This window comes from Mytilus trossulus, chromosome 9 (genome assembly GCF_036588685.1).
Source record: "Mytilus trossulus isolate FHL-02 chromosome 9, PNRI_Mtr1.1.1.hap1, whole genome shotgun sequence".
Classification (NCBI taxonomy): Eukaryota; Metazoa; Mollusca; class Bivalvia; order Mytilida; family Mytilidae; genus Mytilus; species Mytilus trossulus.
This window is the reverse complement of record NC_086381.1, coordinates 34,603,329-34,675,417: the sequence shown is the minus strand read 5'-3', so window position 1 is coordinate 34,675,417 and position 72,089 is coordinate 34,603,329. Positions and strand designations below refer to the sequence as shown.

The 72,089-nt window shown below is 31.1% G+C and overlaps 1 protein-coding gene across 1 annotated transcript; it reads right to left on the bottom strand.

Annotated features, from left to right (window-relative positions):
• Nucleotides 1–12,663: 12,663 nt before the first annotated feature.
• LOC134683841 (uncharacterized) lies at nucleotides 12,664–45,747 on the bottom strand. Its single transcript, XM_063543151.1, has 5 exons — nucleotides 45,598–45,747; nucleotides 18,957–19,059; nucleotides 18,137–18,282; nucleotides 13,964–14,374; nucleotides 12,664–13,258 (listed from the first exon to the last, which is right to left on the bottom strand). The coding sequence occupies exons 2-5, from the start codon at nucleotides 19,034–19,036 to the stop codon at nucleotides 12,741–12,743; spliced, it is 1,155 nt and encodes a 384-aa protein (XP_063399221.1). The 5' UTR covers nucleotides 19,037–19,059; nucleotides 45,598–45,747; the 3' UTR covers nucleotides 12,664–12,740.
• Nucleotides 45,748–72,089: the final 26,342 nt, after the last annotated feature.

Sequence of the window (72,089 nt, the reverse complement as noted above, 5' to 3'; positions counted from 1 at the left end):
AAATCAGAACTAAATTATACTCCACTCATTCTTTTATTTTTCTATTTCAAGAGGCCATAAATACTTCCGGTACTGATTCTCGTTCTGTTTTGTATAAATTAGTTCAATAATCATGAACATTGCTAACCATTGACTATTCAAACCCGTATCGACTACATCCAAAAATGAGGAATAACGTATTTTTGTTGAGTAAGAATTCACCAATAAATGTTTAGATGCTGTGTTTTTGGCAATATTTTCCATCAGAAATCTGTACACGAAACTACACCTGATTACTTCAAAAATAAAGCTACACCTGTTATTTCTTTTACCTACACCAAGTCTATTGCATCCATGATTTCAAGCACAAGAGGGTTTTAGAGGCCTTTAACCTCGAAGACGTGAAATCCAAGCCTCCGGATTGCTCTTGTCGCAATACAAATATATACCAGCTGGACATGTTATATCTGGTGACCTTGGCATTGTAACCAATGAACAATTAAAAGATTTGTTAGTCAAAGGGACCAACATATATACAGCCCATCATCTGGAAATAGAACTTTAGGTTATTGATGGATGAAAGTGGGTAAAGCGCGAACCAGATGAACAAGAACTGAACACTCTGTCGGAATGAATCAAAGATAATCTATCATGCATTTAGAAGCGTATTTAAAAACTAAGATTATTTGGCTCAAAATAAGTGTGAGCTATTTTTTTTTCTAAAGAGATAGTTTACAAAGAACAGAGCGTTGAAACGTTGTTTTTTTCCCTGCAAAATATGTTTAAGAGTGAAGCATTGGCTCAAATCAGATAAGTGCTTACATTTCTCTCTAAATGGAAGAAGTGTGAAAGCAGACATTCTTAATCCAGACTGTGTCTTTCCCAAGTCAGGAGCCTGTAATTCAGTGGTTGTCGTTTGTTTATGTGTTACATATTTGTTTTTCGTTCATTTTTTTTTTACATAAATAAGGCCTCGTTTGAATTGTTGTACATTGTCTTAGCGGGGTCTTTTATAGCTGACTATGCGGTATGGGCTTTGCTCATTGTTGAAGGCCGTACGGTGGCCTATAATTGTTAGTGTCATTTTGGTCTTTGATGGATACATTGTAGTTATTGGCAATCATACCACATCTTCTTTTTTTATATATTCAATTGGAACAGTTAAGTTGGCAGTTTCCTTGCGGGTGTTGGTCAGTCTAGTGTTTTATTTATTTTACCTCGGGTATCATTTTCTATTAGAAATAAGTACACAATATTTCCAACTATTGGACCTCGTTGAAACTATTTGAACCTAAGCGTGATTAGTTTTAGCAAATTTCAAATGCAGCTTCGGGATCGTAGGATTTTTTTAATTCCGCTTGAGTTACGATGTCGCGTTTTACCGAAGTTTAGTTTAAACAATATTTATTCAGATAAATCAACATTAAACATATTATACAATGAAATAATATTAGGGATTCAGAAACAAGCAATTTGCTTTTACAAATCTGTCTCCCTTACCGAAGTTTGACGTTAGTGCATGACGTAGCATTAGCATTTCATAATATTTATAATAATAATACTCTTTATTTAATTTGTCATATAAGTAACATTATACTTGTGACATAAACAAAAGTAACAACAACAATAAAATAACTGAGTTGAACACACACATATCTATATATATACAAGTAGAACTAACTAAGAGTCCCCTGTCCTCAGCTCTAAAGACTGTTTTATAAAGGAACCTGTTTTTTTCACTTGGTTTATATAAGAAGGATTTAGTAGGATTACTAGTTTTTGTGTATCAGATAGATTCGGAAACATAGGATTATCTATTGCCATGTCATTAAAAAGTTTTATATGTAAAACGTTATTAATTTGACAGTGGAGGAGAAAGTGATTTTCATCTTCTAAGGTTTAACAAGTTGGACATGTTCTTTTGTCTCGAGGTATTTTTTTAGATATCTGCCGTTTTCAATAAGCAAATTATGGTCACTAATTCTAATTTTTGTAAATAAACGTCTAGTTTCAAAATTTTGATATTTAAGATAAAATTCTTGGTCGCGTTTGACTTTAATATTTTTGTAAAGAAAAAGTTTGTTATTTTCGTTCAAACTATTTATTTTATTTTCCAGTAGTTCTGAATAAAATTTACTTGTAATATTCTTAATCCAAGTCTTTAATTTGTTAACTTGTTCCATGTTTTGACAGGACATTACTTTTTGTATATCAATATTCATTTCTTGTGTTGAATCTTTTATAAAAGTGGACCAAGTATAAACTCCTTGTGAATCAAGGTGTTTACTTAATGTATAACTTTTGTTTAGTAACGGGTTAATGTTTTCAGTATTTAATCTAACCCAATAAAGAATTGCTTGTGTTTTTATATATTTTTCTATTGGTTGTCTACCAAGTTCAGCTTTAACACCTAAATTAGCAGATGTTTTCTTAGTACCTAGAATATATTTACAGAAATTAACATGAACCTTTTCGAAGGGAGTCTTATCCAAATATTGGAAATTATCTATATCTTTGTTTTGAGATTTTAATCTGCCTTTTGCTCTATAATAAGATTGATATGTATCCATGTATGATATTTCAGCATTATATGTTAAAATTGGTTTTATAAGAGAATCAAAAAGATTACAGGATACATTAACAGGGAAATTTCCCCAAAAGGCTGCATGTGTTTTTAATAAAAACAGAGCTTTCCTAGCTTTTTTGGCTAAATTTGTTCAACTTACATTTAAATTTCCATTATCTTATATCAGAGTGCCCAGAAATTTATATTCAGTAACGTTATCAATTTTCTCATTATTGAACCTTACAATGTATGGTTCCAGTTTTGTAATTCTTTGTTCAATGATCATTGTTTTTGTTTTTTTAGTATTTAGACATAATTGCCATTTTTCACAGTAATTTGATAAGTTATTTAAGCTATTTTGAAGACCTTCTTTACTTTCCGATAAAATTATAAGGTCATCGGCAAACAAAAGACTTCCTATATCAGAATTTAATATTCTCAAGGGTGTTGAACCTTTATGGTCAAAATTTTCAACTATATCATTAATAAATAAATTGAAGAGTGTGGGACTAATACTGTCCCCTTGTTTTACTCCTCGGTCAATGGGAAAGAATCTAGAATGTTTGTCATTATATTTTAAAGATGCTTCAGTATGAATAAACTGTTGTTTTATTATTTCAAACATATTTTCCCTACACCCATTTAGCTAATTTATAAAGCATTCCAATTCTCCAAAGGGAATCAAAATGATACTTATAAATTATAATGAAGTAAACGTTAAACAGTATGGTTTGGTTTCTGTTTTTTATCTAACGATTGCTGATTGATTCCCTCCTTTTATTGTTTGTTGTATTTATTTTTTGGATAAAATAAAACACTTACTGACTGGATAATCGTGGAATAGTATGTTTATTGTCAACTCGGATACAACTTACGTCCTTGGTTACTGTAGATTCGTTAATATTCGTGGGATACCAGTTTTGCAATTTTCTTGAATTTCTTTGGAACAGGGGAACAACGAATTTAAATGTTTAAATATTAGTAGGAAAGTATGCAGAATCTGCAAAATCAACGAAATTTAATAACCACAAAAATGCAAGTTTTGATCAATCCACGAACATTGGTACCCACGGAATAAATAAATCCACAGTACGTCTCAGAATTTTATTTGCACCTTGTTGACAATAAACATACTATTTCACTCATACCTAGTCAATAAGTATACACTGTTATATTTTGTGTACTGTTGTTTGTCAATTGTTCTGAATAAAAAGGGTAAAAAGGATGCACCATCATACAATCATTTTCATATTGTTGCAATTATATATGACTCTCATGTTGTTAAAGTGAACAGACAATAATATCATCATATAACTGTATTCGACTTATGACTAATGATAACAAGCGGAGACTGACGTGTTAAAAATGAGTTCTTTATAAACCAAAGTAATGACAAGACGACTATCTATTTTGATGTAAAAAATATAAGATACAGAACAAAACTCAGTTAGTTTTACTGATTGATGAATATACTTATTTTTCTTGCTGACATTGATGTATGACAACATATCTTTTGGAGGCCGTTGTATCTCATTAAAACAATTTTCCAACGTATATTATAAATCAATGATACCGTATGACCACGTATAACACAGTATTCCGATTATTTTTAATGATTTTACATAAGTAATACTGACCTTTATGCACGATACTTTTTTTATAATTTATCGTTCTGATAAAGTTTAAATTGATTATAACGTCACGATGGCTCATAGTATCTTGTCTATTTGATAACTGTTTATGAAATGGTAGACAACCATGATCGAATAAATAATTCCAAAGTGTTCCCTGCTTTCATCAAGTAGTTATGTACACACTTATACTATTGGTACATACTATGATAGTCAGTAATTTCTGGATTCGTACTTTTCAACTAAAAATGCATATCTGATAGTGTCTTTAATTCATATTTGATTATTTTGTTTGATAAATAAGAATGTATTTCACTACAGTAATTGCGCTTAAAAAGAACTTCAAATTGCAAGTAATCGAAATTAATAATCTACGTCGCCAAGGCAGAAAGTGTATGGTATTTTTTTTCAACTGGTGTTGTGTTTTAGGGTGGAGTCATAATGTTATTTCTCTTTCTGTCTTGTTGGGATATGTTTCCGTTTTGTGTGACTATTTATAAGTATCCTCTGTTATTCCTTTTGGCTACTGACGTCTCTATCTAGGTTACATGTAACATCATTTAGAATCAAATTTACAATTAGCTATAAAACCAGGTTCAATCTTCAATGTACCATTTTCTATTAAGAAAATGACTCTACAAAATCAGTAATATGACAGTTGTTATCAATTCGTTGGATGAGTTTCAGCTTTTGTTTTTTTATATATGATTAGGGACTTTCCTTTTTTGAATTTTTCTCGGAGTTCAGTATTTTTTATCTTGCTTTTCACAAGAAAAACCACATCATGCATATAGGTTGATACTTGTGTTATAAATCAAGTGTATTATTTAATGCACCTTTAGAAGTACAGTTCACTAATACTTTATACTCCTTTAATTTATGATTTCAATTCAGTTAACATCAAACGAAATCTATATTAATCGTAACCATGGTAAATATTATCAACTGACGGAGAAGTTATTTAAGTTACAATAATGTAATAAAAATTGTTTACGCTTGCTGGATAAGTGACAAGGCTTTAATTTCTACTTTATAACATTGAAAGAAATTATGTGCTAGTTGGCATTCATGGGATAAAATTTAGCAAACAATTCCTTTAGATAATTTCAATTTTTTACCCCATGTACACACATTTAAAAAGCAAATGGTTATTAACAACAGTATAATATCAACAAGGAAGTTGATTGATAATTTGATCATTCGCTAATTTCAATTAAATATTTCATGCTGTTAAGATATTGATAGCTGCTGAAACATGCTGCTAAAATTAATCTTGCATACAAAGACATTTCAGTTTAGAATTACATCTGCAATAGAATGATGTAGCCATATACGTCAATAGAATATGAAGCACATCTTATTCTATGCAAATACAAAACACGTAGCTTTTGAAATTAGAGCATTGGTGTATTGCCCTCTGTTTTGACCATTTTTGAATGAAGGTAAACGGCGTCTCTGCATATGTGACGCTTGTTCATAAGAATCCAAAGATATATTCAAATTCAGAAGTCCATAGCAATGCCATAGAACTAAAAAATGGAAAACTATATTTTTGATAGTAACGTCACCACTGTTTCGGAGTTTCAAGAACGTATACCATATTTCCAATAAATGTAGCAAATAAAAAAAGGATTTAAGGTGTTCGTTTTTTCCTTACTTTTAACTGTATCTCAGATACTCAGTAGCCTCTAGTTTATATATGTCGTGTCAACCATTAGTTTTCCCACAAATATACTTCAATTTTAGTCGGTGTATTACATTAAGGTGGAAAAAAGCCAATTTTTTACAACATTTTTTTTAATCTTTGTTCTTTTTTGAACTTTTTGAAAGAAAAAAATGCGTGTTAAAAGTGCGAGATTCTCATTAACCTGCAAAGTTCAATTATTCATTTCTTAAAAGCAAGAATACACAATTATTTTATACGTTTTATTTTCCCTGCTTTATATACTATATCTATAGAACAGTTTTTGAAAAGCTTGTTATTTTGAAACTGATATCAAACATACTTAACACATTTTGTAATAATGTTTTTCTAATCTAGAAATTATTTTACTATCTTTGTTTGACTTTAAAATACACTGTTGTTTATTTGCATTGATAACTTAATGAGTGAAAAGATAAATGATTATTTATACATGTTTTGTATATTCATACTGTGTTCGTCTTTTATCCTATCAGCGATATTTTTTTTTTACGTTTCGCCAGTAAATTTAAAAGTGTTGCATTACGGAAAACAAATACAGCAAAGCTAATTATTATCAGCAAAGTGCTGAACTTTGTAATTGACAATGCATTTGTTGAGTCTGTTGATTTGATATTTCAGCAGTCGGTTTTACAACGGGAATAATTGTGCACCTCTACTGATCATCCTGATTTATTTCTCATATAAAGCAGAATTCACACAGAACCGTCCCAAAATCAAAAGGAACCATCTTGATAGGTTCTTTGTATCAACATATCAGCAGTGATTACGTATAGAGTATAGGTATATATATCGCAGTTTATTCGATATATCAGACTTTAGATTGTCTATCCGATTTTTATCGACTTCTAAGTCTATAACTTCCCATTATTACATCCTCCTCTTTTTTATTTTTTTATTTCGTTTTAAAACAATTATATAATGAGTATGTGTCTTAACTTACTTACGGTATGTTTCTACCTTCTTATCCATTTATATTTAAGAACAGTCGTTTGATTTGTACATTTACCAATTGTCTTATTTTCCTGATTGCTGTAAAAGAAAGGCTAACAATGTCAAACGGACATTCAAACCTTTGTCTAGAACAGAGTGAAACGCCATCGCAATGAATAAAAAACGTAGATAACTAAAGAATGAGGAACACAAACACACCAAAAAAACTGTTGTAAACGCAGGTGCTCTGGAAGGGTTGGAAAATCCAACTCCACTTTTGGCACTCATTGTATTGCTCAAATAAGTACAAATCTGGTGAGAAGTACATAAGTCGGTCCCAGTCGAGGATCAGAGAACTGGATTGTTGTGGTGACAATAGAAACAGATATTAAATAACGTTCAGCCAACTAGTGATGGCGATCGTAAAGACTTTTGGTCTCCTACCGTCTTTTTGAGCAGCAATCCTCTATCAAGCAAATTGCGATAGAAAATGAAATACCTTTTATATCGTGTTAACTGGTTCATATATTTTCCAAACAAATGCACTGCTTAAGTTGGGCTACATAGAAATAAATGTTCACAATTCGGAAGCTAAAATCATCTCTTGTGTAGAAAAAAATTGTTCTCAATCGACCATCATTGTCATTTTCCTGATGTAAATCAAGAAATGAGTCATTTTTCTTGGATCTGTTATATGAGTTTGACTATTCTCCTGGTATCCCTCGTCCCTTTTTTTTATCTTTTTTGTCCAAATATTTTTGTCAATATAATTAAGTTTCATGCGTATGTTATACAAGCGCAAGTTTTAGATAGTTATAAAATCTGGTTTAATTCATTATTTTCTAGGACATGAAATATCTGTTTCAAGTCATGAATAGGACATTTGTTTCTGCCTCTTTTATCTGTTTGAATTTTGAATATTAACGTTTAAACTGTTGATGTATGCATAATATTTTTTTTCGTAATGAAGCTTTGCTATTCAAGCATCTGGAGTTAATTATAATGAACCCAATGGTTGACACATCATTACACAGCAAATAAAAGAAAAGCATGTATTATCCGAACAGATAATGCTATTACAGTCGGTAAACTACAATTAGTCGTTTATAAGGTCGAGTTTCACGTTGTATCGTTCATAAAGAGATAAAGTCACGTAATAGGCGAGCGCCAAAACAAGGATTCGGAGGTTTTTAATGCACCTACCTAACACACAGCTAAATGATATATCAATTGGAAGGTCTTTTATCGTACATTCAGAATTGCCTGGTCGTCAAATTAGGAAATGGTCACATTTTTCAAAAAACGGCAAAAAAGGGGGAAAAAGTAAGTCATAATTTGACGATATTGTTCGAAAAATGCAGTTTAAGAACAAATTCATCTGCAATATAATATGAAATATATCATTTGACAAACTATAATCTATCTAATTTTAGAAATATATATTTTTTTAAAAGTGTCTAAAATGAAAAAATCTCGTATTTTTTTGAAAATCATATTTTTTACGGATATTGACGCAAAACGCTCGGTAATGTTTAATTTTGCAACTAAAAACACAAATTCTATTGGTTTTATATTATTAACATATATTACTAGTTTTTTAAGTTCTAATACCTCGCCTATCTTGTTTTTAATACCGACAAAATATTGATAAAACTATATTAAAACATATCGCAAAACTGCTTTAAAGCGCATATTTACCATGTTTACAGCACAGTTAAAAATATATGTTATTTTGGTTTCCTGTTAGTTCGACAGTTATAAATACAATATGATTTAATTGTCTTAAGCTTGCCAACCACGTCAAGGTCGAAGATCACTAGCAAGTTTTTTTTTTTGTGTGTTTTTTTGTGTGTTTTGTTTAGATCACTAGCAAGGTCTTGTTTCTTTTTTTTTTCTAAACTACCACTATCATCTCATACGGAACTTAAGTACACATCCATTTAGTAGAGTTATTACAAAACACAAAATAAATAATAATATACATATTTACATTGAATAACAGTGAGGCAACTTAAGCTTTATGTTGCCCCTTTGCTCAAATGCTCTTTCGCTATTAGTCAATATTATCGTTTTCATCTTCATCATCGTCATTCATTTCATCTTTTTTAGAGGTTGATGTCCTCTTTAGAATAAATACTGTAAATTCAGAAATTAATGCGAGGTTTTTTTAATTACGAAAAATGCAACAGAATTGTAAACGCAATAATTTAAACTCGCATTTATGAAATATTTTATATGGAATAAACAGGATTTTTCTCAAAATCGTAAAATTTAGAATCGCATTTAAATCTAAAATGACAGAATCGCAATAATAAATGCACGCAATAATTTATGAATTTACAGTATTTAGGCAAGTATCACTGCCCTGACATGGACAAAGCTCAGTGCAAGACATTTGCTGCTCTCGGCAAATACATTTCTTGCTACATATTTATTCCCTCTTGCAAGAACATATTGAATATTGCAGGAGATCGGACGTATTCATGCCTTTAAAAAGTAGACTGGATCTGGGCCATGTGAACTCTTTTTCCATCCGTTTTCATAAGGAGACAAAGGATTTGGATGATCGAGATGTCCAAATTTTCGTTTGTAGAAATGACCACGAAATATGTTCTTTGAATGCAGGTTAACTTGAGTCTTTGCATGTTACAAGTTTAACACGTAACTTGTTTAAGTCAACATGTGATGAAGCGAATTTGTCTTTTGGGTCAAACAAGCTTTAAATAAGCTCTCTGTCTGCTGACAACGATGTGGAAAAAGCAATCTTGTCAAAGTTTTGGAGATTTGTAAACTTACTCGGAGATTTTCTTATCAACTTGAAAACAGTCTTTTTGCCAAATCCAATTATAGCAGAAGTGGTATCACAACCAGTTCAAGCATGAACGTCAGGGAGAATGTTAGCTAGTAAAGGTGAAAAAGATTTACTTTACTCGTGGATTGGTATGTACCTTCTACAGTCCATAAGAGAATTAGTTGACCCCGTCAAAAACCACATTCGTTCATTCGATATAAGAATCTTGAAATAATGAACACAGAGCACAAGAACATCTGTATCGGAACACTTGACTATGATTCGTCGCCTTATATTCAACTGCTAAAAGATTTTATCAGAGTGTATAACATGAAGCAAGATTCTTGTGTCTGCGTTTTCGTACGAACAGGACATCGAGAGATCGATTACATGCTCTCATTGAGAGTTGTCGCTCTATTTCTGGATTGGAAAATGCGCCGACAAGAACTAAACATGTATTTTCCTCCTGGAACATATCAAACAAGTTACTGCTCAGATAATCTCCAAGGAAAGTTATCAGAGCTTGCTTGTTTTTGTTGCTTGATAGACATTTTTTCCGGCCTTCAGCGATATAACTTTTTCGTAGTTGTTGTTGCCGATCGTCTATGTCGCTCTCCTGATTTTATTGAATGTTCAGTGTCATAGCGATCGAAGACATCAACAACTTTGTCTGTGAATCGGAAGCATGATTGTAAAAGATGGACGAAAGATACCAAAGGTACAGTCCAACTCATAAATCGAAAATAAACTGACAACGCCATGGCTAAAAATGAGTGCCTGCATAATGTAAGATTTGGCCAAGTCTCCAAATGTGGACATCCTTTTAACATCAATTGACTGAACTCATGCCATTTCTTATTGGTACGGTAGCACTGTGGTCGATTGGAGGAATGTTAGGGACTGATCTTACTAAATTTTCAAATTCTTGGGAAGATCAGAATTATTTGTCTTCCTCATAATTCCATCGTCATAAAATAATGCAGTGGGAATGGGACAAATTAGATAGGACGAAACAGTTTCCACAGATACGTCATCTCTATATTGAGTTAAAGATAGTGCACGGGTCCTGTATAAACAAACTCGGGATTCAAATGACCTTTTACAACTTGCCCAGATTTGCATTTTAGTTGTACTTTGGGGTTCATATCTTTAAATGTCTTCAGTCCTGAACTTTGTCTGTTGATAGTGATGACTCAACAAATATCATCATTTTTATTTTTCAAGTTTCAACTGATTTTAACAGTGAATCTTCAATGTCGTGACTTGCATGGCCATTGAGACCAGTTAAAAGTTCATATGCTGACGGGGTGATTATCAACGTCAAATGGATTTGTCATATTTTCTGTTATATAAACAGTTAGATCGTCTACATATTTTTCCAGCCCTTTCATTGCAGCTGGTTTTGTTTTATCGTGACATTGGTCACCAACCTGGACAAGACACGCACGTGCTCTCATTCTCGTCAATGTTATCTGACTAAGCACATGCTTTGTAAGATTCCATCTTTTCAATGAAGCATTCTTCTTTGTTAAACCAACAATGCCTCTAATGTATCAACCTCACTCAAAATCAACCTTAACACATCATCTTGTCTTTGCCTTAAGCTAACAGCATTTATTAAGGTTGTGAAACCTCTGTTAGTTGTCATTCTGAGAGTCTCTTGTGTGATATTTTGACATATTATACAGCGTTGCTAATTTATGGACATGCAACCGCGCTTTATTGGAAGTGGCGCACATTTTACAGGACTTGGACACTCATCAATGATGAGTTATTATGATAATATTCAAGAATATACTATTGCACAAAATGCAGTCTACTGCTTACATATCACATGTCAATATCATTAGTAATGGTTAAAGTGGTCTTTTGGAAACACATATACGAATGTTTATCTAGTAATATGTTAAAACACGACTTGTGTTTTGACACTCAAGTGTTAATTTTTAGCGTCTGTGATAAACACGATACATATCCGGAATACCGTTTAATAATGCAGATTTTAGAAAAGTCGTCAACCATTTATTATTCATCATTGAGCTTCGATGTGTGTCGCAATCTTATCAGGGTATATGGAATTTATAAAAACAAAACACATAAGAGTTTCAATAAGTCATTGAAACTGACAATCTAAAAAAATATGGTATTTATTTTTCCATTTTAGGGTTGGTCTTACAGATGCCTCAGAAACAACTAAGTTTTCATAAAATCTTCTTTTTTTTGGATTCAATGTCTTTTTAGAATGTATTCAAAGCTATCTTAGATAAAAACGAATTATATATTTACAACAATGCCGATATATGCAATGTTAAATGTCACCGTATAATCAAAAGTAATTCGACATGTCTGTGTTCTCGCGAGATTTGCAAGAAACGTGACCATAGGGAACTTTGACGACCACTCAAATCGTATGCTCTATAAGTTTTTCTTTCGATTGATACCAAAATTAGCTGTGTGTTCGAAAGGTGCATTAAAAACCTTAACGAGAGGTTTTTTTCTCAAATCGGCGCTCGCCTATAAAGACATATAGAAAATAAACACACGTATTTACCAGAAAGACACATTATAAAGAAAACACTACAGAATGTAAATATAAATGTTATTCATATTTGTTAAAACAAAATCGAGTTTTTATTGTATGCTTTAATTATTTGAAGTACTGATCATCCATGCGTAAATATCACAATTTTACTGATATTTAACTAAAGACTAGTAAATGAATATTGAAAATCATTTATTTGAAACATTTATTAAGTCATGTTCAGTCTGTCAGTCAATTATCAAACTTTAAAACTTATCGACTGCGATACATTCAGAAGTTTTTCAGAGAATTCAGTATGTGTTCAGGTAAATACACTAATCATATCTACCAGGATACAAACATACTGAATAGACTGAACATAAACCAAACATATTTTTATTGACTGCAAGTATTGAACATACCGCAGTGGGTAAGTTTGAATATTGACATGAAGACGAAAATATTTTAATAAAAAAAAAATAAAGTGTTTAAAATAAAATATTTAACATTTGAAAATGCTATATATTAACATTGACGTTCTTTAAATATGAAGGCAGAATGTTATTTGAAAAGAAAAGAAGATAAGTTCGATGTTTATGGTGTAATCATATGATAATCTAAACATAGCTTGGATGCCTCGCAGAACTCTGTGACAGTATTTCCATTGTTTCGTTTCTGAGAGATAAATCTGATAATTCATAAGCAGATCCTTCATCAGAACAATAACAAAGAAGTCTACATTTTGTCTGTATTCTGTGACACTGACATCTGTTCGTTATGAATAGACTTATTAAACAAAATAGTCCATTCCCATAAAAGATAAAACTTATTGCAAATAAAGCATCTGATGAAACGAATATTCCATTTGCATTAATAAGAATTACTAAATAGTAAATGAACGTTACTACAAGACACAAAATAGATGCTGAACTAAACCAGTTCAGAACAAAAATATCGTCTTCGTTGACGTTTTTATCAAGAACCATTGCAGAACGTGGGTTTTTCGCATAAACTGTCACGTAACATACAAAAATAATGACGTATGGAATAAATGTTGAAATCACTAACTGGTACCCAGACCATATGATGGCATGACTGTTATATGAAGTAAAATCAACACTACACATTCCTATTTCTGAAATTAGAAAAATGGATAAAGTTACAAAAACAATTTTCTATATGAGGTTACAAACTGAGAAGACTTTGATTTTATATAATTGCCTGCTTTTTTCCCAATTAGGTCGTATCGCTGTTTGATACAAAGTCTTGTAGATTGTTATTGAAATCAAAAACTTTGAAATTGCTAATAAATTTAAAGAAATTCCTGAATGATTATACTATCAAATGTTTGTGATAGTTTCAATAATTTGAATAACCTTTTTTTTAAGGTGACAATGGTTTTAGTTTACTTCGAGATCGAACTGTTTAGGAGGTTTTTTTTGCTTTTAACTAAATGCTCCGGTCGAACCATATAAGGTGTGTAAGACACACAATCTTATTTAGCTTAATGCTCCGGTCGAACCATATAAGGTGTGTAAGACACACAATCTTATTTAGCTAAATGCTCCGGTCGAACCATAAAAGGTTTGTAAGACACACAATCTTATTTAGCTAAATGCTCCGGTCGAACCATATAAGGTGTGTAAGACACACAATCTTATTTAGCTAAATGCTCCAGTCGAACCATATAAGGTGTGTAAGACACACAAACTTATTGTAGAGATATTTGTTAGTACCCTGCTTTTATTTTTTTTTCCAATATAGATATTAAAATTTGAATATACCAAGAAATCAAGCAACTGAATTCATAATAGCATACTATGTATTCAATCCTACTCACCTTGAGATTCAAGATACACATTGGTATACAGATAATATTGATTTTCGTCCGCATGCGTGGTAATTTCCATACTTGTGGCACCTATCGATTGACCTAAGTATGGTTTCCATAACAATGAACGCAGCAATTGCTTCACTGATCCATCATTATAATTTGTCCAAAATGCTTGAATGCTCTCAATGTTATATGCCCTAACAATAATACTGATGACTGATGATACTATTACACGGGCGGAAACTCCCATGTCAGAGAGAAAATGGTTTGATATTAATGTTTTTGGATCATGTTCTTTTCCTTGCATCACAGACTTTTGGAATGTTGCAAGATAGTATGATGTCATGTCAAAATTTGATGCAACAGTTGTTTGATTGTTAGAATACATGTTAATTGTCACTGTAAGATTGATATGGCCTGAAAATAAAATAAAATAAAAAAAATAATTTCAAGCATCGAATTTACTGTTATTTTATCTATCTATCAATACTTCAATATTATTTGCACTCACCATTCTTGTGTTATCAATTGATCCTCTGTTCTTAGTGTTTGTGTTAAAAATATTCATTATTATAAGTGCTTGCACTTTTAGTATAGATACTTGCCCTTTCCTTTTTTGTTATAATGGTAAGTTTCCCTGTCATTACTTTATCCAGGTAGTGACAGTAAGGATGACTAAATTTAGTATTCATTAAAATATTTTCTGATCTAGAGATTAGACTGTTGGTTTTCCCGTTTGAATGGTTTTACACTAGTAATTTTGGGGCCCTTTATAGCTTGTTGTTAGGTGTGAGCCAAGGCTCCGTGTTGAAGGCCGTACTTTAACCTATAATGGTTTACTTTTTAAATTGTTATTTGGATGGCGAGTTGTCTCATTGGCACTCACACCACATCTTCCTATATCTATTCGACACCTATAACATAATATGAATTTTATTCAAAAACATAACAAAAACTATTGTATTTCATTTCGTGAAAATTATGTTAAAACTCTTGTTTATCATATAGCCTAATTGATTTATCAGTATTTGATTGATGTGTTAATACAATCATTTGTTTAGTCTGTTAATATGCTTTTTATGCTTTTTTCTTAGATTTTAGACGAGTTATATTTTGTCGTATAGTAGAGACGTCTGCCTATTGTTGAAAACAATGTGCTTAACTAAGGAAGCTTTGTGTGTTATATGTCATTAGCGTATATCCACATCTCATTTAATTTGAATTCCAAATTATTGCGAAACAAAGCATTATATGTACGGTCGTGATAGTAGACTAACATGAACATGATCCAAAGCACTTAAATGCCAGTCTGCCTAAGAATCAGGCAGTGGTGAAAACATGACAAAAAAAAACCCACCCAATTTGACATTGATTTCAGTTCAGAATATGTAGTTATGCACAAAAATAACAATCATTTCCATTTTCTGTTCTGGTAATAGAAGATACAATTTGGTTGAAATGCACTAGAAATTAATGAATAAGGGGAGATAACTCTGTAATTTACTATCATTCTAACCATTTTTCTAACTAAGTTATTTGTAATTACCAGACACACACAAAGGAAAGACTAATACTTTTAAACTCAGGATGATGGTTAGTATTAAATAGCATGATTACCTCGGTGGGTTTTTTCTAATCATGTTTTAATTTTTACCAAAATTGCCTGATTCTTACAAAGACTGGCACTTAATTCAACAGATCTATTGCCTAATTTGATCACTGCTTCTGTTTTATATGTTTTGTTTGTAAATGAACTTGCTTGTATTTTTTCAGCTTTACCCACTATAAACGGCTTGCTGCACTAACTGTTTTCAATAGACGGTTTCTTTATGTAAAATTCATGTAAAATGAGATACGACGTATCAATTTAGATATAAAAGACCATTTATCATGTTAGTTCTGATTTTGAACAAGTTAGTATATTATTTTCTTGTTCGGCAATAAATTTCTGGTTATTAACTAATGGACAAATAAATCTAAGTATATTTCTATGTTTACTTTGTTCTGCATTAATGCAGAAATAATGTTGTTTGTGCGTCTCATATTATCGTCATTAGTAACGACTGCATCGAACTGAAACCAAACAGTACGAAAAGGGAAATCTTAATTTCTCTTTATACAATTTTCAAACAAAAACATTGCACAAAGCCTTTCAGTATTACATACAATTCAAAATAACAAAGGTTTCATGTAAAATATGTCGTATTATCAAGCGTGTTGTAAGCTGATAAAAATCTGTCTGCTCTTTGATTGGGCTGATGTTTCTTTGACACATTCCCATGGCTATTTTCAATTTTATGATTCAAAAACACTACATTTTAACGGTTGGAGTAATCGTTGTAGTATCGGAATAAAACAATACAAGTTAAACCTTTGTCAATAAATAAGGCTATTCCTTTTTTTCTTTATCAATTTTTGAAACGGTGATCTTTAATATCATCTTTAAGGTGGTATGGGAGTCTAAACTAAAAATGATAGAATTTGTTCATACTTTGCCAAATCGTAGTACCTATTGATACATGTTGAAAAATATAATAAAAATGATAGGTCACCGCGCATTTTCTCAAGCTACAGGACGGAACAAAATGACACATTAAGTATGGATTATACAGGAAAAAAACACCATTTTGTGATTAGAAACTAAACAAAATGATTGAATTGTTAAATACTTCAGGAAAAGATAGCTTTCAGACACTGCTTTGAGAATATCAAAAGAAAAGAAAAGAAAAGCAGGAAATTATTTTGGGATTAAAATTTAAAGATGAAAGTAGTTTTGACACAGCGGAGAGGGACTAATAGTCAAATTATCTCAATCAGTAATTCATAAATATTAAAATTGACCCATTAACAAATCTGCCCAGTAGTGATAGGTGCCTCGAAATAAAGTTCGTAAAACATTTCATTGCTAAAAGGCGGAATGACGGATAAGAGTAAAACTATATTGTTGCAACCACCTTTAAGGGGACTCCCCGGTCTAAATATTTAAAAAAAAATTAATATAGGATTTCGCTATATTTCTCTATAAATGAACTTGATCTTATTCTTAATAGAAAAATGAAATAAAAAAATGGGGTCACCGTTCATTTACGCTCACAATGTGCCATCGAAAGAAGCATACATTTTTGTTAATGTCCTCTTTTTCTGTTGAACTAATATGAGAAAAAGAAGTAATGTCGAAATAAAAAAAGAACTAAATTACAGAAATCGCTTACATTTTACAATTATTTTGTTTATGTACAGCTCATCCGTAAAACAATAATAAAAAATTAAGGTCCCCGATGGGTTAAAAAAGATATTTCAATTTTAATGCCAAAAAATGCCAAAACATGTGCACCAAAGGGAGATAATTTGGAGCTTTTTCAATCATATCTACATTTTAAAAGTCATCTGGGGCCAACAAAAATTTATTTTTTAAACGAATTTTGTACCATATGATAAAGTAACAACTGCTCAAGGTAATACATTAAATTTGTAATGAAAAAGAAATGTTTCGTTTTTTCTGAAAATTTTATATTCGCGAGCCTCCTTAAACACGTTAGTGTAATTTCATCTTTGTGTATCAATCTTCATTGAATTTTGTTTAATTTTGTTTTATTTTAACCCTTTCAGGGAAAGTCCTTGATAGTCATATTATGGTTATTATCTTGATTTGTCTATCTCTAACTCGGTTTTTATGTTTGTTGCAAGAGTGATCGATATTTGGTAACTAACGACCGTATTAATTTTCAGCGCTTAACAATACTTATTCACTTTTATTCTGAACATAACCTTGTACTTTAATGAATGATAATAGGCATGAACAAAAACTTGATTTGAAATAATCACAATATAAATTAGTCAAACTTCAACTATGACAACAAAGTCAATCTGTTTTAGTGGTATGTCCGTTTTTGTGGTTATACATTAGCGAGACTGATACAAAATATATGTGTTAGATATATGCTTTTTTTTACTGAAATTCATTCATCATTCTTTTGCATGTGTAATTAAATGATGTTTTCAATTCTATTTGTAAAATCGATTATAATAAGTCACAATATTATAAAACATGTAGTCAAATGTTGTCTAAACCTGTTTAAATTCTCTACCAGTTAAGCACCTTGAAAGAAAATGCTATAACCCTAACCTATGAAACTTGTTTACAATTATATTATGTAGCTCTCTATACTTATAACTTACCTCTGAAATAGGAATATTCACCAAGTCCATAGAGTGGTCCAGAGGACAACAGTACAACCAGAATGTAAATGCCACATATTATTATATTAACGTTTCTTGGAGAAAATGTTGATGGATGGTCAAGTACAGCCAGGAATCTGTGGTATCTAGAAAAATTTGATTCAAATTAAATGTATCAACAAATGAATGAACTCTAAGTATTTTAGCAGCATTTGAATATTTCAATTTCTATCAACAACAATGGGCCGTCGTTTATCACAGTTGAAGTGCTTTGATCGTCCACATGTTTAGCTCGATGACTTTTTATACAATATGACTGATTCCCCCGGCCCTTGTGAAAAGTAGATTAGGTATTTCTTCTATTATATAATTTCATTTTTAAGTACATAAATTATCCGTCAGTTTTCTCGTTTTTATTTAATTGTTTTACATTGTCATTTCAGGGCCTTTTATAGCTGACAATGCGGTATTGACTTTGCTCATTGTTGAAGGCCGTACTGTGACCATTGGCAATCATACCACAGATTTGTTTTTATATGGAATGTTTTTTTCTAAAATTGTTTTAATTTCTTGATGTATATGATAACTTTTCGTTGTAGTTATTGTTTTTTTTTTACAACTTTTGAATACATTCTTATATACTTTTACCAACTATGAATCATTACTCGATTGATTGATTTAACCATTTGACAATTGTTACATGAAAAGCACGGTATACATTGTATATTATGCTTATCTTGAAATGGAACTCATTTCTTCAAGATTTTTTTTCGTTATAATGTTTTATAATGTTATTTAGCATTTGCATACACAATAATACCTTTCAATGGATACTATCGCCATGACCCATATATTACCAGAGGTTAGAATAAGATTCAGGAAACCAAATGTTTGGCACATAAAATCTCCAAGGATCCACCCACCTGTTAACAAAACAGATTGATAATTAACACAAGAGTCATAACTACTGTGTAGTATTGATAAATAGATTTATCTTTTTCGGATAGGTAGGTTCTTGTGTGTTTAATGTTGACTAATCTAGGAAAAATGTCGTAAAAATCAGGTTTTTGCTATCTACATGCTAGTTCTTCTTCTTTGTTTAGTTTGTAAGCTGCAAATGCTCGACAACTCAATTGACATGATAGATGAGTTGCCAAAAAAAAAATGTGCACACATGTTAAATCAACTCATCATAGATACCAGGACTAAATTTAGTATATACGCCAAACGCGCGTTTCGTTTACAAAAGACTTATCGGTGACGCTCGAATCAAAAAAAGTTAAAAGGGCAAAATAAAGTACGAAGTTGAAGAGCATTGAGAACCAACATTTCTAAAAGTTTTGCCAATTACAGCTAAGGTAATCTATACCTGAGGTAGAAAAGCCTTATTATTTCAAACAATTCAAAAATTTGTAAACAGTAAATTTATAAATTTAACCATATCAATGACAATTCATGTCAGCACTAAAAAAAAGCTAACTACTGGGCTTGTACTCAATAACTCATTTATTAATTATGAAATTATTTAGAATGTAACTTGTGTGCATGTTTTCTACGATGCTGAAGAATTTTCTCAAAAAAGAAACCTGCATAAGTCCTACTCATCTTTATAATAATGATATCATTAAATAACAATTTTGAGACTTATGCAGGTTTCTTTTTGAGAAAAATCTTCAAATTTGTCTAATGAAGAGAAATTAGCTTGATTTAAATGTATGCATGGTACAGCTTGTTGCTGATTTCATTTTATCATTCGTTTTGAAATAATTACATTCTAATGATAAGACACTGATTTTAATTAAATGCGATTAATTTGTAAAGGTTATATTGTAATTTCATTTAACATCGGAGAAAATGAAAGCATGATAATTTCAGTATATTAAACAATGTTGGTCTTAACATGAACATAATGTTTTAAATTTATCACACTCTAAAAACTATGTGATCAGAAACTTCTCATATATAGACAATGTATAAACAATTATCATGTAGGCAAGATAGAATAATATTGGTATCTAATTATGTACATGTATAAATATAAAGACACATTTTATATACCTGCATGTCAAAGGTCTGCGTCCTTTGGATAGCAGAGGTTGCCGTATATTAGGTTAACATGCATATACTGCATACATGTTTATAAGTATATATAACATTGAACAATACTGTCCCTTAAAAAATGTATGAATCGCGTTCAGGGAAATTAAAATTTGTCAGCATAAAATCTAGTTGTACTGTTGTTGTTCAGAATTTTTGTTTATAAATATATATCTATGCATGTGTTAAATTGAAACCAACAATAAAAGCCTGCATTTATTAACTAGCGTTTGTCCATTGGTTTAATGTGTTTTAATATTTGATTGTGTCATTTGATTTGATCAGTATCTTTATGAATTGACTATTTTGTCATTGGATATTCTTATCGTTCCTTTGTGTGTTTTACAATAAGACATTGGAAGTAATACTTCTTGTTTAGATTTACCTTCAAGCAAGGATATTTTTTTTATCGATTTTACTTGAAGACTTATCTGGTTGTAAATATGTATCATTCCATTACAGCTTTCCTATATAGGTAATATGATATGTATCTTTAACATTTGATTACGGGATAGCATTGATTGAATTACAGTATTTGCAGGATGATTGCTCAACTTTATATCATTGAACTCACTCAATACACTAGCTGGACTATAAGATATTCGACATAACCAAATTTTGTATGACTTAACGTTTGTGTTATAACATGCGTAATCAACTGTGAATAGTATATTAATATTTTGTTTTACTATTCTTAATGACAAATATCAATTAATAGTAACATTTTCAATTATAAATATCGCAAATGAGACATTTAGACAACATTTATAGTAATACTTTGTAGTAGGCTATCACGATTTGATCGGGCATGATTTGCTATTATAACAGGTGGCAGACCTGGTTCCTTCATTTCTTCATATTTCTTTCGTTATTTATGTCCTTACATTGCACGACCCGAATCCTAACCATTATTAGAATTTTGACTGTTAGTATACACAATATGTTGCGTGTTCTTCTGTGAGTCTTGCCACAAGTTGAGCTCCTGAGATCACCCACATTTGTTTAGTGGGTTCCTGTCTTTAAGTATTTTTTTTCTATGTTTAGTGTACGCTTTGTTTGTCTGTTGGTCTTTTACTTCTTTAGCCATGTAGCATGGTTAGTTTGATTTTCTAATCTCTTTAGATTCAATATTATTCGTTTGATACCAGTGTTTAGTGTTTAGTGGATTATGAGTGTACACAGATGAACCACGAAACTAAGGCTTCAACAAACAACAAATTGTCAATAGGATGATATTGAAAACTTCGGAATAACCACTAAATCAAATATCTACGAACATAATAGTTTTCTTTAATGGACGAAAATTGATACCAACGAAAAGAAAAGAATCCACAGCATGAAATTCGTGTGAATGTCCGTCTGTTACCTTTTGCCTTTTTAAAAAAAATCTTTTATCGATATTTATTATAATATATGCATAAAAAGATGTGGCATGATTTTCAAGAAAAACTTTTCACCAGAGATCAACTGACAATAATTTGAATAACTATGAGTAAATTTACATCCTTCAACAATGCGCAAAATCCATAGTTTTGTCAATATTTGCCCATACCTTTAGTCTCTGTATATTTACATTTCTCGTTGGTGATTTTCTGATTGTGATATTTCATTTCCGTTTTACAAGGCCCGACGCGACGTTTTGTATTCAGTTAATAATAATCAAGTTAAACTATTAATTCCATCCCACAAAGGTATTAGCTTTAATATTTGAATAATAAGAAATGAGTTAATAATGTACTGAGGTCAGTTTTTACCCTATGTTACAAAGTGAAATTGATTGCTTTATACACAAACTAATATCTGCAGATAAGACATAGTAAATCATAAAAGGTCATTGATAAAAAATTAAGCAGGTTCGGGTTTTTTTCTTTTGTTTAAGATCATTGCAAATTTAAAGTAAAAATCGGAATAAGATATTCTTAAAATTAAATATTTTGCAGATGAGCTTTATGACCTATCAATATTTTTTAACTTATTATGTTCCTTTGCTAGTGTTTTTCCGACTAAAAGAAACAAATTTTAATTCTCGATTTTTATCTCACCTAAATACATGTTGATCCCCACCAAAAACAACAAAACATGTGTGATACGATGAATACAATTAGATTATACTGTTGATTATGTTCTCAACTACAAAAAAAAAGTGTTCTTATCATCATCTACTGAAACAGGAAGTCCAATTAATAACATCAGACTCCGCTAACAACAAACTAAACAGGATGTTCATCTATATTCTGTCGAAAAGTACTTTTGGTTTTTCAAATTCGTTAACGATATATTTTATATGGTTTCAGGCTAGAAATATATTTTATTCTTAAAAACTTTTTCACATTACCGGAACAGCTTAAAGCAAACAAATTCGAATTGATTCACCTAGCTGTGTTTGCATGCTGTGTTTGTCCCGTATATTTTTTTCCTTTTGGTTTGATTTTTCATTTTGTTTCGCTGCTCCTAGATTCCTGTTATTGTACTCATTACAATAAAACAACTTACGTTTCGACTTTTTTATTTTGCCACTTAATCAATAAAATATTGTTTGTTTTTTTTTATTGTAGAAAGTGTTATGTTTTATGTTTGTAGCACACAAATATAATATCTTTTTTGCTATGTTTTACTCAAATGTATGATTTGTATCTGCAAACATACAATAAATAATTCTTTACAGTTGATTGAAGACGAAAGATGTATACAAATAAGGTAAACCCAGCCATATAAGCTGTCAAAGTTTGTTATTTATATGATAATTTTAGCCACTGATTTTCAGCAAATGCTTGTAAAAAAAGCACATTTAAAAATTGAAAAAACACAAAAATATCAATGCATCGCGTTTTATGGATATGATTTTTTTTTGTTTTTATTGACAGAGAGTTAGTTTTTAATGAACATTTTTTTCATATCGTTTTAGGGTCGCACGGATCAAAAGTGAGGTTCTGGGCTAATATTGTGTGTGTTCTTTCCTTTTATGCGTATATGCAAGGTTATATACTGACTATCTAGAATCGTGTTTTCATGCCTTACTTAGGACAATATTTTTTTTTTGGTCTGTGCATCCGCTCGTTCTATCGTCCGTCCGTTTGTTTGATGTTCATCCATCTGTCCCGTTACAGGTTAATTGTTTTAATTCATATGATTGATCTAAATAGTTTTTTATGAAGTTGTAATTTTATCAACTTAGTACACATGTTCTTTATTATATGATCTTTATGCCAAGTAAGAGTTTGACACCAATTTTATGGTTCACTGAAATTCGAAATTGATAGTGCGAGCGGGCATCCGTGTACTATGGACACGTTTGTGGATTTACAAAAAGAAAAAACAATTGCAATTTCAAAGTTATGGAGCTATTCAAAAACTTTTTTTTTTGAAAATCGGCATGCTATTATTTTTTAAATATGAAAGATAACGTGTATAAGTCAATGGAAAATGCAGATGAAACTAACTAGATAAAACCTCGAAGGAATCAATTATATGATAATACTATTATCCAGTATCGTGTGCATAGTTTGATTGAAAATCAGATCATATACTGAAAGTAATCGAAGCAGAATAAATGGAAACGTAATTTTTTCTCAAATTTTAATGATCTAAACTCTCACTTAAGGTAGCACAATACAAAGATTTTTCATCCCCAATCAGACATCTTTAAACTGGTGTAATTCCACTCATCTTTTCTTTTGATTTTATAAATGAGGTGCCAAACAAAACGAAGGATTAATGAATTAAGCTTCTTTGTTATTCATAGCATCCCAAAATATTTTATAGATTCTTGCACAACACAGTTTGGCCTCCAAAAACGTGTCTCAGATTTTTCCTATTGTATTTCATTCTCTCATTAATCTTCAATGAAGTTTGCAACATCAATTCATAAGAGACCATTACATTCAATTGGGTATAAAATTTGTTTGTTTTTTGAAAATCTGAGACACGGTTTTGGAGGTCAAGTTGGGTTGTACAAGAATCTATAAAATATTTTGGGATGCTATGAAGAACAAAAACGATAAACGCATTCAAGTGTGGACATCACCATATAGCAACTAATTAGTTAAATATGTAATAATTAAGTCATAATAAAATTATCACAATTTGAAAGATTAATCTTTCTTCTTTCTTTTGGTACCTCATTTATAAAATATAAAGAAGGATGAAATGAATTACATCAACTTAAAGTTGTCTGATGGGGAGTGACAAATCTTTGTATTGTATTACCTTAATACCCGCGTCACACTGTCCCGATTTTTATATACGATGGACACCCGAATGCGAAAATTGTAAGTTCCTACGAAGTTGGTCCCGATCTCGTTAAAATACCAAAAAGTGAACGAAGCAAGTACGATGAATAACGAAGTCTATACGATGGTGCCGAAATTGTATACGATAGCAATAGATGGACATACGAAGGTTAAACGAAGACGGGTATTTGAGCTTCATATCTCAGCAAAAGCCTACACTATGGATCACAAAGGCTACAAGATTGATAACGAAGGCTACACGATGGATTACGATGATGGCGCGATGGCCATACGATGTCTTAAAGACGTCGTGTACAGCTTTCGATGCATTTAAATTATATGCCAAAGGCATCAAGCGTTTTAAATTGTTTGATCAATATTGAATATATATTATATTGTTCATTTCATTTCTGGCACTATTGACTTTAAAGTTCAAAGGTCAAGGTCACAGTGGCAGTTGTTATACAAGGCAATATCACCCTTGTGGACACTCTAAAATCAATATGCTTCAAAAGATCTGACATTTTTTACGTTCAAGCCCAAAGATCAAGGTCATGCAGATGGACTTGTTTTTTCTCCTTCAAATAGTATAATACACAGGAAATTGGTTGCTCATCTTTTTACCTGCTGGTTCTAAAGACAATATTAAAGGTATTTTCAGTTACTGAATGTTTTGGTTGGTTTCTTAAAAATTGGTTTATGTATCAAATATGCATATTCAATTTACCATTTTCTGCATGTGTCATATACAAATATAGTGTCCATATTTGTCCCCAAAATGTTATATACCGGGGGATGCCACGATCGGCATTGCCTTGTTTGAACTATTAAATGTGTGCACTAGTCTGAATAATCACCCATAAGTATGCCCATGTTTACTGATCTATCTTAAAGGTAAGGTAATGGGTTCTTTGATCCCTTTTATTCAAAAAGAGCTCTTTCCAGGAGAATATCATAATAAAAGAGACAAAAGGAAGGATGTGGGAAAAGCAACAAATGCGGCAAAATATGACATATAGAAAACAAAATGGCTATGGAGTAAAAGTTCGTGTGTCAACAACTCAGACGATACATAAAAAATCAGAATAATGAAGAAAAAGTTGTTTTCCCTATATACGTATACCTGCAGTGTTGGTGTACGAGGCGCGTTTGTGATTTTCATTATGTTACTTGATATGCAAAGTTGACAAAAAATAATATTTTACTTGTAAAAGTAAATCCTGAGCCTGTAATAGCTGCTCTTTTTGTTCCATTTGAATTAATAAAAACAATGATGTTGCCTTTATTGTTCTCATAGAATCATATGATATGAGCTCCATGTTTTGTGAACGTCTTTCTTAACTGTCGTATAAGACTGACCAGTGCATATCGCGCATCGCACTTTAAATATATTTTGGCGCGAAAATTAATTTAAATTTAGCTGGATTTATTGCCGTCGTAGTTCCATCTTGTCGCCTTCGTACTTCTATTCGATGTCAACACGACGGGATTACGAGGTCTTCACGAAGTCGTTTTGCCATCGTAAGACCTTCGGATAGCTTTGTGATTGATTCGTGTAGACATCGTAATGTCAAAACTGCCCGATGGAAACGATGGAAGCACGACTGCAATACGATATTCAAAGATGCATTCCAGGTGACATTACGATGGTGAGGATGGTGATACGAACTCAATACGAACCCTCAACATCGGACGCACCATCGGGGATTTTTTAACATGTTAAAAAAATTAGAACCCTTCCCGAAGTTGTCCCCAAAGGCTAGAAGAAGAGGCCGATAGTTCTACGATGGTTAAAGATGGCACTACGAATAGCCCGATCTGGATTCGATCAGTCCCGATTTTGAAAATTTCCATAATCGTGTTGCCATCGGATAAAAAATCGGGACAGTGTGACGCGGGCATAAAGAAACACTAGTCAAACGACAGATAAGAAAACGATATTTTAAGATAAGATAGTGTATATGCATTATATCAAGCTGTTCATCATACTGACTGTCGAAACAAACCAAAAAATAACACGATAATATACCAATAAGTTTAAAGTTGTGTTCAATCTATTTTACTTTACTTCAAAAATGTATAAGTCTTATTTAGTTGGTACCAGTTTATTTATTTGCACCTGAAAATGACATAAAAATGTGTTTATGTATTGTTCAATTGTATACTATTTGTGTACTCGGAGATAGATTTGTAAAAGAAAATTTGCTTGTTTTTGAATTTATTTGTTTTATTATGTCGTTATGTGATGATTAACCTGGAACAATATTGATTAAGCTAATACCACCTCGTTCAAACTGTACAAGTCAGAATTCCAATTACCATTAGTACAAACTGTTCACTAAAACAAATTGTAGGCGCCAACATTCCAGTTTTTACTAGTACAAACAATTCAAGTCAGAATTTCTATATTAATATATTTAGATGTGTACTAAAAGGGTCCTGATTGACACTTGATAAACACTTAAATATTCGAATAAGACAATAGATTTTTTTTTAAATTGTGTTATAATGTAATGAAATTTTTATCTACGCTCAAATGAATCAAGATTTGTTTTGTATCTATTTATCTCTCAGTCTGCCATCAAACACAAGTAATAATAAATCTTAGAAGTTCTTATTTTTAAATAAGTAGTGTCATGAATCATTGACGAGCTCAAGGATATATTTATTTGAAATTGTTATATTACAAATAAAAGCTGCCGAACATTATGATAGAGAAATTATTAAGACAGTTTAAATTATCAGGCTTATACTGATATAATTTTTGGTGTGTTTGCATGCATGTATAAGTGTTAAAACATACAAAGGAGCAAAATGCAAATACTGACCTCACAACGTTCACAACTTTTGGAAAACTACACTCAGTTACAAGGAAATGTAAGTTTTCTTAAAGCATTCAATACAAAAACAAATAATGTTATAACCATGTTTTTTTTATCAAAGACATGATGATCCCTAGGAAAACAAAATATTTTGTGAAAAAAACCCTTTCCAAAATACTACAAGAATCGATAATGATAGTCAGTTATTTTTCGATATCCATTCGTTTGATGTGTTTGAGCTTTTGAGTTTGCCATTTGAGTATGAACTTTTCGTTTTGAAAATGTCCTCGAAGTTCAGTATTTTTGTGATTTTACTTTTTTGCTCATGGGTGCGAGAACAGAAATAATATGACAACTAGTTTAGTTGAAAATACTGTATATTCGACAGTGGTAAAAACAAAATGAACATTACAAATATAAGATAAGCTAAGGGCAAATATGTATGGTTACCAAATAATAATCTGGAATTGATTGTGATTGTCTGAATCGAGATTTAAAAGGATTATTATTATTTTGTAATATAATGACGGTCTAGTAGTTTTAACAATGTATTTAGCTTTATGCCTCTAATTTCTGCAGGAAACCGTCAGTAAGTTACTACCATTTTTGGATGGTGTAAACTTCCCACTAACACCATACATTATTACCCCATTCTCCATACACAATTACATTACACCACACCCATATCTTCGGATTTCAAATATTTGGCTTTGACCTTTTCTGATGAAGGTAAATCCAGAAAAGCGCTTCGAACGCAACAAGTTATCAAACGTATTGTTTTAAATTTTTAACATAATTGGGTCGATACCTCTACTGGTAGACTATCAGTCCCCGAGTGTTTCGTCAGTTCAGTAGTCAGTGCTTCAATACTGACATGATTCAACAAACTTAATTAAAATTGTCCGTTAATAAATTTTGAAATTATAACGAATCTAAGGTTTCAACTCCCTCAGGCAAAGTTGGCTTTATATGAATTTGGCTATCTATTTGATGTATTTTTGACATATAGCTCGTCAACGATTTTCGGTCCTTATACATCTTCAAATTTCAAATGTTTGGCATTGAGCGTTCCTGATGAAGGTAAATCCAGAAAACCGACACAGACGCAAAATTATCAAATGTATTGTTTTCGATTTTTTACATAACTGGGTCGATACCTCTGCTGGTGACTATCAGTCCCCGAGGGTATCATTAGCTCAGTAGTCAGTGCTTCGGTGTTGACATGATTTAACAAACTTAACTAAAATTGTCTGTTAATGAATTTTTAAATTATTATGAAACTAAGGTTTCAACTCCCTCAGGCAAAGTTGGCTTTAGATGAATTTGGCTATTTATTTGATGTATGTTTGACATATAGCTCTTCCACGATTTTCGGTTTGGCTTTGAGCGTTCCTGATGAAGGTAAATCCAGAAGAGCACTTCGGACGCAACAAAATATCAAATATATTGTTCTGGATTTATTTTTACATAATTGCACCAAACTCCTTCCGAAATAACCCATAATGCAATTTAATTTCAACACACCTATCAATTTTAATCAAACTTTATCTTTGCAGAAGTGTATTAACATAAAAAAAATTAATGATCTAAACGTATCGAATCATTGACGTCTTTATGTACATGTACAATATTATAAGACTCCAATTTTGATTTTGAAATGAATACATTAAATGTTTACCTGCAATGGTGGATATAAGAAATCCTGTTAGATTCCAAAGACTGCAAACCAATTGAGAGATCAGGAACATTTTTATCATCGTTTTCAGAATAATATCATTGTAGACGGTAAAGTTTTTAAAAACACATATAAAATGTCCAGCAATGACAAAAATCCACAGTATAAACACACTTACAATTTTTAAAACTTCTTCTGCCATTTTGTCTTTCAAATTAGATAGTACTTAGTTTTCTTTTAATAGTTTGCTTTCACAAGATAGAGTCTTTTGGTACAAAACAATTCAATGTATGAATTATGTAACTCTGATGCATTTTGTCGAAATTACTCCCCTAGTATATTATTATCCGAGTATATCCTTTAGTATTTTTAATATTCTCAAATCATTCATTTACATCTTATATTTAAACACGTGAAGCTAGATTATCAATGGATCAAGTTATTTAAGACATGTAAATCAGAAGTATCATTTCTACGTATTAAAATACTCTAAAACATATATCCAACTTTTACATATCACCAGGGAACTAACTAATGCTTCTTCTTTGAAGACAAGGACACAAATAACTGTCGTTGAAAGGTTACCTAGACGTAGCTCATACCATTGATTTTACAACTAATGAACGACTTCTGTAGTTATTTAACGTATACTGTATTGTAAAGTATTAACGGGAATTTATAAGGCGCAAATATAATTTAAGACTAGGCTTTGCTGATGTGTGGGTAATATGATATTTTGCATTACATTTATCATTTAACTTGATTTTGTATTTGTAAAGGAATGATATATAAATTGTCAAAGGATATTCAATTATCACGGCTTATATATTTTGATAGCTATTCCCAGTGCAGCAGCAATGGAAAAAAAGTGGCCTTGATGACAGAAATCATACAAAAGATGTTTAAAATAGTTACAATTTTCGTTTGTTTGATTTGTAATTATAAAAATTGTTTGAAACTATTTTGTAATTTATCTATTCTGTTGACTGCACGTCTTGCTAGTGTGAATATGAACACATATACCCAATGTACACTACAATGTCAATTTGAATGGATCAAAGCAAGTTTGGACTATGTATTGATTTGAAATGTAACATCTTTAAGAATGTTTGTTGCATTTAAATTGTAACTTTATACCTGACATCAAATTCGATGTAATAATAACAGATTTCAAACATATTCATCTGTGTTAAACTTATCGCGATTATAAATACAATTTGGCATAAAGATATAAAAGAAATTACCAACTGAGTAGTTTTCCACCAATATTGATAATAGTAATCATCTTGGTCCCATTCCAAAATCAATTTGACTGATGATCTTCACTAACATATTCAAATAAAGACCTATTTATACAAGTCAGCATTGTGTGTCATCGTTTTTCAGTATGTCATAATTGATCATAGAGATTACCATAATGTGCCGACTTTAACTTAAGCAATTTTGACCTTTTTTACCAATGGAAGTTATATGAAAAGACTAGTTGCACATACAAAGAAGAACATTAGGTAGACAGTTATTTAAAGTCATAAGAAACGATTGACCGGTGAAAAATAATGTTATTTCAATTATTGAACCAATACATACAAACATCATAAACTTTCTGTGCACGAATGTACCATTTTTTTCGTGTAAATTTCGAATACTCGTCAATTGTTTTTTTCAATCGGTCAGTGTTGTTGTGAAAATATGGCAGGTAATTAAAGTTCGTGTTTTAAAGCCGAAGTTTAACGATTGTCACCTGTTTGTCAACAATCGACAAAAAGTCAACAAAAAAGCATGGAAAATGAGCACGTGTTTAACATTTAAATTCAGATAATAATTTATTTTAAGGACATCTATGCGTATTGCGATCACCGGATTTTTACGAGATGGGTCACACCGAGGTCACTTTGCATACGGAAAATATGTCGGGGGAATTGTTTCCTGGAAGGAAACAATTAAAATAAAGTAAACTTCTTCTAAATATGAATAAATTAAAGAATTTTCTTCAGAAAAAAGTATATGTACGTAAGTTTAATAATGAAAACTATCCATTGAGTTATTAAAAAACATATGCATTATTTTTTTTTAATTTGAGGTTTAATTTGACTTTAATGAATGGTATGTTTTTAATTTTCAAAGAGCCCATTGTGTGAAAAATAATTTGTACTACGATGTGCCGTATTAAAGCAGGATTTTTGTGGTCATTTCTTGGAAATTAAAATACAATTCGTACCCCGACAATTTAACCACATATGTTAAAATGTCTCAGCTTTGAAACGAGCCATCATACATATCCAAGATTACGACATGGACTGAGTTACAGAAGAAAATGTTACCATTACCGGCTATGGAAATTAATTTACGCCTCTTGACCAATCTGTAATAAATTGAAACCATAATAAGCGTCTCATCAATTAACCTATTGCATCTTGCTCATATTATGAAATGTTAACTGAATGGGGATTCGAATAATTTTTTAAGGATGCATATCTAAATTAGCGTATCCAATTTCATTTGAGTTTACCAGATAGAAATTTCTTTTTATTATAATGTTTCTGGAAATTGTACTCTGTGATTTTGGAAATTCAGTTTACTCCTTAAGACTTAGAATTTACTCTTCACGTATATCTTTTTTTTTTAATTAAAACCATTTTTTATTAACACTTCAAAATACATTGGTTCATCGTCGTAAGTTAATTAATCAATATTCAAAAGTATAGCGCTCATCGAGTATTTTTAATAACGTCTTGAATAATTTCCTTGTTTGAATGTTACTAACAAAATTTCCTTTGAACCAAATGTTCTTATTAGTGCAGTTGAGGCCATCGTTTGGAATGATTAATCGAATATACCCACATTTGTTTATCGATATAGTGCATGTGTGTCTCTTATATGTACCATTTGCCAATACCAAAATATCTTTTTCTTATTAAAGACATCGTCGAACGCAATAGTCAATGTCTTGCCTAAAAGGAACACCCGAAATAACCAGAGATATATAGTCAAGGCTTGAAAATGATTACAGGCTTATAGATAAGTACACCATACCTGTGGAACTTCAGATGACGAATGTCAGTTTGAAAGGCAATTAATTACGAACTCAAATATTGAAACGGAAAATTAAAAAAATAGTTGGTAAATATAGATTACTCATGTTTAAAGTGGGACAAATCTTAGTGTTACGAATTACTTACACATAATTTTTATATGATTTGCATATCTATAAATGCTTGATTTAGATTGGTGGAATAGAACTTATTTTTTTGTTAACACTTCGATGAACCATGTTTCCGAAACTACTATCGTTACACTCACTGTGATAGATTAATGCGCAATACACATACATGCAGGAATTCTAGGATTTTCAGCAACATGGGATAAAAAAAACAATTACACACCAGTTGTTTCTATTGTAATGTATATAATAAAGAGAAGAAAATGTATAAAATCAAAATTGAGAAAACAATCTGCGAAATTGCATGATTTATTGAATTTATGTCATTGCAAAACACGACGTCAAACGACAGAAAACTTTCAAGGGAAAATTATTTTGCTACTTGTTTGCTTCAAATTCTGATTTTATCGCATCAAAATGAAGTTTTTGAGGTATTTGCAATTTCATTTAAGATTATGTTGCATTTTTACGAATATATTTCGATTTTATGAAATCAAAATGGCAACCAACTCTTTAGTCGTAATGTCGATTGTGCATTTTATATTATTTACAGTACACATTACTGTACATAAAAAAGTGTTAATAAAATATCTCGATATTTTTTACTCATTCTTGTTATTCATCTTCTACGAAGTAAATGCTTGTAATATATTTTGTTTTGTCTTTTTTAATTGATTGTGGACGTTACATGCCGACATATAATAAGTTATAAAACTATTTTTTAACCTGTAACTTTTTGTTGGCTATTATTCGTTTGTTTCTTTGTCCTTTATTTTCTCCCATTTATCTGTTTATTTATTGTAGCTCTGTCGTGTTATGTTGTCATTTTAATGTTATATTCAACACTGCAATTAAAGCGGGAGGTCAAGCATGCCAGAAAACAAGGTTCAACTCGCCATTTTTTAATAAAATGTCCTGTACCAAGTCAGGAAAATGGCCATTGTTACATTATAGTTCGTTTCTGTGTGTAATACATTTCGCTGTCGTGTCTCTGTTGTGTTGTAGTTCTCTTATATTTGATACGTTTCCTTCAGTTAAAGTTTGTAACCCGGATTTGATTTGTTTTTCTCTATCAATTTATGAATGTTTAACAGCGGTATACTACTGTTGCCTTTATTTAATTTTCCAGTGAATGCTTCACTTGTTGATATTTGCATGTCATCACACAAGTAGCTATGTTGTTAGACGGGAAAAATGTCAAATCATATAAGTACAATTTGTGTAGTCTCTAAAACTAATGTAAAATTTTCGCTGCTTTTTTTTTTATATATAAATGTGTTTTACCTTCATTGTAATTGCTCAAAGTTAAGCTGTTACAGTCAGGCATGACACAGCACGTAGCCAGGTTCAAAAATATAATATTTAAATGGACAGAACTCGATTTCAAAGTCAACATTGATTTTTGGAATTCGAACCTTAATTTTCCAAAAAACTTCTTAATTTATCAACATGGAATTTACAAATCAACCTTGATTATTGGCAGAACTTGTCTCTTATTGATGATGGCCGAATCTTGACCTACATATGGTGTTTGTAAGATGTTTATTTAAACCTTTAAAAGTGAAACATTCCTGTACGTTTCACCAACAACAGCGTATTTCAGTTTGATGATCTTGTTATTTTTGATGATATAACATGCCGTGACTCGTGTAATGCTGATTTTCTTAATAACTTAAACAATTATTCTCAAATTATTTTATAATAGACAGACTTTGACTATTGATTGTTTGGTTGCGTGTTAATCATAATGTATATATTGTAAAATCATTGTTCTGCAGTCATTGCTGTAAATCTGTTTCCAAGCTTGGTATATAATATGTTATATTTTATAATGAGGTATTTGTATCATCTACAACAAAAACGAAATAAAAATATTTAAAATACAAACCGAAAGACCAAAGACGCTATTTATACTTGTTTTACAAAATAGTGTAGTAGGCATTATTCTTTATATTTCTTAAAAAAAGTAAATCCATGTGATTGTATTTCCTTTTACATGATTCTTCAGTTATTTAGCACAAAAATAACATCTGACAAAGTAACAGTCTATTATTCGTGTTATCCAGAAAGCCAAAGATATCATATATGAACTGCATGAGGAAATATTTTAAAAAGATAGGTATAATAAACACAAAAATCAAAAAGTCACTAAAGTCTTTTTTTTATCTTCTTCCGACAGTCAATGTGAAAATAAAAACACGAACATAAAGGAAGACAAAGGTTTAACGTCACGATGCTAAATCAATTTTTATTAATGAAATTTAGATAGTTAAGACAAATAAAATTGAGTGTTGAAATGGGGAATGTGTTAAAGAGACAACAACTCGACCATAGAAAAAACAACAGCAAAAGGTCACCAACAGGTCTTCAATGTAGCGAGAAATTCCCGTTCCCGGAGGCGTCCTTCGGCTTGCCCCTAAACAAATGTTAACTAGTTCAGTGATAATAAACGCCATAGAAATAACCAAATTGTACACAAGAAACTAAAATTAAAATAATACAAGTCTAACAAAGGCCCGAGGCTCCTGACGTGGGACAGGCGCAAAAATGTGGCGGGATTTAACATGTTTTTAGATCTCAACCCTCCCCTATACCTCTAGCCAATGTAGAATAGTAAACGCATAACTATACGGACAATTAAAATTCAGTTCAAGAAAAGTCCGAGTCTGATGTCAGAAGATGTAACCAAAGAAAATAAACAAAATGACAATAAAACAACAGACTACTAGCAGATAACTGACATGCCAGCTCCAGACTTTAATTAAACTGATTGAAAGATTATGTTTTCATCATATGCATTGAAGCCCCTTGCTTACCTTATATTTGCATAACATTTAAGTGAAAATGTTACTTTCACATAATGTTCGACCAGTACGATTGGTCTGTGACTAACTAGTACATCTTTAGTGACATTTTGTTCACAATATTAAATACTTACATGGCAGAATAGCCGTCTGATCTGTAAAGTTGCTGAGTTTGTCCTTTTCCAGATTAATGTGTACTCTGTCGACATGAACGCACCCTTTGAATTCCTTCAAATTTTCTCGAAGTGGCAATTTAAAGTGATCAAAATTTATTTCTCACTAGTTTTAGGTACATTCTATAGATTTATTGGTTTATTTCATGATTTTTTTTTGTATTTTTGACTCAATTATTACTGAAAAGAAATTGATTGTCGAACTTGGTATCTGAAGGAGCAACATTTTGTATCCTTAATGTTTTTTTAATATAACATAGCGCCGGATTACTTATCACCGACCTTTAAAAGTATATAGCATTTATATTGAAAATATCTTAAGGACATTATTCTTACCAATATTGATAACAGAAATTTTCGTAATACTTTTAATGTACCTAATTACCGTACTTTAAAGATGGAATGGTGCTGATTCTAAAGATGTTTCTGTTGAAGTAAACACAACGTTCAGACTTAAAATATTCTGTCTTGTACATATAACAACGTACGAAAAATTCATGTCGAAATGCATTAATAGTCAATACAATAATTTGAAATAAGAATGCTAGATTATTTCAAAGTACGTGTATACTATTCGAGTCATATTCTGTATAAATAATAATGGTAAAAGATCGTTAAAGAGCACATGTATAGAGAAAATAACTGACTTTACTTGCACAACACGACACGATTAAGCCGTCATTGGAGATTGACATGCAAAAACAGACTCAGCTTGCAATATTTCCTATACAACATTTAAAACAAAGTACTCTTATGTGACAATATTTGAATAAATACACCTTCCCAATGAAGTTATACACTAAAGTTCTCAAAACGAGCATTCCAGATCACCAGTACTAATATTGTAAGTAATTAACTCTCATACTGCTATGACAATTCCATTAAAGTTTTTGAATGTTTCATCCGCAATTCCGAAATAATGACTGTAATGAGTTATTACACATCATCCAATTCATGACCTACTTCCTGTTACAGGTAATTGAGTTATTCATTATCCTAAGGGGCATGTAAAATTATATTTATAACGACATGTTTCCATTGTATTTAGAATTGCTATCAGCATGGCATTTTGAAATTCAATATTATTTAGGGATCCTTCAGCGAGAAAATTCGCATTTGATGACTTGGTTTTTTTTCTGCTTCTGAATTCAGTCATGCACCTTTTTATTGAGAGCAAAGATATCGCGAGAACAATACAAACATCGGAAATCAAATTAAAACTGACCAAAATAAAAAGAGCTAGTTTTTCGTACCGTTTGAATTACGAATTAACACGTTTGTTTAACACATTCAAAGAGGAAACAAACAAAATTGAAAGTAAAAACCAACCCGTTGAAAATGACCCGAATGCAATGAAAGTAAAACCAAGGCGTTGAAAACTAATACGGTGTATTCGTACCTACCATGACATGAACAGCAACTCATACACTAGCAACAATTACACAAAAGGCATATAATCTAATGATTAAAGGGCACGATAATTACCAAGAATCGGATTGAGGGTCACTAATGAATTCCTGATCTACATTCATTTATAGCCTTGGGTATCTCGATCATACCAGTACAAATACGATGATAAGAAACATTCGGTATTGCAGTGATAATGGAACTCATTGTCATATAATTATGTTATAAATATTAATAGTTTTTTAAGGCATAGTGAATATATTGAGTTAATTTTCATTTGATGTAACAAGATTTGTTCACTTCACTTATGTCCATAGTCAGACATGGTGCAATTTTAATGGGTTAAATTGATCTTGGGTCCTGTCTTATTTCGCTGTTTCTGTAGCGATTTTTACAATAATTGTTGTCTTTCTTCTACAAATGTATTCGTATTTGTTTAAAAAAAAACAATTAATCAATGTTATTTTCCTTTTCAAATTTGAAATCACTACTATGTGAGGCTTCTGTACGTGTTCTCGAAAAACATTTGATCGGTAATTTTGTAGATGTAAATTTGCGACTATTTGACATCATTGTGTATCATAACATGTTCTATAAGTAATAAAACCGGCCATTGATTACACACAGTATGAAGCGTTATGAAAAGAAACGGAGCATATTAAGTTAACATATTATAGATATCATATTAATTGTCCTTGTCGCTGAAAGAACATAAAAGTCTTGTATTGATTAACAACATGTTATAAATCAGGAGGAGACGATATCTGAGAGGTATTAGGACTGACAAATAACTGCCATTTTTATGTAATGATGTTTTGGAAGAGCCTCGTGTATACATAAATCATTTAAAAAGAAACGTGTGTCGAACACGTTAACAGCTGGTCATTGTCTTTATTTCAAGATTTCAGAAGTTAAAATGGGGAAGTCAAAACCAAAACTTATTTCAAAAGAGAGGATTTGTAGTCCCTTAATAATTCAAATGAAACTGACTATATTGATATTTCCTGTTAACATTTTATTTTAAATTCAGGTGATTTTTAGTATGCTTCATAATTTGACTTATATTTCAGTTTTCCAACTGTAAGTTTTCCCTCATATTCAAACAGCGGTTGCTACTGTAACACAAACCTAACAATAAATCAATTGTCAGAGTGTAATGCTGTAAGTCAATTTAATGTGTTCCGTAGAATTACGGGTTTGCGTTGACTTTTTCACTGTTATTGGGAAGATTCGTATTGAGTTTCATATGTTTTGTAGATTATTCCTATGTTCGTTATACATCGGAACTTACCTAACCTAACATTCCTGCAAATAGTGTCCAATATAACAATAACTTTTACAATATACATTACATTTCAACTTTATCAGACCAAATGCATGTTAACATTTTGTGTTTTAACATATTGCACATGAACCTTTTGTTGCTTTAACGGTATGCTATCATTGATGTCATTTGGTGTACTATGACTCACAACGACTGTCGCTTTTACTCCAAACATAAAGTATATCTCCAATTTTTGAAAGAATGGGCACCATGAAACTAAAATTAGTTTTTAATTATTTTGATATTGGATAGTTTCTCTGTCATATTCAGCAAGTGCTTTGATGGAAGATAACTTACAAAAGTTCTTTAAAGCTTCTGGGACGTAAAAGAATCTACTCAATAAAGCAAAATATTCCAGTGCGCTAATGTAAAACGCAAGTCACACAGTTTCTAAACTGTAACAATAAACCTTTCATAACTAGCAATTAAATTCATTCAGTATCGTTCATTTGGTCATCTTTCATCAATGTTTAAATGCGTCAAATAATCAACCAACGACAATCAACTATGGTAGGCTGTACAGAATTGACTGCGCATAAAATCGTCCTGCTTAACGGAACTTAGAAATTACATTTTGTAATAAGTGAAGAATTTTATCAAATGATATAAAGTCAGAAACATTACATTTATAACATAATGTCGCAGACATTAATTTGCAATATATATAGGTTAATAAGTCTGCTTATAAATCTCAGAACAATTCAGATATAAAGTCTGAAAATAGATATCAATTAAATTCATATAAGAAAGTATACATACTGACTTTAATGTGCTATGAACCAATGAACATATGACAAATGAAAAAGGAATAGGAAAATCAGATATTTCAAAGCAATGGAAACAATAAAAAGTCTCTTTTTTCATGGTGGTCTTAATATAAATGTTTAAAGTGCTAAACAGTCCGCAGTCTGATAATGTCTTTGTATTTATATAACACATACATATAGATTTGTACCAAATAAAGTATAACAGAAATAACCAACAAAATCAAGTTCTTCCGATCAAATAGACGTAAAAAAAAGTACACACCTGTACAAACAGGTGTGCAAGATTGAGCAGTTAGTTACAGCTTTTGGATTGGTTCCAATTTTCTTTTCTTCTCGTCATAGAAATAGCAATGTTTTAGCTACTCTTCATACTAGTTTATATACGTGTGTGTCTCTTATACATTCATTAAAGCAGTTAAATAACAGGGTTTCTTTTCCGAAAGAAAATCCTTGACACAATTGTTTTTATAGTGATTAAGATCATAAAGACATTGTTGACTGCTGTACCACTATTTTAACATATTTTACCTATTTATATCGTTTTCAACAACTTTCATATAGGTTACAGGTTTAGCTATCTATACAACCAGGTTGTATAGCTAACTAAACCTGTCATGTATATGACAGTTATTGAAAACAATGTATGAACAAAACAACGGACATGATAGGTAAAATATTGCTATTTCTATGACGAGGAGAAAAGAAAATTGGATTGTACATAAGAATGTGCATGAGCTACTTTTATAGGATCAAACAAAGTTATCTAACATGTTTGTACAAAAGAATCTTTTTAATTTTTTTCAAGGATTGCAGAAATAGTATATTATCTTTTCTACATTCAGAAAAGCGTGTAACAAAATCATTATTGTTATTGTTAGCTATTTTAAGGTGGTATGGGTGTCTTCTTCCATCTTGGATTGTACAAAACGGAGAACCAAAGGTATAGATTTTCTATCAATGTAGCACAATTTGATGCAGGAATGCAGATATTTAATGTGAATTTTCATTTAAAAGAACCAACATATAAGAATATAACTTATGAATATTAATATTTTTGCAAATCTTGATTATTTTTGGTTGTTTTAATTTTTTTTCTTAAATAGACATTTTAAGGGGAGATAACTCTAAAACAGTACATTTTCTGAAGGAATCTACATGGAATTTTTCTATTTTGTATTTCAGCCGGAAAAAACGTACGGTGACCCTATCTTTTCTTTAGATATTCTCAAAGCATTGTATGAAAACTATCTTTTCCTTAAGTATTTAACAATTCTATCATTTTGTTTGGTTTTTTAATCTCAAACTGGTGTTTTTTCCTGTATAATCCATACAAAATTTTTCATTTTGTCACGTCCTGTAGCTCGACAAAATGCGCTGTGACCTATCACTTTTATTATATTTTTCAACATATATCAATAGATACTACGTTTGGGCAATGTATGAACAAATTCTATCATTTTTATTTTAGACTCCCATACCACCTTAAAACGGAAAAATTATTAAAAAATAATTATGTTACCTGGTACCTATCAACAAGCTGTAACTAACTGCTCAATCTTGCACACCTGTTTGTACAGGTGTGTACTCTTGTTTTTGGGTCTATTTGATTGGAAGAACCTGATTTTGTTGGTTATTCATGTTACCGAATTCGTACATGAGGAAATGTTTGTGCCAAGTCAGGAATGTGACAGTTTGTTTTTTTCATTCGTTTGGTGTGTTTGAGCTTTTGTCATTGCTGTTTGATAAGAGACTTTTCAATTTATAATTTTCCTTTAAGTTCGGTATTTGTGTTATTTTGATTTTTCCTTATTTTGTTTATACCCATCTATCTTGAGTCAATTCTGATAAATATATTCTTATAACCAGTCGATTTTCCAGTAGAGCATCCTATATGCATCCTTCTTCTTTCAAATATTCTGCTTGTAGCGTTTTGTATGAAGATAGAACAAGAAAAACGTTTTGAACACAAGAAATAAATAACAAGTTGGTTTGTTTTTGTTCTTTTTAACATGCAATCTTATTTTATATCTTAAAAAATATATTTATATATAAATAGTTCATGGAATATTTTTCAGATATATTTTCTTTTTAAAGTATATTCAATGTAACGACCACGTTTTTAGCCGTTCGCAGTGTTGGAGATAATTAAAATTTCTCTGTCCTTTTTCTATATGAGCCTCTGTCGTATAACTTCAGATTTCTAATCTGCGTCACAAAGATAGATTATTTATTTTCTACCTGTTATACAATAATACCACATCATGCTGACATTCAATAAGTTTGAAATTGATTTCGTGTAATTTCTATGCGGATTGTAGCATTTTATTCTAATAAAACGAATGATGTTATGAATGATCAAGCATGATCAAATAAATGTCTGCCATGCCTAATCCATTGATCACCGAAGATAAAAGTAAGCTTAATTCAAACGAAATATCTAATAAATAATGGAAGATTCAGAATTTTCAACACGTGAATGGATAGTTGCATGCAATACCATTTTTTAATTGTTATTGTTATTGTTTTTGTTGTAATCAGAACATTACTTAAATTTAAGAACAAAAATAGTTGAAAAGCTATTTAAAACGTCATCAAGCAAAATTACATTGACGTATATCACTAAAAAAGCATATCAGTCGACACTATTTACAACTATGGACTCTAGTGTATAATTGTATTGTCCTACTGAGTCTTTGTCTCTGACAAAACATAAAATGAACAAAATGTCCTTTCATAATCTTCTTATTTAACTCTTTCCTATATTCACCATGTGTTACATGTATTGGAAAGTTCATCAAACTGGAACTAATGGAAAACTTTTAACTTTGTAATGAGGAATGTAATTATAATGAGAAGAGACGTCAAATATGTTTATATAAGTAAATGAAAAATCAAAATAAACCTTTATAGATACATATGTTCCATTGGTACTAAGCAATATCCATATTAAGTTATAAAACAAATGTTGTTGTTAAAGCGCGTGTACGCGTTTTCAACACCTACATCATTCAACGTGTGTATATGTCAATGGCATTCTGATTTAAATAGCAAATACCAACTGACCAATCAAACAAGGTTTTAAATTTCAATGCCACTTGTATTCATCGTGGTTGCTTTCCTTCTTTAACCGTATCGAAAATATGTTTGTTCTTTATTTTCAACAACATTTTTTTTATGTAACAGATCACGTCTATGATTACATACAAGAAATTCAATAATTCATATCTTGTCCATAGCATTGTCAGATATTAACCTTCACTGAATTCATTTCTCACGATAACATACAAAGACAGTTTTTTTTATTCCCAAGAAGAAATTACAAAGTAGGTTTATCGATGTATATGAACCTATAGTAATTAATCACCGTATAAACAAAAATATTACAAGGTTTAATCTGTACATCTATGTTGAGCAATTGTATTATATTAAATGCTTCGCTAAGAGCAAACACTATAATGGTTCACCAAGTAATTTACTTAATAGCCAAGACATTAGAATTCTGAACGTATATGAAATCAACAAATCGAGTACCCTTTCAAATATGTTTCATACAAAAGATTTCAATGAGCAATCATAAAGTCGATAACATGAAAAATGTGGCCACATGTGAAATACATAGCAAAAAAAACCAATTAAGTGTTGATAAAATTTTGTTCAGATTACGAACTTGCATTTAGATTTCATATAAATCTTTTATTTGCCTCATTTTTTTCAAAGAAGAACAGCAAATGTAAATATTGTTTTTATATACTTCGGGTCATTGGGTTACGTGTCATTAACACATGTACCTTTTGTCTCCATTTATTTGTATCATTATGTACTCCTTTATAAAATGCACGAATTCATCAACATTCGGAAATTGACATCTGCAACAAACAGAAACTTCCAGTTACTTCTTTACAAGCAGAACCAAATACATTGAAAGTACCGACTATGTTCTGGCTGCCGAAGCTGCATAAAACACCTTACACTTATGTTTTTTTTTTCTTGAAGCCATTGTGTCGCTTCCAAACTGTCTAATCTTGAAAGTTTTTAACATTTATTGAAGTTAGGAATTACGTCTATTTTCACTAAACTAGTACACATTTCTCTTCAGAGGCAGCTGAGACACAACTCCTGGTGCGGGATTTTTTCGTTCCGTTGATGACTCATTCGAAACACAAAAACTCAAAGGAAAAAGGAAAATAAAAAAAATAAAAATCCCTACTCAAATGGTGTAATCAAAAGCCCAATAGAGGCAACAGTAGCATACCGCTGTTCAAAAGTCATTGATCAATTGAGAGGAAGCATATCCAGGTTACGATCTAAAATCAAGGGAAACACATGAACTCAAACACGTCAAACGAATGATAGAAACGTTTGTCCTATTCCTGACTCAGTCCAGGCTTTTTATTATGACGAAAATGGTGGATCATGTCTTGTATTATGGACAGCTAAACCTTCGAATGTTACCTGCTCTTTGGTCGGGTTGTTTCCTCGTAGTATAAGAATGAATAAACACAAACCATAGTATGAATACATTTTATTGGTATGTTGATATCATATTATATAAAAAAAAAATGTGGTATGCTGGCCAATAAGACAACTGTCCAAAACAGACCGAAAAGACAAAGAAATTAAAAATTATAGGTCACCGTACGGCTTTCAACAATGAGCAAAGCCAATACCACATAGTCAGTTATAAAAGGCACTAAAGAGACAGTGTAAAATAATTCAAACGAGAAATCTAACGACCTTATTTATATAAAAAAAAATGAACGAAAAACATATATGTAACACATAAACAAACGACAATCACTGAATTACAGGCTCCTGACTTGGGCCAGGCACATGCATACATGATGTGTCGGGGTCAAACATGTTAGCGGGATCCCAACCCTCCCCCTAACCTCGGACAGTGGTATGACAGTGAAAAATAAGAACGAACTATAAAAATCAGTTATTTTTCGTTAATTTTTTTGAATATTTTCATTACAGTAACTTGGGAAATGGATATCATTTAATGTTACTAAATATATGGTTTTGAAAGGGCATATATATGTTAAGAGGAGATAAAACCAATTAAAAGAAAGTAAACCAAATGAGGTATAATCTATTCTTTATGTTTTCAAGATAAATAGTTATACATTTCTAAGGTAGACACATGAATTGCAATGTACGAGACATTATTCCATTTCTCATTCCCAATGGCGAATTGATCCAAATTTACAACTGGTTAATATGTTTACTATCCTCATTTCTGCCTAACAAAGATAATTTAGCACAGATTGATAATTGAGACATATTAAGGAAATGACCATGACATTAATTTTAGAAGATTGGAAATTCCCTTGTTACACCACACAACGCCATTCTGAACTATATTAGATTAAGTCATTAGGGAACAGTCTTCCTAAAGAAAGTTCAAATAAGTATATATTAAAGGGATTGTAAGGTATACTTTAATTAAACAGAAACTGCTGGTAACAAATGAAAGAAATGTTGAGATTTATTTCGGTTGATGTGGTCTGGTGTAATGTTTTATATCTCTGGTGATTACTTTTTCTGTTTTTCATTCATTTATAACGTTTTCGTCCTACATATGCTGCTGGGAGTTTATAAAGTTAACGTAAATCACAAATCAATTAATCCTTGATATACCGAGAATATAATAGCCGTTGATCTATCTCTTTTCATATAATTCACAGTCTTTACATTAATTTCGCTTCCTAATAATTTGATGTATTCAATATCAAATGGTTCTAATTCATCATAGAATAACAATAGTTGATTATGTTTATTGAGAAAAAAAATAATACAAAGTATGCTTGGAAGATTATGTGTTTGTCATGTGAACAGACAGATTTTTTGATTGACATTAATTGATGGGTTTAAAAACTATAGGTTATGATTTGTTTAGTATTCATATGCTTGAAGATGTGAATGTATTTCAGAGTTGAAACGTTCATTTTTATTAAAAATCATATTTGAACTTATAAACTCCTCTCTGACTCATTTTGAAAACATGGGAACTATAAAAAAAAAGTAAAACAACAAAAATATCGCATTTTGAGAAACTATAAAACAAAAAGATCCTATTCATATTTAAGGAATGACTGTAAATTTTTTTTCTGTCTATGAAGAAATTTGTCTGATTCGTCTGCAAATTTCAGGGCAAATAGATCTTGACTTGATTAACAATTTAACCAATTTTAAATTTGGTGCGAACTGAATAACGCGCGCAGCCTCTAAAACTTATCTTTTCATGATTGGCTATTGATAACAAGTAAACATTCAAAACGCCTAAGTCAAATAGAAGCCTGCAACATCATGACTAGACCCGAATGACGGAGAAAAGAAAAGACAAGTCAACGAAATATTCTTTTGTTTATCATGTCTCCTAATTAATATTGCGACCTACATGTATATCAAAATGATTTAATAAAGACTAGGTATTCATTTTTTTGGTATTATATTTCAACTGAACAATACCCCTTTGTTTTAGAAAAAGAAAAAAAGGTAAAATATGCATTTTGTCTCATTTTTTTCTATTTCGTTTAATAATTTACAACGGTTAATGTATATTCAGATGCTGCGATATTCGTAATACTTTTATTGTAACTAATACCGTACTTTAAAGATAGAATAGTGCTGATTCTCAAGATGTTTCTGTTGAAGTAAACACAACGTTCAGACTTAAAATATTCTGTCTTGTATATAACATCGTACAAAAACTTCGAAATGAATTAATAGTCAATACAATAATTTGAAATAAGAATGTAAGATTATCTTAAATTACGTGTATAATATTCGAGTCATATTCTGTATAAATAATAATGATAAGATATTGTTAAAGCGCACATGTATGGAGAACATAACTGACTTTACTTGCACAACACGACACGATTAATTTATAAGCCGTCATTGGAGATTGACAAGCAAAAACAGACTTAGCATAAAATATTTCCTTCACAACATTTAAACAAGTACTCTTATGTGACAATATTTGAATAAATACACCTACCCAATGAAGTTATACACTTAAGTTCCCAATACGAGCATTCCAGATCACCAGTACTGATATTGTAAGTAATTAACTCTCATACTGCTATGACAATTCCATTAAAGTTTTTGAATGTTTCTTCCGCAATTTCGAAATAATGACTGTAATGAGTTATTACACATCATCCAATTCATGACCTTCTTCCTGTTACAGGTAATTGAGTTATTCATTATCCTAAGGGGCATGAAAATTATATTTATAACGACATGTTTCCATTGTATTTAGAATTGCTAACAGCATGGCATTTTGAAATTCAATATTATTTAGGGATCCTTCAGCGAGAAAATTCGCATTTGATGACTTGGTTTTTCCTTTCTGCTTCTTAATTCAGTCATGCACCTTTTTATTGAGAACAAAGATATCGCGAGAACAATACAAACGTCGGAAATCAAACTAAAACTGACAACACCATGACCCAAATAAAAAGAAGAAAACGAGCTAGTTTTTCGTTCCGTTTGAATTTGGAATTAATGCGTTTGTTTAACACATTAAAAGAGGAAACCAACAAAATGTGAAGTAAAAACCAACCCGTTAAAAATGACCCGAATGCAATGAAAGTAAAACCAAGGCGTTGAAGAACTAATACGGTGTATTCATACCTACAATGACATGAACGGCAACTCATACACTAGCAACAATTACAAAAAAGGCACATAAACGAATGATTAAAGGGCACGATACGTACCAAAAATCGGATTGAGGGGCACTAATGAGTTCCTGATCTACATTCATTTATATCATTTGGTATATCGATCATACCAGTACAAATACGATGATAACTATATCTTATAAATATTAATAGTTTTTAAGGCATAGTTAATATATTGAGTTAATTTTTATTTGATGTAACAAGATTTGTTCACTTCACTTATGTCCATAGTCAGACATGGTGCAATTTTAATGGGTTAAATTGATGTTGGGTCCTGTCTCATTCCGCTGTTTCTGTTGCGATTTTTTTATAATTGTTGTCCCTCTTCTACAAATGTATTCGGATTTGTTTCAAAAAAACAATTAATCAATGTTATATTCCTTTTCAAATTTGAAATCACTACTATATAATAGTCCATCAGCTGGTAGGGCAAAATTTCAATTCTGTGTTACGCCCCAGGGTACCGCAATTTTTTGGTATAAATTTTAAAGAGTAATATATGGAAAATATTTTAAGAGGTGTTAGACTTTGGAAAAAGTGTCCAAAAGGGGTTAAAAGGGGACTTATTTAAGGGTATATCAAAAAATTTGTTTTGCACATATTTACAGAAAAATGTAAAAATAACCAATAATTCAGTACTATTCTTTTTATTAAATGGAACAAATCATATCTTATTCAAACGCAGGCTAATTTTCAATTAATTTTTAAATCGTAGAGGACCAAGAAAAAAGGGGGAGGGTAATTTAAAACATTCATTATTTTGAATGAAAAGAAGCAAAAGTACTAATTTTCTTGATAAAATGGTACATTTTTTATATTGAAACATAGAGCATAATGTAACTACAATGTAAAGGCTGTTGAAAAAAAACATTTAAAGGTAAGAAACAAAAACATAGAATCAACGACAGACACAAACATAGGCAACTAGAAATGCACGATTCTGTCATAATTTTTTACATCATATTCATGAAATAACTTACATATTAAAACACACAAATCTGTGAGGGTTTCTAGATTTTTATCTTTTTATTTTTTTTAACAACCGAATCACTACATTTTAAGGTCACGCAGAAGGTCAATCCATAGAATCATCATCAGTTTGGTCACCTGCATCTACCGAATTATCATTATCATCATTTCCATCATATTCGTCGTCATCGTTAGCAATATCAACGTTTTGATAATCCTTATATCTACAAGCTTTCGAGCATTTACATACAGGTATCTGTTCAGGATAAACCTTGTTGAACACATGAACATCTGTTGTTGGCACAACCAGCTTTAAATGAACAGCACTTCAGAATTATTAAAGCATCTAACGCTGGTGGTTGGTCTAGCCAATTGATACTGATCAAATCGTTCTAAACAATCCAACTATAGTTGTTTAGCAACAGACCAGTGTTTTGTTTATCAGCAGATTTCCAAATCTTCGTCTGAAAGTTGGATGGTTTAATGTGCTTTAACATTGCATCTTTTGTTGGGGGCAGTAGATAACAATAAATCTTTTTTTGGTTGCATTTCAAAACGTTCTGATCTTTATTCATCGATATTTTAAATTTCGTAGCCATATATAGAACACGAAAACCTCTCGAGTTTTTTGCAAACTCTTCGTCAACCTCTTCAAAGGTTTCATCACGATGGAATAGACCTTCCAAAAACACATAACGTGTCAAAAAGCCGAATACTTAGCTTTTTTTCCTTTACCAGACAAAACACTTACTGAATCACAACCTGTACTGTACTGCCGTGAAATCTTGGCCGTTTTCTACAAACATTCTTACCAATCTAACAATGTCAGAATTGATATGCAAGCCAATTGTGAAAATAGTAAGCCAATACTTCCACATCAATGTCAGAAGGTTTTATAACCAATGAGTCGTAACTTTTGTCAACTGCATATTTTTGCATTAAGAAACATTTTGTAATTGGCTTCTTCCTGTTTGATTATAAGATAAAACTTGTCTACGCTATTTCATTTCCAACATTTATTTTGTGGCATATACTTCCATGTGATACACATAAATCAATACATTCAAGTGTAAATCTATAGGATTATTTACTCTTTTCCAAGCCAAAGAATTTAACAAGAGCAACTTTGTTTTCCCCAACTTACAAAGATTTCTTCCATTCCCAAGAACACGATTGTGATGGTCTGGAACTTACCGTAATGATTTGCCCTCCCAAGGACCTGCTGTTTTAATTTTTTTTTTATGGATATTGTGGGATACTAATCAGTGACAAAATCAATGTGGAACCTCTTTTCGAAACTAAAAGGATGGTTTTTAAAATAACAATTGCCAAATAAAAAAAGTGCTTGGTATCCTTGTAATGGGTTGAATAACTGCCATGTCATCAAATATCCACATGGCCTCCTAAAGAATGACATAAAAAAAAACATCCAGGACAGATTTTAATTTTCATTACATGTGTACCATCAAAGTTTGCAAGAAAAATTGGAAGAGTACCTATTTCAAACTGGAGAGCCTATAGCATAACCAACTATCTTGTCTGGGCTATGACAAGCAGGCGACATTTTCTTTTCATCTGCTCTCAATGTTTTGTTGTTCTTATCAGCCATTAACTTTTATTTCCTTTTTTTAAAATGTAAGCAATGATAATCTTTTAATTGTTTTGAAGATATCGGTTGACTTTTGTATAAGCCGTACATTAATGAAAATTGTTGAGGCAAACTTTCCCTTTTCATACGCGTTTAGAAGGTTGCACATTAATTCCGAAGAAGCAACAGAACCCGAGAACAAGCCATATAACTGCTCAGATGTTTCAAATGAATTTGGCTAGCTTTGCAGTGTCTGAAACAATTTCATAACATCAGTTTTGTCTCTCTTCATTTGAGTTTTTTAAAGTTTTTTTGTGTGGATGTTTCAGGGTTACCCATTCCTACCAAATCTCGAATTTTAAGGATATTGAAGCTCTTTCCACTGCTGGTGGACGTTTCGTCCCCGAGGGTACAACCAGCCCAGTAGTCAACAATCTATGTTGACATGAATATCAATAATGTGGTCATTTATATAAATTTCCTGTTTATAAAACATTGATTTGTTCGAAAAACTAAGGATGTTCTTATCCCAAACATAGACTACCTTAGGCGTATTTGGCACAACTTTTTGGAATTTTGGATTCTCAATGCTCTTCAACTTTGTACTTGTTTGGCTTTACAAATATTTTGATATGAGCGTCACTGATGAGTCTTATGTAGACGAAACGCGCGTCTTGCATACTAAATTATAATTTTGGTACCTTTGATAACAGTTTCATGTACATTTAACAACAAACGCTTAGCAGAATCTTTATTTAAACTGAAAACAACAAAGCCAATTGTTTTTTGTATCTCTTAGAAACCTAAGAACGTAAAAAGTATGGCCAGTTCTCATAACTGACTATTTGACGTTCATTCAAAGCGATGTTTGTCGATTGAATGACTTAATAATCTTAATTCAATCACTACATAGCTAAACCACAAAATGTAATCAAGCACACTTTTATTGAGTTCGATAGAGTGCACCTTTTCTGAACGCAAAAAAAAAACCACCTGAATTTGTACTTTTTCAGTAATATTTTGTTACACATTCACTATATAAAATAATTTGTCTCTCCAAAACATCATAAATCGACATGTAAATGTGTGTTTTCAGTTGCAAATTGATGATGCTTATGTGTGAATGCATTGTACATGTTGTATACTGAATCAAAGACGGTAATTTGATGATTTCCGTAATTTAACGAGTATTTCCACGTACATATATTTTATCAAATATTTCATATTTTAGACGATATATAAATACTGCAAATGATTGAAACATTGTATAGTGATTAATTCTAAAGTTTAATTAACTAAAACGGGTAAATGTATAACGAATTTCTTTATGAAAGGAAAAAATATGCTTTAATTTTAACCCAAAATATCGGATTGTTTGTATGGTAAAAAAAACCTTTTTTTAAAACAAAAAATTTTCAGAGTAACATTAAATATGATAGTTTTGTATCTGTTTTAGTTGTTTACACCTATACTTTAATTTTTTTTAGTCGCTTTATATCAAAAAAAATAATTTAGAATTACTTAGTCGTGATTGCTAAATGAGGGGACCATTGAAAGGGGCGTTTTTAAACCTCTTTTGGACACTTTATTTTTAGTCTAACACCTTGTATTTTATCAATAAGATAATGAAGTTGAATTCTACCAAAAAAAATCGCGGTACCCTGGGGTGTAACACAAACTCCTTAAGTAGAGCGCTTTTGAGAACTAGCTGATGGACTATAAGGCTTCTGTACGTGTTCTCGAAAAACATTTGATCGGTAATTTTGTAGATGTAAATTTGTGACTATTTGACATCATTGTGTATCATAAGTTGTTCTATAAGTAATAACAACCGGCCTTTGATTACACACAGTATGAAGCGTTATGAAAAGAAACGAAGCATATTAAGTTAACATATTATATATACCATATTAGTTGTCTTTGTCGCTGAAAGAACATAAAAGTCTTTTATTGATTAACAACATGTTATAAATCAGGAGGAGACGATATCTGAGAGGTATTAGGACTGATAAATAACTGCCATTTTTATGTTATGATGTTTTTGAAGAGCCTCGTGTATACATACATCATTTAAAAAGAAAGTGTGTCGAACACGTTAACAGCTGGTCATTGTCTTTATTTCAAGATTTCAGAAGTTAAAATGGGGAAGTCAAGTCCAGAACTTATTTCAAAAGAGAGGATTTGTAGTTCACTATCTTTTATATCTTTTTTAGGGTGATGTTCTTTAGGTTTTTTTCACGGTTTATACATTTCCTTACTCATTCGATTAGCTAATGTCTTCAGCGACTTTTTGTGAACAAGTTGTAAATAACGGAATGTGATGCGACTGTCACAAAATTGAGAGGTTTAGTGCAGGTTCATCCCACACTTTTCTACATTTGAAAATGCCTGTACCAAGCCAGGATTATGACATTTGTTGTCCATTCGTTTGATGTGTTTATCCTTTGATTTTGCCATTTGATTATGGACTTTCCGTTACCTTTTTTTATAGATACAAAGATTTTGTTGGGACTTTTCAACTGTAACTTTTATAAAAGGGATTTTATAATCATCGATTATTTTTATGAGGTATCATTCTAATGGTGTTTTCAAACCTATTTTTCATTTACGGTTGAAGTAAATACTCCAAGAATGACCAAAATCGGAAGGCATATGTGAACATTGTTATCGACACAAACGTTTTGATTTTGAATTATACTTTGGCAATCGCAGACGGGATATTACATCTCAATGTTTCCGGTAATGACATTTTCACTAATATTGGGGAGATTCGTATTGAGCTTTATATGTTTCGTAGATTATTTCTATGTTCGTTAGACATCGGAACTTACCTAACTTAGCATTCCGGCAAATAGTGTCCAATATAACAATAACTTTTACAATATGCATTACATTTCAACTTTATCAGAGCAAATGCATGTTAACATTTTGTGTTTTAACATATTGTACATGAACATTTTGTTGCTTTAACGGTATGCCGTCATTGATGTCATTTGGTGTACTATGACTCACAACAACTGTCGCTTTACTCTATACATAAAAGTATATCTCCAATTTTTGACAGAATGGGCACCATGAAACTAAAATTAGTTTTTAATTATTTTGATATTCGATAGTTTCTCTGTCATAGTCAGATGGAAGATAACTTACAAAAGTTCTTCTGGAACGTAAAGGAATCTACTCATTAACGCAAAATAATCCACTGCGCTAATGTAAAACGCATTTTTGCACACAGTTGATTGGTTTCTAAACTGTAACAATAAACCTTTCATAATTAGCAATTAAATTCATTCGGTATTGTTCATTTGGTCATCTTTCATCAATGTTTAAATGCGTCAAATAATCAACCAACGACGATCAACTATGATAGGCTGTACAGAATTGACTGCGCATAAAATCGTCCTGCTGAACGGAACTTCGAAATTACAATTTGTAATAAGTGGAAAATTTTATCATCAAATCAAATGATATAAAGTCAGAAACATTACATTTATAACATAATGTCACAGACATTAATTTCCAATATATATATATATGTTAATAAGTCTGCTTATAAATCTAAGAACAATTCAGATATAAAGTCTTAAAATAGATATCAATTAAATTGATATAAGAAAGTATACATACTGACTTTAATGTGCTATGAACTTATGAACATATGACAAATGAAAAAGGAATAAGAAAATCAGAGCAGTCACCATAATGGAAACAATAAAAAGTCTCTTTTTCATGGTGGTCTTAAAATAAATGTTTAAAGTGCTAAACAGTCCGCAGTCTGATAATGTCTTTGTATTTATATAACATATAAATATCGATTTGTACCAAATAAAGTATAACAGGAATAACCAACAAAATCAGGTTCTTCCAATCAAATAGACGTAAAAAAAGAGTACACACCTGTACAAACAGGTGTGCAAGATTGAGCAGTTAGTTACAGCGTTTGGATTGGTTCCAATTTTATTTTCTTCTCGTCATAGAAATAGAAATGTTTTAGCTGCTCTTCATATTAGTTTAAAGACTTGCGTGTCTCTTATACATTCATTGAAGCAATAAAATAACAGGCTTTTTTCCGAAAGAAAAATCCGTGACACAATTGTTTTTATAGTGATTAAGATCATAAAGACATTGTTGACTGCTGTACCACAATTTTGACATATTTTACCTATTTACATCGTTTCTAGCAACTTTCATATAAGTGACAGGTTTAGCTATCTATACAACCAAGTTGTATAGCTAGCTAAACCTGTCACGTATATGAAAGTTGTTAAAAACGATGGATGAACAAAACAACGGACATGATAGGTAAAATATTGCTATTTCTATGACGAGGAGAAAAGAAAATTGGATTGTACATAAGAATGTGCATGCGCTACTTTTATAGGAGCAAACAAAGTTATCTAACATGTTTGTACAAAGTATCTTTTTTTTTCAAGGATTGCAGAAATAGTACATTATCTTTTGTACATTCAGAAAAGCGTGCAACACAATCATAATTAATATATTTTGAAACGGAAAAATTATTAAAAAATAATTATGTTACCTGGAACCTATCCACAAGCTGTAACTAACTGCTCAATCTTGCGCACCTGTTTTTACGTCTATTTGATTGGAAGAACCTGATTTTGTTGGTTATTCCTGTTACCGAATTCGTACATGAGGAAATGTTTGTGGCAAGTCAGGAATGTGACAGTTTGTTTTTCATTCGTTTGGTGTGTTTGAGCTTTTGTCATTGCTGTTTGATAAGAGACTTTTCAATTTATGATTTTTTTTTAGTTCGGTATTTGTGTTATTTTGATTTTTCCTTATTTTGTTTATACATATCTATCTTAGTCAGTTCAGTTGAATATATACTAATAACCAGTCGATTTTCCAATAGAGCATCCGATATACATAATTGTTTCGGTTTATATACATTTTTCTTCTATCAAATATTCTGCTTGTAGCGTTTTTGATGAAGATAGAACAAGAAAAACGTTTTGAACACAAGAAATAAATAACAAGTTGGTTTGTTTTTGTTCTGTTTAACATGCAATCTTATTTTATATCTTAAAAAATATATTTATATATAAATAATTCATGGAATATTTTTCAGATTTATTTTCCTTTTAAAGTATATTCAATATAACGACCATGTTTTTAGCCGTTTGGAGTGTTGGAGATAATTATTTTTTTCTGTCCTTTTTCTATATGAGCCACTGTCGTATAACTTCAGATTTCTAATCTGTGTCACAAAGATAGATTATTTATTTTCTACCTGTTATACAATAATACCACATCATGCTGACATTCAATAAGTTTGAAATTGATTTCGTGTAATTTCTATGCGGATTGTAGCATTTTATTCTAATAAAACGAATGATGTTATGAATGATCAAGCATGATCAAATAAATGTCTGCCATGCCTAATCCATTGATCACCGAAGATAAAAGTAAGCTTAATTCAAACGAAATATCTAATAAATAATGGAAGATTCAGAATTTTCAACACGTGAATGGATAGTTGCATGCAATACCATTTTTTAATTGTTATTGTTATTGTTTTTGTTGTAATCAGAACATTACTTAAATTTAAGATCAAAAATAGTTTAAAAGCTATTTAAAACGTCATCAAGCAAAATTACATTGACGTATATCACTAAAAAGCATTTCAGTCGACACTATTTACAACTATGGACTCTAGTGTATAATTGTACTGTCCTACTGAGTCTTTGTCTTTAACTAGAAACATAAAATGAACACAATGTCCTTTCATAATCTTCTTATTTACCTCTTTCTTATATTCACCATGTGTTACATGTATTTGAAAGTTCATCATACTTGAACTAATAGAAAACTTTTAACTTTGTAATGAGCAATGTTATTATAAAGAGAAGAGACGTCAAATATGTTTAAATAAGTACATGAAAAATCAAAATGATCCTTTATAGATACATATGTTTCATTGGTATTAAGCAATATCCATATTAAGTTATAAAACAAATGTTGTTGTTAGAGTGCATGTACGCGTTTTCAACACCTACATCATTCAACGTGTATATATCTCAACGGCATTCTGAATTAAATAGCAAGTACCAACTGACCAATCAAACAAGGTTTTTAATTTCAATGCCACTTTTATTCATCGTGGTTGTTATTCTTCTTTAACCGTATCGAAAATATGTTTGCTCTTTATTTTCAACAACATTTTTTTTTTATGTCACAGATCACGTCTATGATTACATACAAGACATTCAATAATTCATATCTTGTCCATAGCATTGTCAGATATTAACCTTCACTGAATTCATTTCTCACGATAACATCTAAAGACAGTTTATTTTATTCCCAAGAAGAAATTACAAAGTAGGTTTATGGACGTATATGAACCTATAGTAATTAAACACCGTATAAACAAAAATGTTACAAGGTTTAATCTGTACATCTATGTTGAACAATTGTAATTATATTAAACGCTTCGCTAAGAGCAAACATTATAATGGTTCACCCAGTAATTAACTTAAAAGCCAAGACATTAGAAGTCTGAACGTACATGAAATCAACATATCGAGTACCCTTTCAAATATGTTTCATACAAAAGATGTCAATGAGCAATCATAAAGTCGATAACATGACCAAATGTGAAATACATGGCAAAACAAAACCAATTAAGTGTTGACAAAATCATGAACTTGCATTTAGATTTTATATAAATCTTTTATTTGCCTCATTATTTTTTCACAGAAGAACAACAAATGTAAAGACTGTTTTTATATACTTCGGGTCATTGGGTTACTTGTAATTAACACATGCACCTTTCGTCTCCATTCATTTGTATCATTATGTTCTTCTTTATAAAATGCACGAATTCACCAACATTCGAAAAGGACATCTGTAACAAACATTAACTTCCAGTTACTTCTTTACAAGCAGAACCAAATACAATGAAAATTCCGACTATGTACTGGCTTCCGAAGCTGCATAAAACACCTTACAAATATAGATTATTTCTTCCTGACGCCATTCTGTCACTACTAAACTGTCTATTCCACTTACTTGTACACATGGTACAATCAAACACCCAACAATAAATTGTCAAATCAGACATTTGAAAGAAGTGGAATTACTTACTTTTTGAGTGTAAAAAAATCGTTGAAAAAAACATGGATAAATTGCATGCTTATATTGGTGATTTTAAATCTATTCTGAGTTTTGATTTGTCTCCCCTATATACCACTTTGCCTCATATTATAATTAAGACAAACATCACGCATCTTGTTAAATTGGCATTTACAAAATACGAATATATGTGAATTCAAACTCTTTTAAGTCATTTTGCAGTCACAACAAACAAAAGAACTATATTAATTGGACATGCTTTGATATTGTTACTGCCCTTGAATGTTTACCAGATAACTTTTTTGTTCGATTTGTAAATTCCTTATATCACTAATTTATCGGAATTCAAATTGGAACTGACTGTGCACCACTTATTGCAAAACTGTTTCTGTATTGTTATGAATTACAGTTTATGACTAAAATCAGCCAAGACTCATCAAAACAACATCTGATACAAGAAATTATTAACACTTTTATGTAAAATAATGCCGACTTCAGTTTGTACATTAAAGTGATTTATCTTGTTAAACTCACTTTAAATAAAGCTAACACTAAAAATGAACACTGTCAATTCCTGGATCTTTATATCTATTTTATTAACGGAAAGCTTATGCCAACATTTATGATAAAAAATATGATAATTCATTCCTTATGGTTAATTATCTATTTTCAGATGGGGAAGTTCCCAAGTGACCATCCTTTGGTGTTTACCTTTCTGAACCTGTACGATTCCCCCGTGTATGAAACAACGTATAAGATTTTAGCGAGAGATATATATGTATTACTTAACAGTTTGAGGAGATCATTCGTAAATATAAATCAACATGCAGGCGTCATTATGCAGAAATAAACATTCGAAAATAACTATACCAAGTCAGGAAAAGTTGTAATCTATTTGTTTAATGTGTCTGAGCTTTTGATTTTGCCATTTGATAAGGGCTTTCCGTTTTGAATTTTCCTTAGATTTTTCCTTTTGTGATTTTCCTTTTTTCTTATACGTTAAGGTATTTCACCTCGACTGTAAAAATTATGTCGGAATTCGTCTCTAAAGCTAACCAAACCTTTGAACAGACGTATTCAGAGGGTATATACGTACAATACTATTGTCAGTTCATTAAGGATGGCACATTTGGGTATACATAGTGATTTACTCATAAGGTCTTTGCATTGGAAATCAACACAATTATTCTAAAACTGGATGATGGCACGATCCGAGTTAGATTTTTATCATATATTCTATGATGGTATGATATTTAGCCCCTAACAGGAGGAATTGTGCATTATTTTTATATGATGACGACATCCAATCAGTTAAATTGAGGTTTTGAGCCTGCATGTCAGTAATTGCTAGTAGTTCTTTGTTAATTGATGAATCATTGTCAATTTGCTTAATTCTTTTTATCACCTATTCTTGCACCGGGCTCGGACTTCTTTTTATGTGCGTATTATTTGCTGTGTGTTCTATATACTACATTGTCTAGAAGTATAAAAGGAGGGATCAAATCTCACAAAACATGTTGAACCCTGCTGCGCCTGTTCCAAGTCTCTGGCTTTTGTTAATCTTGTAAGTTTATAACATTTATTGGAGTTTTTAACATTTATTGGAGTGAGGAATTACGTCTATTTTCACTATACTAGTACACATTTCTCTTCAGGGGCAACTCCTGGTGCGGGATTGTGTCGTTGCGTTGAGGACTCATTCGAAAAAAAAAAGCATATCCAGGTTACGACCTAAAATCGAGAGAAACACATGAACTCAAACACGTCAAACGAATGATAGAAACGTTTGTCCTATTCCTAACACAGTACAGGCTTTTTATTATGACGAAAATGGTGGATCATGTCTGGTATTATAGATAGCTAAACCTTCGGATGTTACCTGCTCTTTGGTCGGGTTGTTGTCTCGTAGTATAAGAATGAATAAACACAAACCATAATATGAATATATTTTATTGGTATGTTGATATCATATTATATAAAAAAAAATGTGGTATGCTGGCCAATGAGACAACTGTCCAAAACAGACCGAAAAGACACAGAAATTAACAATTATAGGTCACTGTACGGCATTCAACAATGAGCAAAGCCCATACCGCTTAATCAGTTATAAAAGGCCCTGAAATGACAATGTAAAACAATTCAAACGAGAAATTAAACGACCTTATTTATATAAAAAAATGAACGAAAAACATATATGTTACACATAAACAAACGACAACCACTGAATTACAGGCTCCTGACTTGGGACAGGCACATGCATTCATGATGTGGCGGGGTTAAGCGTGTTAGCGGGATCCCAACCCTCCCCTAACCTGGGACAGTGGTATGACAGTGAAACATAAGAACGAACTATAAAAATCAGTTATGTTTCTTTAATTATTTTGAATATTTTCATGAGTGTTAAGGTCAGTATCTTGGGAAATGGATATCATTTAATGTTACTAAATATATAGTTTTGAAAGGGCATATATGTTAACAAGAGATAAAACCAATTAAAAGAAAGTAAACCAAATGAGGTATAATCTATTCTTTATGTTTTCAAGATAAATAGTTATACATTTCTAAGGTAGACACATGAATTGCAATGTACGAGACATTATTCCATTTCTCTCTCCCAATGGCGAATTGATCCAAATTTACAACTGGTTAATATGTTTACTATCCTCATTTCTGCCTAACAAAGATAAGTCAGCACAGATAAATAAATGAGACATATAAAGAAATGACCATGACATCAATTTTAGAAGATTGGAAATTCCCTTGTTACACCACACAACTCCATCCTGAACTCTATTAGATTAAGTCATTAGAAAACAGTCTTCCTGAAGAACGTTCAAATAAGTATATATTAAAGGGCTTCTAATGTATACTTTAATTAAACAGCAACTATGTAACAAATGAAAGACATGTTGAGATTTATTGCAGTTGATGTGGTCTGGCGTACTGTTTTATATCTTTGGTGATTACTTTTTTCTGTTTTTTACCCATTTATTACGTTTTCGTCCTACATACGCTGCTGGGAGTTTATAAACATAAATTGGCAAAACTTTTAGGAATTTTGGTCCTCAATGCTCTTCAACTTCCTACTTTATTTGGCATTTAACCTTTTGGGATTCGAGTGTCAATGATGAGTCTTTTGTAGACGAACACCCGTCTGGCGTATATACTGAATTTAGTCCTGGTATCTGTAATGAGTTTATTCACAAATCAATGAATCCTTGATATACATAGAATATAATAGCCGTTGATCTATCCCTTTTCGATAATAGATAATAAGTTATGGTACTTCAAGTATTCTGTATAACCTTCTGTTTTCATATAATACACAGTCGTAACATTAATTTCCCTTCCTAATAACTTGATGTATTCAATATCAAATGTTTCTTATTCATCATAGAATCACAATGGTTGATCATGTTTATTGAGAAAACATTTGTACAAAGATCTTTTGATTAACATTAATTGATGGGTTTAAAAACCATATGTTATGATTTATTTAGTATTCATATGCTTGAAGATGTAAATTTATTTCAGAGTTGAAAAGTTCATTTTAATAAAAATATATTTGAACTTATAAACTCCTATCTGATTCATTTGAAAAACATGGGAACGATCCAAAAAAAGGTAAACCAACAAAAATATCGCATTTTGAGAAAATATAAAACAAAAAAATCATATCCATATAACAAAATCAACTGAAACATAATCACAAACACAAACACAACAAACGCATTGTTTACAACTGTCATATTTCTGACTTGGTACAGGCATTCGTAGATAGTAGATGTTTTTTGTGTCCTGTTAAATTGTTCCTTTTAAAATGGTTATACGATGATGACTGATGTACCCATATTTTGACTATTTCATTTATTGTATCTGGTTTTTCTAACGCATCAATGTAAATATAACGGAATTTGATTACACTGTCATTAAAGTGAAAGGGTAACCGCTATATAACCAGGTTTTATCAACCATTTTCTACATTTGAAGATGCCTGTACCAAGTCAGGAAGATGACAGTTCTTGTCCATTTGTTTTTTATGTGTTTTGTTATTTGATTTTGCCATGTGATTATGAACTCTCCGAATTTATTTTCCTCTAAGTTTAGTTTTTTTGTGATTTTACTTTTCATTTGTTAATCAAGTCAAGATCTATTTACCCGGAAATTAGACGAATCAGACAACTGGTTGTTAGATTGTTACCCCTGAATTGGTAATTTTAAGGAAATTTTCCGTTTTTGGTTATTATCTTGAATATTTTTAAAGCTTAGAGATAAAGCTGTAAACAGCAATAATGTTCAGCAAAGTAAGATTTCCAAATAAGTCAACATTACCAAAATTGTCAGTTTACCCCTTAAAGAGTTATTGCCCTTTATAGTCAATTTTTTACAATTTTCTTTGTAAATTTTTATAAATTTTTATTTAATATTGTCCTCTGCTACTAATTGGCCAGGTTCATTATAGATAAGAGATAATTATAAGCTAGTAGCAAGAACGTTCAGTAAAGTAAGAACTTCAAATACATCACCATCACCAAAACACAATTTTGTCATAATTCCATCTGTTTCTTTTGTTTAATTTGCACAAAGACCAAGGTGAGCAACGTAGATTCTCTAGTGCGTCTAGTTTATGGCTGCACTCTATATTTCAGTTCTACTTATTGGCTTAACTTTAGATGGAATCTACTGGGCCTTATCTACACAATATGACAACCTTTGAATTCGTTTCATTTTATCCCCTAATGGTAAAAGAAAAATTCGGAATATTATCCATATGTTGTTATTGTGCAAACTTCATTTTAGATTTTGTTTTGAGGTTGGCCAGAGTGTAAACTTTACATTGGTTTATTTGAGGTGGTTCTCTGTTTTTATGCGCATCCCCTACTAAACGTCCAAATGTATAAAAACTGTCTCAAAACAAAACAATACTTGTGTGCACCTCCTACAATAACTTTGTTTTTACGCGGAATCATTTTTACGATTTCATTTGGTAATTATTTTTAATACAATGTGGTTGGGAAGGGATGCGTATACTTCTCAATGGGTATACGACTCTCAGGAATCATCGAAGTGGCTGTTAAATAACATTTGATGTAATTCAAAATATCTTTTTGTAAGGGCATATGTGTAAAAACGAAATAAGACCTAATTAGAAGAAATGATCTGGAATAGAGAAGTTCTATCTTTTATGTTTCTAAGATATACGATCCTAATTTGCTAAGGAAGATAGATTTATAGCAATTTGTGAGACATTAACCGTTTCTCACTCCCAATGGCGAATTAAGTCGGAATTGTTCATAGTTGACAAGTTGACTATCAACATTTCTGCATTGCAAATATGATTTACCATAGACCAGCAAATAAGACACATGATGGAAATGACCATGATTACAATTACATCAGATCACCCGCTCCTATGAAACACCATTAAATACTATGACAAACAACCATGAACTGTATATTAAGTAATTAATAAACAGTCTTAGTTTTCCTATGTACAGTTAAGCTAATGCTATAGTATTTTTAATACTGTATAATGAAATAAAGCAGTAGATGATTTCAGCATTTCAGATTGATTTGCAGGATATTGTCATTGTCATCATCATAATTCCCAATTAGTTCGTGGTGTAAATTTGTGTCTATCTTTGGACAGGTCAAGTGTTGGCGGTTGGTGGGATCTGTTGTACTGTCATATCTTTGGTGATTATGTCTTTTTTTGTTTGTTAACTCATTGAAGTTTGGTCCTAAATAGGAGTATAATTTAGCTACAGAACGTATAACATCTGTCATGTAATCAATTAATACGTGTCCCTCTGTTGTTAATTTTTTGTTAATACCTGTTCTCAAATATTTTAGACCCCTGAACATTTTTTTAAACCGATGGTTTACATATACTTAAGCTTTACCTTCTAAAAATTAGTTTCCTTGTTAATAACTGCATTTATTCAAAATCAGAATTTTCTTCTTATCCATTATAAATTAAGAAGGGTTTAATATTGTTTGTTAATTTAAAAAAATCAACATAGAATGTACACATTTTCTTATGCTTAAAAATAATAGTATTTGGTATGATTGCCAATGAGACAACTATCCACAAGAGACCATATGACAAGGAAATTATCAACCATCGGTCACGGTATCACCTACAACGATGTGCTACTCATGTGAACAAACAGTTTTGTTGTTTTGTTATTCAGTACATTCATATGAACAGCAGCTGAATGCTTCAAATTATACATTAACTACATTACAATATTCATTCAGTGACTCAATGGAGGCATGCATTAATGGTTTTGCACGCTCAGTTATACAACTTTGCAATTTAAATAAAATGCTTCTCTGTGACAGGCATTCTCCTTAGTTGAGTGAATAAGGAAGGCCATTAAAATTTAGCTATAAGGATTTAAACAAATACAGATTTAAAACCTTTTTTTATACAACCATAATAGATCAATTAACACTTTTGCTTATAAACTGCAAAATAGTCGAATAATTCATATTCACTTGACCAATTTAATATCCGGTCATTTATCAATTTGACGAAGGTCTTTGAAGTAGTCAAATATATTTCATTTTGTTTTATATCCAGAGCTTTTTAGTATGGTTTTAAACTGTCTCTTCTGATAAGCAAATGGACATGTAATACTACTTAAAAGAAGGCTTCTAGTTATATTTGATTAAAATGCAAAAGCTTCTTGTGTTTATCAAAATGAGATATAAGATTGATTTCATATATCTTATCTACTGAATCCCTCCAGACATCGAATAACGTTTGAGCGAAAATTGAAGAAGAAATGTGAGTGGATTAATTGGGTTTCATTTGATTATATCTTTGCCAAACAAATGAGAAAAATAAATATTCAGATATAGTTGTTTGAGAAAATATATAATATGTTTATTTTTCTTTGATAAGAAAATACAATGAAAAAGTGATACAAAATCTAACTATTTCTTTGATAAAAAATAACGTGAAAAAAGTAATACAAAATCAAACAGATTATTTGTTTAGTTAAATGTTTCTTTACAGTCAGGTTCATTGAGTTTCTTTCTATTGATTTGTTTTTTACCTTTTTCGATTTATGTCTATTGTGCATCGGTATACTCATGTTGCCTTTATTGATGGTCTTCTTCTTTTCTGAATTTTTCATTAGCGTTCGGTGCTTTTCATCAGATATACATTAAATGTGGTCTTTATCTTCAAGATATTCCATATTATATCCCTGACGAGTTTGGCTTAATTTAATTGGTTATCAAAGGTACCAGGATTATATTTTTATACGCCAAAGGCGCATTTTGTCTACATAAGACTCACCAGTGAAGCTCAGGTCAAAGTATTTGTAAAGCCAAACAAGTATAAAGTTAGAGAGCATTGACGACCCTAAATTTCAAATACGGCTAAGGTAATCTGTTCCTGAGATGCGAAAATCCTAAGTTTGTGGAAATATTCAGAGTCTTGTAACATATTGATAATAAAAATCGTCTAGCAACGGGAGGACAGAAAACAGATGGATAAACGAATCGCCAATCGTAAGGGTGTCACTTTTTTGTGGAATCCTAACGTCACTAACCAATGTATGTTATATGACAAGGAAAAGATACCAGAGGGACATTTGAAATTATAGATAAAAAATTAACTGACAACGCCATGGCTAAAAAAGAAAAAGATAAACAGACAAACCTCATATTCTTCTTAAGAAAAAAATTAAATCCCTAATTAACTGCGCATTTAAAAAGTCAGAATGCGAGTACGTATGTTCAAACTCTTTTAGATCATTTTTAGTAGCAATAAACAAAAGAACTATGTCAATTGGACATGCTTTGATACTATATATGCGCATGAATTTTTACTTGATAACACCTTTGTTCGCTTTAGAGATTCCGTAAATCGTCAAGTTATTGGAATTCCAATGGGGACTAAGTGTGCACCACCTATTGCGGACCTGTTTTTGTACTGTTATTGTTTTTTTTAATTTATGAATAAAATTAGAAAAGACCCATCGAAACAATATTTGATACAAAAATTTAACAATACTTTTAGATAGGTGGATGATATAGCGGCTCTCAATAATGACGACTTCAGCATGTTTACTAAAGAAATTTATCCTGTTGAACTTACTTTAAAAAAGCTAATACTAACAATGTTCACTACCCTTTCCTCGATCTTGATACCTATATCATTAACTGGAAGCTTTATACAAAAATGTATGATCAAAGAGATGATTTTTCATTTCCTATCATAAATTATCCATTTTTAGATGGTAACGTTCCCTTGTCACAATCTTATGGTGTTTATATATCTCAGTTTGTACGATTCGCCCGTGTATATAACAACGTATTAGATTTTAGTGAGAGAAATTTATGTATTACTGAAAAAATATTACAACAGGGTTTTCGATTTTACATACTAGTCAAAACATTTACTAAATTTAACATCGGTATAAGGACATCATTCGCAAAAATACCTCAACATGCAGACATCTTATACGTTTAGGTATTTCACATCCAATCTTTTATGGAAATATTCTTTACAAAGCACAAAAAAGTCATTATCCACCTCAAAAACTTGCAAAACCTTAACACAGACTTATTAAGAAGAGGTATAGTTACGATACTGTTGTCAGGTCATTAAAGATTGCACTTTTCTACATTGGCTAGAGTTATAGGGGGAGAGTTAAGATCTCATAAACATGTTTAACCCCGCCGCAATTTTGCGCCTGACCCAAGTCAGGAGTCTCTGGCCTTTGTTAGTCTTGCTGGAATCTTTATTTTAGTTTCTTGTGTATAATTCGGAGTTTTGTATGACGTCTATTATCACTGTACTAGTATACCTTTTTTAAGGGGTCAGCTGAAGGACACCTACAGTGCGGGAGTTTCTCGCTACATTGAAGACCCATTGGTGGCCATCAGCTGTTGTTTTCTCTATGATTGGACTGTTGTCGCTTTGACACATTCCCCATTTCCTTCCTCAATTTAAAAAAAAAGTACACAAGATCCAAAATACGTATTCTCCATTTGACCATCTGACTTATATACCGTCAGAAGATATTTTGTTTTGCAACATTCTGTCCCTTTTTACCATTTACATTTAAATGAGTATGTTTATGTAATAAGCTTAAGTTTAACCACGCCCATGTCCAATAACTTAAATGTAAGATGAATTATGACTCGTTAATTATATTTGCATTTGAAATTCAGGAAGCATAATGCAAGTTAATATCGGTGTATGAAGATTTAAGCTGTTAAAGTAAGTAATTTAGTAAAATATTTAAAAAGCAATAAAAAGAGATTCTTTTGATTTTGGTTTAATCTGGTTTCATAACATTTGTATCGCTAAATCTTAATCCCCATGTTTCCCATAATTCTTAATGAATTTAATCACACTATTTGTTTTCCCTCTTTTGTCTGGTAACATACTTTTTCTTTGAAAATGATAACAAAGATAAGATATTAAAGCCACCATCCTTATGAAAATATGAGACAGTTTCCTAAATCGCTAAATAAAAATCAAAACATTTTTGCAATGAATCATATTAGTAATAACGCTTGTGGTAGCTTTTTGAATGCACCAGGTGCATATTTCTACGATTAATTGCTTTGCAGTAAGGCTTATGGCTAAACTGTTTTGAAATTAAAAACACTTAATAAAAACGATGAAGAGCTGACGAAATCAAAAATAAGATAAAGTGAAGCCGAATACGGACAATTATATGTACTGAAGCACGACAATTAGTGCATAAGTATTGCAGGCTTTTAATAGAAGAAAATTATTGTTTCAGGTGTTCCCTTTACAGATCATTACAAATGGAAAATTGTACAATAAAATCCAAATTGGAAACAACAGATAAATTTCATATATAAAATTAGATGTATGATATGAATAAAATTGGCGTACAAACTGTAACCTTAACTGCTACTTCCGTTTTAAGTAGAATTTTTTTTTTTAAGTTTGAATAGCAACAAATGTAGATCATTTGGGAAAGAACTGTCAAAACTCTCTCAGATATTTTTTTTTTTACAAAAGGCATCTTGAATAGTTTATTAAATACCTTAGATAATAACATTATATTTCCTTTAAAGTTATGTTTTAACATCTGAGGCATAAGATGATATCAACAAACTTATGTTCCAATGTAAAATATTTCTGGTTTCCTTAATGCACCTTATGATATTGCCATACTCTTACGTTACGGAATGATTTGACATGGGTAGTTGAAGTAGTCTTTTTTTATGGTTTTCATGCTCATTCAGCTAAAGCAATATACATGTAGTACTATTTAATAAAAAGGCTTCAAGATAAATTACAGTATTTGATTAAATAGGATAGCTTCTTCTGTTTATCAAAATGAGATATTGAATTGATTTTTCTACAACTTATCTAGCAGGTCCTTTCAGACATCAAATGAAGTTTGACTGAAATTGTGAGTGGGTGAATTATGTTTTATTCAATAATGTTCATAGAAAACAGATGACAACTAAACCCCATACAGATGGTTTCTTTATGTAGAAATTGAATTCAGTAATAATTCTTTGATAGACAAAATGTCGAGAAAAAAAACACATCAGTAAGCTTAACTAATATAATGTCATTGTGCAATTTGAGTAGTGTAACATTTCTATAAAGACTAGACTGCTATGTCGAGTTTTCTTGTCGTGGTTTGTGGTGTCTCGAATTTGTTCTTAAAGAAATATGTTTCACATATGTAATTGAAAGGTATTAGAAAAAAAATCTATTAAGCAGGAAAAAAAGGATCCCTTCATCCTCCATGGAAAACATGCATTCTATGAAAAACGAAGAAGTTACGCCTATCATTTCACCAGCAGGAATAATTGATGTTTTATTCAAATCAAATAATTCCCTATATAACATTTTATTTTCAAGTATATACTGGTGAGTTGCTTATCTAGATTAAACAATATTTAACTTATGAAAAAAGTAAAACCACAAAAGTACTAAACTCCGAGGAATATTCAATCGGAAAGTTCTGAATCAAATGGCAAAATGAACTGACAAAACACATCAAAAACAAATGGACAACAACTGTCATATTCCTGACTTGGTACAGGCATTTTCAAATGTAAAAAATGGTGGATTGAACCTGGTTTTATAGCGCTTAATCTCTCACTTGTACAACAGTGTCATCAAATTGTATGAAGTATTTATTTATATTGACTATTGTGTGTGTGAAATATTCCCAATAAGAAAGAAAAAATCATTTTTTTTAATGTTTTTTGGACTGAAATAACCATTGTATCAAAATAATTCGTCAACGGATAGTTTAATTTCTGGAAAAAAAAATCTGATATTGTGAACATTTATCAAACTATCAAATACGTCATGTCGATTAAGGAAAAAACTTGTCATTATAATTAAAATATTATTTTGAGACAATCCGACATTATCCCCTCCCCTTGTGTTTGAATACCAGCTATCAAAATACACTCATCACGGGTTTGTACTTCAATCATTCTGAATCAGGACCATCTTACCAAATTTGTGGTTCAATTGGCTAAATGTTTAATTTTCTCTGTTATGTTTTGTGAACTGTTGTTTGTCTTTTCGTCGATTTTTGTTCGAAACAGTGGCATTGTAAGTTTTTTTTTCAAAAGGTACGAAATATGGAAACATAATTTTATCCTGTAACATGTGTTTTATTGTATTTTTATAAAAAGTCTATTGCTTACTTTATGAAGGCAACATCGTAAATACATGTCACTTTCATCAATCTAGTTGTAATACGTTTATATTCATATTAGTTTTCAAATTAAAAAAAACTGCTAATGGAATGTTAACAAAACCTACCAATATGTTGCATCCAAAACGCTTGTCTTGCCTTACCGTCATCAGATCGCTGAATCCCAGAATATCGAAGTCCAAAAAAGATTAACTACCTACTGTTCAGTAAGTAAATAGCTTAATTGACAAATGAACCACATTTTCCCTGTAATTTTAAGGTCAAAACTATTGACTTATTAGGTAATTACAATTAAGGATTGCCTCTGGTTAAATCGTCACATGTTTATAAAACCTTTCATACTTTCCCATAGGATTTGATAAAAAATAAATAAATTATGTCAAAAAAGAAGAAAAAGGCGGTCTTTGCCATTGGGCTTTAATCAGAACAAGTTTAAAACCAATACTGCCATATATAACTAAAATTTAGTGTGGATTATAAATTCTCCTTAATCTGCAAAACATATCACCTAATAGTTTCAAAGATATGCTCAGATTTCAATTTGCGGATCATTTTCCATTTTTAACCTTGTTTGTCATGATTTTATAAAGGGCATCATGCATGCAAAGTTAAGTAATAATTTGCCTGGCGCTATAGATAAAATGATTAGATAAAATTGTGACGGGAAATAGAAAATCTGTGAAATAGACGACAACCCGACCAAAAAGTAAAAACAGCCAAAAACAGTATACTAGCTATAGTTCACTAAAAAATGCGACAGAGTTAAACATATTTTGTGAGATATCAAATCTCTCCCTATACCTCATGTCAATGATGAAAACACAAACACACAGTGGTACGTATAGTAAAAGAAATTCCGAGTCCGATGTCAGAATAGGTAACAATAAAAACTAAGCAAGATGACAATAAAACATAAATTAACAAATAATTATTAGCAGTTACTGGCCAGGCAGCTGCAGACCTCAATTAAACTGATTGAAAGATGATGCCTACATCATATAATCCCACAGTAAGGGGTTTAGAATGTTTTTTTTTAGCACAACTCAGTTGTCATTTTCTATATAAAATAAGTTCACAATAGTTTTACTATTTTCTCAAATTGCAAGCGTTGAACTATTGGACAGGTCAATAGTTTCCAACTATTGGACCTCGAAGCGTAATACTATTTCGTGGAATTTTAAATGCAGCTACAAATTGGAGGATTTTGAAAATAATGGGAGAGTAACTACGTCGCTTTTTACCTATAGTAGATAGGATTGATGTAAGTGCAGGACGAAGCCTTAGCATTTCATAATATTCATAATATTTATGAACTAAACCTTACGGTTGGGTTTCTCCTTTATATATGACGATCGTTGATTTCTTTCACTGCAATTTATTGTCTATTGTCTTTTTCGATAGAATAAAACAGTTACTGACTGGAATAGTAGTAAGTTAATTGTCCCCACGGATACAGCTATTGCCCTCGGCTACGCCTCTTGACAATAGGTGTACCTCGGAAAACAATGAACTTACTATTCCACTCATACCCAGTCAATAAGTTTCTGCCATGACACGAGCTATGTTCTTCTCATATATGTTATGATGGTATGACACTAAAGGGAGGGATTTTGTCTGATATTCATATGATGAAGACATAATCTTTCAATCAGTTCAATTGAGGTCTGGAGCTGGCATGTCATTTAACTTCAAATAGTCTGTTGTTATTTATGTATATTGTCATTTTGTTTATTTTCTTTCGCTACATCTTCTGACAATAGAATCAGAGTTCTCTTGAACTGAATTTAAGATTGGCTGGAGGTTAAGGGGGAAGGTTGAGACCTCATAAACATGTTAAACCCCGCCGCAAATAGGGTTGATCTCATGTGCTCCGGAAAGGTAAGCAGATCCTCCTCCACATATGGCACCCGTCGTGTTGCTCATGTTATAACAAATCCGGTAAATAGTAATCCGATAAATAGTCTAATTCCGTAGCTCACATACATAAAAGGGAAGAGATTATAGTTACGACGTAAGGAACCAATTCGATAGCATCTGTGAAACAGTTTTTCAATAATTGTCAACCAACTCGTGATTGCGTTCGTAAAATTTACGAAGGATTGATTTCAACTTCACCATTTGGAACTCTTAGCTTCCTTGTGAGCAGCAACCCTCTATCAAGAAAATCATGATAGGTAATACAATTATCGGAATATCGTATCAATTTGGAGATATATACCCCGTATGCAGGTGTTGTTTGTGTACAAAACTATAAGAAAATCTCAGCAAGGGAAACAAAAAGTCAACAGACTATTATCTACACTATGTTTTCTAAAATAATTCCAAACAAAAATAAGATATCGACAGTTGCAGTTAAAATCGACAGTTGCAGTTAAAATCACTTGACAACTATTTCTCAATATTGACATCATATATCGATTTTTTTTTTTCATGTTAAAAAAAAAGAAATTGTACGGTTTATCGTTAATTAAGGTTGACTATATCCAAGACTCGTCTGTATATTGAGTGTTTTCATCTGAAAAATGAACTCATTATCAAAAGCTTATGGAAGAAAATTCGGTCAAATAAGATTGGACTAAACAACATCATTATTTTACCATAATTATTATGTATATTATTTTGTCTGGAACATGACAATTCTACAGACACATTAGTTTTCTTTATATTACACGATTGATGCATAATAGACTAACATTGTCCTGATTTAGAAAAAAAGACACATGTTTTAACTGCCTTGCACAATAACACATGTTTGTGTTTTAATCACTATCAAATTTTATGTGGGAGTGAAACCTAATAAGTTAATATTAACATTATAAGACCTCCACAAGGGTTGAGTAGTTTCATGGAGATAAACTCATCATAGATACCAGAATTGAATTTAAAATTGAGAATGGAAATGGGGAATGTACACGATTGATGCAAAATAATCTAACATTGTCCTGATTTAGAAAAAAGACACATGTTTTAATTTTTTAATCACTATCAGATTTTCTGTGATAGTGAAACCTAATAAGTAAATATTGACATTAAAAGACCTCCACAAGGGTTGATTCGATCCATGGAGGTTTTCTCTTTCTTATTTCGTTTCAAGATTCATGTATGAATTCCTCATATTAGTAGCCTTATTTCTTCATGATTTTTTTCTAAGTTTTTGGCATTTTCAATCAAAACAGTTATTTTCGATTCATTTGTCAGTAAACTTATACTAAAACGATTTCTCACAAGAATGTTTCATGATATATAATAAAAAGTGTAAGGGGTAGTTACCATTTTTTTTTAAAATAAGAAATTCCTATTTTTAACAACTAGTGTTCTAAAATGCTACAAATAATGTAAGCATTTTCTGATAACGGTTGTAGGTTCATGACTCCAAATTTAAAATATGTATGTATATATATTTATCTCATCTCGTGTTACGAAAAATAGAGTAAACTTTTTTGACTGGCTATCCTCTTCTGAAATGTAACCAAACTTATACAAATGCAGATGTCAAGTTTCGAAGATGAAAACTCAAACAGATTTTTAACATTGTGTTGGTTTTTTATTTTAATAAATGTCAACTTCTTAAATTTTAATTTTCAAATGTCCAAATCTCTATTTTTTTCATTTTTTTTTTAAATTTCACCATTTTCTTTTTTTTCGCGTTAGCAACTAAGAACTATTCTATCATCCAACCTTTGAAAATTTCGGTGGTTCTGGCAGATAAAATGTTAAAAAGTCAAGACTCTGTGTGCTACAGAACTTATGCTACGGTTTAGAAACTGTTTGCCATGTCTTTTCACTTCGATTGTATTTCCAACCAAGACATGCGAGATGTATTACTAAGCTTCTAAATCATTTTTTTTTTATCTTTATCTTATAAACTAGTAATGGATGTTTCCATTCAAAAACATTGTAGTTACTACGACAAAAAGCGTTAGTAATTGCTGCCCGATAATTCAATCTGTCATGTTTTTTTATTGCTCATATACAAAATGTGTCTTGATTTCTTTGACAATGGCCATAGTGCGAGTCTTTAAAATATTTACTTTATAAAGGAAATTATGTTATGTTTAAAGCAGAACTATTAAACCTTTTTGATGTTCTAATTGGAAGAAGTAGTAACATGACGTCAATTTCCGATTTTTTTATTGACGATTTATATCTTTATTCATATTCATGCTTCTAAATTTGAATCTTATTTAAAAATGTTCTCAGATTTGCTTATGAAAAACTTAAGTGTAAAAATATTATTTTGATGACGTATGAGGAAGGTAAGTGTTATTGTTTTGTTATAAATGAGGGTAATTGTCTTATTATATCATTTAACGTTACTTAAAAACTACATTTTAGGATGACAAAGTTCTGAGATGTACCAAATGTTTTCTGTGCAATGACGGCATCAAATATCAGTTGAGCGTCACAAGATGACGCTTTTGTTTTTGTCGATTAGGCGCATTGAATAAATATTATGAAAACC

What these genes read in the sequence shown, in the direction of transcription:
- LOC134683841 (XM_063543151.1), bottom strand. Translation starts at nt 19,036, where the DNA reads ATGTGCCAAACATTTGGTTTCCTGAATCTTATTCTAACCTCTGGTAAT. An exon ending in TGAATATTCCTATTTCAGAG is followed by an intron (nt 14,375 to 18,136) that starts GTAAGTTATAAG and finishes TTTTATTTTCAG; the next exon opens with GCCATATCAATCTTACAGTG. An exon ending in TGTGTATCTTGAATCTCAAG is followed by an intron (nt 13,259 to 13,963) that starts GTGAGTAGGATT and finishes TTCTAATTTCAG; the next exon opens with AAATAGGAATGTGTAGTGTT.